The sequence below is a fragment of the Phragmites australis genome, chromosome 7 (assembly GCF_958298935.1).
Source record: "Phragmites australis chromosome 7, lpPhrAust1.1, whole genome shotgun sequence".
NCBI lineage: Eukaryota > Viridiplantae > Streptophyta > Magnoliopsida > Poales > Poaceae > Phragmites > Phragmites australis.
In genome coordinates this window covers 28,173,706-28,245,067 of record NC_084927.1, presented here as the reverse complement: position 1 = coordinate 28,245,067, position 71,362 = coordinate 28,173,706, and the positions used below count along the sequence as shown (strand labels likewise).

The 71,362-nt window shown below is 42.9% G+C and overlaps 5 protein-coding genes and 1 pseudogene across 7 annotated transcripts; 3 read left to right on the top strand and 3 right to left on the bottom strand.

The window, feature by feature from the left end:
* The first annotated feature begins 8,487 nt into the window (after window positions 1-8,487).
* Window positions 8,488-12,901, top strand: LOC133924557 (E3 ubiquitin-protein ligase WAV3-like). Of its 2 annotated transcripts, none has more exons than XM_062370149.1 (2): window positions 8,488-8,959; window positions 10,778-12,901. In XM_062370149.1, exons 1-2 carry the CDS (start codon window positions 8,729-8,731, stop codon window positions 12,626-12,628), a joined length of 2,082 nt encoding a protein of 693 aa, XP_062226133.1. In that variant the 5' UTR covers window positions 8,488-8,728; the 3' UTR covers window positions 12,629-12,901. The 2 variants fall into 2 exon arrangements, with proteins under 2 accessions (XP_062226133.1, XP_062226132.1); XM_062370148.1 differs by having other exon boundaries at window positions 8,490-8,959; window positions 10,775-12,901.
* A 6,857-nt stretch (window positions 12,902-19,758) lies between these two features.
* LOC133925543 (protein CANDIDATE G-PROTEIN COUPLED RECEPTOR 7-like) lies at window positions 19,759-25,707 on the bottom strand. The gene is made up of 3 exons (XM_062371437.1): window positions 25,585-25,707; window positions 20,363-21,223; window positions 19,759-20,259 (listed from the first exon to the last, which is right to left on the bottom strand). Exons 1-3 carry the CDS (start codon window positions 25,705-25,707, stop codon window positions 19,759-19,761), a joined length of 1,485 nt encoding a protein of 494 aa, XP_062227421.1.
* Window positions 25,708-32,622: 6,915 nt separating this feature from the next.
* On the top strand, window positions 32,623-36,443 carry LOC133923568 (MYB-like transcription factor EOBII). The gene is made up of 3 exons (XM_062368850.1): window positions 32,623-32,813; window positions 35,335-35,464; window positions 35,584-36,443. The coding sequence occupies exons 1-3, from the start codon at window positions 32,672-32,674 to the stop codon at window positions 36,110-36,112; spliced, it is 801 nt and encodes a 266-aa protein (XP_062224834.1). The 5' UTR covers window positions 32,623-32,671; the 3' UTR covers window positions 36,113-36,443.
* Window positions 36,444-50,755: 14,312 nt separating this feature from the next.
* LOC133925542 (uncharacterized) lies at window positions 50,756-51,704 on the top strand (annotated as a pseudogene).
* A 186-nt stretch (window positions 51,705-51,890) lies between these two features.
* Window positions 51,891-54,326, bottom strand: LOC133924556 (glutaredoxin-C6-like). Its single transcript, XM_062370147.1, has 4 exons — window positions 54,157-54,326; window positions 53,073-53,161; window positions 52,345-52,443; window positions 51,891-52,189 (listed from the first exon to the last, which is right to left on the bottom strand). The coding sequence occupies exons 1-4, from the start codon at window positions 54,258-54,260 to the stop codon at window positions 52,092-52,094; spliced, it is 390 nt and encodes a 129-aa protein (XP_062226131.1). The 5' UTR covers window positions 54,261-54,326; the 3' UTR covers window positions 51,891-52,091.
* Window positions 54,327-57,573: 3,247 nt separating this feature from the next.
* LOC133924554 (isocitrate dehydrogenase [NADP]-like) lies at window positions 57,574-63,382 on the bottom strand. 2 transcript variants are annotated; one of them, XM_062370145.1, is made up of 15 exons: window positions 63,066-63,382; window positions 62,925-62,968; window positions 62,713-62,822; window positions 61,375-61,412; window positions 61,221-61,298; window positions 60,761-60,814; window positions 60,590-60,691; window positions 60,411-60,496; window positions 60,233-60,336; window positions 59,631-59,699; window positions 59,437-59,552; window positions 59,231-59,265; window positions 58,870-59,012; window positions 58,605-58,727; window positions 57,574-57,883 (listed from the first exon to the last, which is right to left on the bottom strand). In XM_062370145.1, the coding sequence occupies exons 1-15, from the start codon at window positions 63,322-63,324 to the stop codon at window positions 57,790-57,792; spliced, it is 1,455 nt and encodes a 484-aa protein (XP_062226129.1). In that variant the 5' UTR covers window positions 63,325-63,382; the 3' UTR covers window positions 57,574-57,789. The 2 variants fall into 2 exon arrangements, with proteins under 2 accessions (XP_062226129.1, XP_062226130.1); XM_062370146.1 differs by lacking the exon at window positions 58,605-58,727.
* Window positions 63,383-71,362: the final 7,980 nt, after the last annotated feature.

The window sequence follows — 71,362 nt, the reverse complement described above, 5'->3', positions numbered from 1 at the left end:
TCTCGACATTAACTATCTTGCTAAGTTCATCCAAAGACACGAGAAAACTATCTGCTCCGTGAGGAACACCCTCCTAGTTTCAATCAGAGCGAATCATTCGTTGCAGTTCCTTCTTAATGATGATTTCTGACGACAGCTGGCCACCTGTGACTGTAACCACTGCTGTGGGTATCGCCTGCGGTTCGACTCCTTTTTGACCGGATTCGGGTACTTGAAAAAACCCCATTTTATTGCCACCGAAGCTGAACAGCGTGGCATTGGGCTTAGGGAGTCTCAGCACCGGACACTTTGATGACAAGTGGGTGTCGTGCTTGTCGCAAATGATGCAGTAGAGGTCAGCAATTCAGCATCACAGGTCTCCGAAGAATGGCCCTTCGTCTTGCAACGGAAACAGTACAGCTTCTTTGGTTTTTGTGTGCCTTCCTTCCTTTCTGTTGACGGCTGAATGCATGCCAGAGTCACCCCATCAGAGTTCCCCAATGGCCGCTCAACCGAGATTGTAGAAGGCCTGCCACCACCACGTCCCTTGCCTGCAGGACATGGCCCGAGCGCCTGACCACTTCCCCGTGACTGTCGCGAGGATGGTCCTGTGCCGAAATTGAATTGACCACCGTGGGAGGAACCGGGATCCTGCCTGGCTCCCAAAACCACCGAGGCCGCCCACTGCGTTGGCAGCAGCGAGTGATTGGAAGATCGGCGCTTGCGGTTGCGAGACAAGACGTGCTGGATGTTGATGTTGGTAGCATCTGTGTTCAGCAGCGATGTATCCACTATCTGCTCCAGTCACACTTACTAGTCACTCGTATATCTGCTCCGCATCTGCAGACTCCAGCGATCTGGTGTAGTGCTTGCCAGCGCTCGGTGTCTTTTTCCACTCGCAATGCAACTCAGCAGCTGAACTTTTCTTCCGTCGTGATCCCTTTCAGTAGCTTTTTGATGATGTGGCCGGCCGATCTGCGGACTGCAGTTGCACTGTGGGGCGTCATCAAGCTCGTGCGATGATGGTGGCCTGGAGGGTGGAGAGACATGGGCATCAAGGCCATCATGCTGCTCGCCTGCTCCGGAGCTGGGCCTGTTGTCGCAAAGGCAATATGATGCCCTCCTTGTCCTTGTGGAAATCGGACAAACATTTGATCGTTTTTCTTGCAAGCAGTTTTGACAGCAGCAGTGCGTAGCTCCACGAAGGACACGAAGTGACGGAACACTTACCTGAACCATTCAAAGTGTAGCTTGGCCAGAAGCCCAGAACCTAGAACTTGGGTTTCTCAGTTTTTCTGGTGGAGAATGGCTAAAAGTTGGCCAAAGCCAGATGCAAAAGGTGCGGTCTCCCGGGATACGCCTTTTAGCCCGTGAATTTACCGAGGTTGGATTGCCTTTCACCCTTTCTAGCATGGAAGTTCATGCTGCTTTTACGGCAGATATCTTCAGCGAGAAAAGGGTAGCTGCTAGATTTTCGCGGTGTAATATATATATATTAAACAGAACACGAACAGGTTACAAATCTCTTACCATGTGCTTCACTTCGCACCCCTGACGTTCATCACTGCGGTGGCTCTGATTAAACAATCCATGTTTCTAATCACGTCGCGCCGGCATCGGCATCTCTGACGCGCTATGATACTTCAAATCTTTTCGAGATATACAATCTTTTCGAGGCATACAATATTCCGCATGGACATGTATGGCTATTGCTATCAATTGAAAATGGGAGTTCCCTCCAGCATTGAAGCTCAGCCATCTATTAGTGGGCAAAAATCTAAAAATAGGTAACAAATATTACCATATTTATTAAAATTGATAATATATTAGTGTATTTGCAAAATCTAAAATCTATATTCGATACCCAAATATCGAAAAATCGATTTCGGTACGTAAGGTACCGAAAACTCAGGGCCGTATTTGGTACCTCAGTTGCCGAATACAAGCCATCTGCTTACGTCTCGTCGGGTCGGTGCTTTCGGTCCGCCAATCGCGTCGTTTCGCTTTTGTCGCTTTTTTAACTCACACGTTGCTGTGTTTCACTATAAAATACGAGTGGGCTAATTTTGTAACATAATTTAGTTTTATCAGGACACGAGCGAATAAATAAAGAAAGAAACTGGATGAGTGAATATGTGTAAATTTATTTTAATGTAATTTTGTCAACATTTTATTATTCATTTAATGTATTTGTGTAGGTAACTTTTTGGAAAGTAACGTCAGGAGGATACAAAATCTAATTTGTCGAATAATAATAGTTGTGAAGTACGATTATCATATAACCCGGTATAGATATTACATACGTTGATAAATATTACATGTGATATGAGATTTTTCGTCACTGCGCGAATGGATCTTAACCATAAAGAGATGACGATAATAAATATTGGCATGTACGATACGCCTAAAGACTAATTTAATAGCGTGCCGCTGGTAAACCAAACATGCCTTAAGAAATGAAAATAGATCGAGTTACAATAGATACTCTCTACTGAGTGCACCTAGGATATTTTCTCTTTCGTAGGGCATCGGGGTCCTACGTTTTAACGCGACAGACCCTCTCCTGCTTTCTTTCCCTCTCTGCTTCACGTGCCTCAGCCGCGACGCGCTCCATGGCTGCCTTCCTCAAACGCTCCCCCTCCTGACACTTGAGCCATAGTTTCTCCTACTGTTGCTCGTACTCCCGGCATTCATACGCTTCCCTCCTCTACCGTATGTTTATGTCGACCCACTGCTTCTGGTGCATATTTTACTCCATATCCAGCCAATCTATGAAGTCACAAATAGATGGAGGAGATTGGACAAATGAAATAAGATGGTAGAGTAGTAAGACAATGCATGAAATCGTATGGAAAGTGCAACATTAGTGATATACGTCACTATACCGATTGATACTTGTACGGTCCATATTGAGGCTTATCGTACTGGTAGTTGGCACACATGAAGAAGCGTATGTCATAGGTGTAGGAGATGTCCTAGGACTCGCGAAGTCTACAAAGGTTGCTACAGAAGTACATCGGTGGTTCGACCCCTTAGGGGATGAAAATTCCCCAATATTTCTTAGGTGGGCTTGGTGGAGCTGCGAAAGAAATTACAGTTGAGAGAGTAGAGGAATGAGTGCTCTATCCATGGAGGAGGGTGGGGTTATTTATAGTGACTGGGAGCTGGTGTATGGGCTTAGATGGGTGCTGGAGCATCGGATTCTCTGTAAAAGCTGAAAAGTTGTGACATTAATGCTTGTAAGAGATTTCTTATGAAAGCTATTGCTTGGTGTGGTCATTTCATTATGCAAAAGTTCAGCAATGAGTTATTGTTGTCTCTGCGTGGAGGTATAGAATGCTATGAAAATATTCCCTGCGAAATTGTTGATTTTGATTGAGTGTATAAGTAACATCTATCCCTTTGATCTCAATCCAAAGTCGAAGCATGCTTTAAATATTCATCCTAAAGCAAGCACATCCCAAGGTTGAACGGTTCATACAATCACATTCTTGATTTTAGAGTTGCAATTAATGTTAGTCCCCGAGGTGCTGGTGATATATTGGCGTATTTAAAGCCTGAGTTCATAAATACATTTCATATGTTGAAAATAATTGTGCTTGGATAGTACGTTAATATAATAAACTTATCATCACATTGATTAGACAAATAGTTCGTAACCAAAATAAATAGTCCTACCTACCATTTGTATAGTTTGTATTGTATAGATGTTGAATATCTAGATCATGTCAAGATGGTAGAGGAAAGTGGCGACGCAAATTAGCGAAAGAATGCCAGGTGTGCCAGTCAATGTTATCAGGGTACGATGGTTGTCGTCTTTAAAGTGGTAATGAGAAGTTGTAAGGATGGGTACCAGCAAATCCACCATCATTTTTAAGGTATCAATGTCCTTTGGAGATGGAGGCCTCGGAGGGAGGGGCTGTTGTGGCATGAAATCGTCATCATCATCATCTTGAGCTATCACGGTAGTAGCACATCTTATTTTCTTATCGGTTGTATGTCATCTCTTGTATTGCTAGTGGAAAGTTGAGGCATTGAGGGCATGAAATCATCATCCTCATCGACCTCGTCATTTTTTGGATGAGCAGTCCGTCCTTTCACGCATAACCTGCAATGAGACATTAAGTTATATGAATCATTATAGGTGTGCATGAAAGCTTATACTCAAAGATCCCGCAATAGATTTATTGATCCTTCACTGCAACGTTATGATTGCATACCAAAGCATGAATCCCTGGTTATTTAAGAAATATTAAATAAGTATTAAATATTACAATTATTTGACAAACATTACATAAATTAAAAGTAATTAAATTAACAATACAATTAATGATACATAACAGGAATGACTGCGACAATAAAGTCAATAATACATGTGTCATTAACAAGTATAAGTGCATCGAAAACTACACTAGCGACTCAACGATAACGACGCCGCACTCAATCCCCAGGAGTGTACGCAGGCCCCTGCTTTGTGTTTCATTGCTCATCATCATCGTCGTCCTGCCCTGTAGGACCCCCACCGAATGTGTATCCCGCCCTGCTAACTCTGGCTTGCATTTACCATGAAGAAGGATCCTCATGCGGCGGTGTGGACACCCCTAGAACGTGCTCCAACTAAGTCCAGTGTGCCGAAGGCTCACCCTGCTAGTACCACTGTGAACCTCTAGGTGCATCAGGATATTGGTGGTACTGTGCACTGAGGAGCTTGGTAAAGCTAGCAGTCTACATTGTAGCAGCCCAGTCAAAATCATGCGTGCCGCTCTAGTCAGGCGTCTGCTGCGTGCAGTCAACGACATCCTCGTGACGAGTCAATGTTGTAGACGGAGGTGTCAACGTAGCTTTAGGAGGTTGTATCCACTGTGGGGCATGTGAACCCAATGTACAATGCTCAGGTATAGGAGCCTGTGTGAACTCCTAGTGATGCTCAGAAGCAGAAGGTGTGTCTCGCGACTATGCCCGAATGGGTTCGTCGCGGGCATTGGACGAGCACCTGCTGTGGGAGGCACGAGACGGATCCATAGCTGGTAGGTCATACCCCCTCCAACGCAGGGCACAATCACCTAGATCACGTATAGCGGACAGTAAGTGGGACCCTCGCATCCTCATGTAGTCCCGGAGAGGCTTACGATCTCTCCACATTGATGACCTACTTGCTTCCATATAAGCTTGCTTCGCCTGCGTATACATCTCGTACGCCTCTTCGGTCTGTATAAGGTGAGGGCCATGTCAGTAATACAAAGGTATAACCAATAAAAATTGTTATAAGTACCACAATAATTACCACAACATGTAGAAGGCAGGCACGATCCTCGGGGAAGGGTCTGGGCCCTGGCTCTACAAGTTCGCTGAGTAAGGTGGCACACGTGTGTGGATGGTACCATGAAAGGTACTCCCAATACGTGGAGTCGTCATATTATCCATCATGAACGACGACATCCACCATAGTTGACTTCGTCCACCTCTGTAAGTGCTCGGCATTCACGAATGCCTAGTCCTGTATGCCTCCACCCCCATGTGCGTTCCTCCTGTACGTGAACAAAATAATTATAATTTATTAACATGGATCACCAAAGGTACTAATACTACCTACAATAACACATTTACTCGTGCACCCGACCGACGTCTCGTGGGGAAGGTATTGACACCATCTGTTGGTACCCGAACTGCCTCTGTAGACGCTCAGGAGAATATGCTTCCACGTTGTTCTTGTACAACAAGAAGCATTTGGTCATCCATAAGTCTGAGTCACGCCAACAATATGATGTGATGAGACCTTCAATCGCAATTTCGGTCACTCGTGCCATACGCTATGAATCCCATTCCACGATATCGACGCTAAGGATGTCCAAATCACTGATCAACCAGGAGTAACTACTATGGTCTTGCTGTTGACTCCATCTTAGCCTAACATGCATCCACTGATGCTCTATCGTGGGGTTCATGTCATCTGCAATGCTATCGGAGATGAGGATAGTTTAGTAGCTCTTGAGCACCCAAAGCCAAAAAAAACTGGGAGGTACTCCTAGCTCCATAGCTGTAAGAGGTGTAGACAGCCTGTAACTGATCCCCTCTTTTTTTATCGCTAGATTGCATCACACAATCCTCTGTATGTGACAGCCAACATAACAGACCCCCTAACTGTAAGATGTCGGCTCATAAGGATGTGATACAAGCTAACTCGCTAACCATACAATATAGAGGATGATATAATCGTCTGCTGTGTTACAGAACATGATGCTTCCCAGCATGACATACAAATACATCTCATAGTGCTATAAAACTATAGCCTCACCCATATCCGGTGGGCATGGACCAAACTGTGGCAGCCCATGAATCTAGGACATGAAGATGCCAACATCCTTCTTATCATATTGCACACTAAACCTACAAGATGTAGATGACCAATGAAGCTTGAGTATCACTATAATATTTGAAGTGCATTATATAATAAGTAATTACCTGCTCTCAATGTAACCTTTACACTACTCCTTTGCTGGTCACAAAACTATTAACGGGATGCCCCTAATTAGCAGCCTAGTTAATATGGCCACGTCCCTCAATATTACGGCCATATCATCAAAAGGAAAGTGAAGCATGTGTGTCTCAGGATACCACTAGTCGACAAAACCTATGAGAAGTGGCTCCTCAATTGGCGGTAGAGGTGTCCCATGGGAGCTCTTGTCATCATGAGAGCGAAAGGTAGTAGTCCTGCCTATGCTAGTGGCTCGTGGAATCAAGGGTCTAACTCTTTAATCGTGTGGACACTCTGGGCACGCAACGGAAGCAATTACAAAAGGTATCCAATACATGTACTGATTTGGTAGAAAATTATCGTGGCAATTAAAAATCACATATAATCGTGGTATCTACTGCACTATGAAAATCATCCGTCCCCTATAGTTCTCGTCATATTACTGCTAAAGAAGCTCGGAAAGACTTCCACGAGACATGACAATGATTTCAAGCTATATGATTCAATAAGTAGGTGAATAACAAATAAGAATATATTACAAGTTTCATGGTTCAACAAAAAAAATCACATATGATGTCAGTACCAAATAATATATTACAAAATAAGTAGTACAACTAATAGGTGAATAACAATTTAAAATACAAACCATGATTGCGAATAACTTCAAATAACAAACTAAAATGCAACAACTCTAATATACTATAGTTCGATAGTGGTACGATAGTTTACTGCCGGGTCGGGCATGTCCTTCTGTCATGGCCAGATTGTTTGCAATGTTTGCACTTGCTTAGGCCGTCAACAGCATCTGCTTCATCCATGTCACTTTACAACCTCGTGGCTCTAGGCCTTTCAAGATCCGTGTGTCGTGCTCGGAGATATGATACCCACTTAGGCCTCTCGATCGCTTCGTAGGTGCTTCTAATGCTGAAGGATCGCATCTTTAGAAGCCATGTGCTTCTCAATGCTTCAATCGTGAAATAAGGTGCTCCGTACTATGATCTGTCATTGCTGTCAATATCCCTACAAACGGCTAAGACACACGAGCACAGGATATGATGTAGTTTTGGCTTATTGCATATGCATTTCACATCGTGAGGCCCAAGTTGACATTACTGCACGAAGTAAGGACAATTCAAGTGCTTGATACACCTGACCTCATAGTCTGTAGGGTTAGACCGGGCACACTTGTGATTCCTTCTTGTCCTTATATCATAGTGGTTAATAAAGTGGATGACCTCCCCCTGTTACGAAACTGTTGCTCGACCTAGATGTCACTATTCCAGTATCCTCAGTTAGATAAGGTGTTATACTCAACAACAGCACATTGCAGTAGCCTAGCACACGAAGGTAAGCACCGAGTCATCGTTATCAGCAACTTCTTCATCCCTGCTACCACCGGCTTCATTATACATGCATCTAAACAATCTATTAAAATTCACTAATATTCTTATTATATGATAGACTAATTTCTAAAATTATTTACAATCCTAGATTATATGATGAAAAAGTGAGTTGAACCTAAGAATTATGAAACACATATAAAAAGTTCTAGGATTTTTGAAAAAATATAAGACTACTTTTTAGGTGAATTCAATTAAAATCGAGTTTTGTGTGAAATTAGTACACAATATTTGTAATTTTATGTTACTAGACACAATACTTGTAGTTTTGTGTTATCAATAGCAGAATACTTATAGTTTTATATAATTCACTCTTCCATAAACTTCAAATTTTAATATAGATCTTAGAGTTAAAATTCTACCAAACTAGATTCTAATATAGCCCAATAAAAAAACTCCTCAGGTCTGACTAGATTGAAATTTTAATATAGATCTTATAGTTAAAGTTCTACCAAACTCTCGATTCTAACCTGGCTCAATAAAAACCTCCCTAGGCTCGGCCAGGCTGACCTAAACAGGGCCAGAGTACCAGCTAGGCGCCCACTCACCGCCAACCAACTCTCGACCTGGCGTAAAAAAAAAACCCAACTCTCCACCGTCGCATAATTCAAACCCCAGCTGTTTCCGTTACCACTCGCTGTACGCTTCCCCACTCCCGCTGCCGCGACAGACCAGTCAAACCAAAAGCCGCACCCAAACGCTACGCCTCCACCTTCCCTCCTTCCCATGTCGGCTCGGCTCCCCTCCAAAAACCACCGCCTCTTCCTCTCCCGCTTCCCCTCCTCTCCTCCCGTAGTCGTAAGCCGTAGGCGGGTGGCGGCATAAGAATATCAAGAGCCGTGAGGCGAGAGCCTGGGAGGACGCGGTTGCGGCGATGGAGGGCGCGTGGAGGAAGGTCAGGAGGGCGCTGGGCCTCCGCCTTTGCGTGCACGCCCCCAGGGTGGGCGGTTGCGAGCGGCGGGCCCCGGCGGGCGTCGGTGGCTGTCGGCGGGATGTGGCGGTGACGGTGGCGGCGTCGGCGGCGGAGGGCGAGTCGGGGCCGATCACGCCGGCGGACGCGCTCCGGCGGTCCACGTCTCGGGGCAGGTCTTCCTCCTCCTCCAAGGTGAGATATGAACGTTTCTGAATTGAGGTTAGGGTTTTCAATCCAGCGAAAAAAGAACGTTCGGGTTTGAATGCTTGGTTTGATCGGGAATTGGGACGTGGGGGTCGTTCTGCGTTTTGTGATTTGGAATTGAAATGCTACTAGTATAAGGCGAGCTCCGTATCGAGGTTTTAGGCAATCTCCGTCTTGGGTCTTAGCGCGGATTAGATGCGTATCTGTAACAAAGTTGGCTTCATTCCACCCGTTCAAGAATTTTCGATGTAGCTCTTCTATGATTCTTTGCCATGATTACAATTTACAACTCGCTTGTTTTTGTGTGCTTCTCGTTTTGTTTTCCTATTTTGAGTAGGCTTCTCAATTATACTAGATCATTTTGCAGCGTTTTATTCTCTTTCATCAGAAAGAATTTTTTTCCAATTCTGTTAGAAAAATAAAAAAAAATTCAATGTCTGTCTTTTTTTTTTTAACAATTTCAGTCCTGTTTTAAGAGAGTAATAGGAGATACTGTGCTAGCTGTGGTCCGCTCTGTATCCTCTGATGTCTCTGTTAGTAAATGTTACACTGTTCAATAATTTTAGACCTGTTTTAACATATTCATAGGAGGTATTGTGCCAGCTGTGGTCTGCTGGGTATCCTCTAACGTCTCTGTGTTAGTCAATGCTCCATTGCTAGATAATTGCTTAACGCAAGCCTCTTACTTACTCCATCCGTTGTACCTGTATTCGTCTTGCCCTCCTCCCTGAAAAAGAAAGCGAAAAGCTTGCATCTTGCTCATCACCTGCCCGTGGTGGTCACGTGTAGCGAACCCCACTCTTTCCTCCTACCACCAGCTTTCTTTCTTTCTTTCTTTACGGCAAACGTTCCAACTTGACAGCTGCTGTCCATTATATGGAATGCAAATTGCCCAACTGATTGCTGATTGCCCCTTTCTGTTTTTATGCAGTCTTTATGTCTTAATGGCACGAGAAATGTCCGCTCGGTTGGTGATATGTGTGTGAATGTGTACCAATTTGACAAGTAACTTCACAAAGATTGCCTCATTGAGTTGGCGTTTATCAGTTTCATGCACGCATCAACTTGGCACAAAGTGGGGAAAACAGTAAAGAAGTTTTAAGTGCTTTACCTCTGATGCATGAATTTTGTGACCACAAAGTGTGCATCTTTTCCTAATTTAATCAGGAGCAGAGCCTGTGCTAGGTTGAATTTTTATTGCCTTTTATTAGGTATTAAGTTAAATTGTTGTAGGATAAATCTTCCTGCTGACTTTATTTCACATGCTGAAGTAGCTTTTTGATGCGACATGTTGAAGTAGCTTTGACCATATGCAACCATTGAAATCATGATTTATTTTGCTGAAGCTTATGGTGATAAAAAAAAAAATACAGTGCCCCTAAAATGAATGATGAACTACATCAGTATAACAACACGTTGATGGTTATTTTTGTTCCTTTTTTGGCTTGCCGTTGGTGGTAGGCGTTTAGCTGCTGGTCAAAAGGTGTGCTTTGTATATAATTTCAATCTTTCCTAGTTCCGTAGTTTTGTAGGCGCATGAAATAGTTCACCTCTTACTTTCTGGTAGCGATTAGTAGACAAGGAATTGATGCATGAACTCAATTGATGTGGTGGATACCACTTACCAGCCAGAAAGAAGCCAGAAAGAAGTGCTAGTTTTAATGTTTGGCTGGCCTGTCATTGCTGCATGGTGATATTGATTTTTCGTTGTCTGCTTATCTTGAATATTCATGTTGTTCGAGCAGTTCTTTTTCTATTACTCAATAGAGTTAAACTGATTTTTTTATCTGGTTTGTATTTCAGCAGGGGAAATGTGCAATATGCTTTGCTACCATGAGATCTGGCCATGGTCAAGCCCTGTTTACTGCAGAATGTTCTCATATGTTCCATTTTCAGTGTATCTCATCTAATGTAAAACATGGAAATTATGTCTGCCCGGTTTGTCGAGCGAAGTGGAAAGAGATACCCTGTCGCTCACTATCTTCTAATAGCCCTGCTGGAAGAATTGGAATTAACCAAAGATCTCCCCAACAAGATCCCCTTATGGCTCTTAACCGGCAAGTTCCAAACCGTCGGCGGGATGCCCGTCGCTTACGTACTCCTGAGCCAGCAGACTACAATGATGATGAACCTTTGCAGCACAAAGAGGCTTTTGACAATCTTAATTTTGGATCTAGTAGAACTGCCGGGATCAGCTCATACCCAGAATTCCTAGCCGTTCCACAGTCATCATCTATAGATGGATTTGATATTCTTATCCATGTAAAGGCCCCCACTGCTAGCCCAGACCACGTCACAGTCAGTTTAGCCAATGAAAGCTCTGTGAGATCGACAAGCAGAGCTCCTGTTGATCTTATTACCGTGCTTGATGTTAGTGGCAGTATGGCAGGCACAAAGCTAGCACTCCTGAAGCTATCAATGGGTTTTGTTGTTCAGCACCTTGGCCCATCTGATCGCCTTTCAGTCATTGCTTTTTCATCTACCGCCCGAAGACTGTTCCCTCTTCGGCGTATGTCACATCATGGCCGGCAGCAGGCCTTGCAGAAAATTAACTCACTTGGCGCTGGTGGTGGTACGAATATTGCTGATGCATTAAAGAAAGCTATGAAAGTGATTGAGGACCGCAGCTACAAGAATTCAGTATGCAGTATCGTTCTTCTGTCAGATGGTCAAGATTCCTACAACATTTCTTCAAATGTCCAAGGAACCTCAGCAGATCATAGGCCACTTGTTCCATCTTCTATTATAAATGATGAACGCAATATGGTACCTCTACATGCTTTTGGCTTTGGAGCAGACCATGATTCGGATACCTTGCATTCCATTGCTGAAGCTTCCGGTGGCACATTTTCCTTTATAGAGGATGAAGGTGTGATGCAAGATGCGTTTGCTCAATGTATTGGTGGGCTTCTTAGTGTTGCTGTTCGGGAGATGCGTCTTAGCATGGAATGTGTTGATCCTGGTGTTCAACTCTGTTCCATCAGATGTGGTAGCTATCCAAGTAAGGTGGCAAGGGATGGACGAAACGGATCAGTTGATATTGGTCACTTGTATGCTGATGAGGAGAGAGACATTTTGCTGGCGGTGACCATCCCAAAATCTCGTGAACAGACTTCACTGTTAAGAGTCGCTTGTGCCTACAGAGATCCTGTGACAAATGAGACTATCAAGATTCAAGGTGACGAGGTGAAAATCAAGAGGCCAACATCAATCGTGTCTGAACCAGTATCCATTGAAGTCGATCGAGAGAGGAACCGCATACAAGCTGCCAATTCTATTGAATCTGCACGGGCTGCTGCTGAAAGGGGTACTCTTTCCGAGGCTGTGACCATTCTAGAGGATTGCCGGAGGGTGCTGTCAGAATCCTTCGCTAGCCAGAGCGGGGACCGTCTATGTATGGCTCTTGATGCCGAGCTAAGGGAGATGCAGGAGAGGATGGCAAACCGCCAACTTTATGAAGCTTCAGGAAGGGCATATATGCTGTCTGGACTGAGTTCACATTCTTGGCAGAGAGCAACAGCGCGTGGAGATTCGACAGATAGCACCACTCTTGTTTACTCCTATCAAACACCATCCATGGTTCACATGCTGCAGGATTCCCAGAACCATTCTTGGAGAAGCCTCATGCAAGGTAATTCGCCATTATCTCGGCAATGAAATGTTCTGATGATGCTACAAGATTCATCTTAGGTTTCATATTCTTAGCATTGATTGCTGGTACTTTACCAGTACCTATTTATTCTTCTGTTTATTTGAGTCATGATGGGGTTATACGGAAGAAATTGAGGTGCGCGGGGTAGTGAATACTGAATACATTGTGGGAGCTATAATCGTGTGATTGAAGGAAAAAAATATTTATGAAGAGGGATTGGAGATGTAAATAGTTCGGTTCCTAAAATTTATTAATGAAATATTCCATATTTTTGGAAACATGTAATGAACTGTTTTACTTGGTCTTTGGTGATGTGTACAAGCCTACAAGGGAGCCCCGGGTTGCTATGATTCTTATCTGGAATTTCCTGTGTCGTTGTATTCAAACAATTAATTATTGTGTTCTTGTATCTATGGTGCCATAGTACAATACAGCACCGCCCACCACAATATAAGAATCCGATTTGCGGGCAGGAATTTCACATGAATATGACAGGAAAAAACAAATAGTATCACGGGAATGGGTTATTCGAGTAAGGGTGCGTTTAGTTGCTCAAATTTGCTTTAATCTGGTTCAGTGAATACATATAATTTTAAAAAGAGGATCTTTTAGTTGCTTGTATTAACTGTTACAGTCTAATTCGACAGATGCAATTATATAATATCATCCCGGTCTAAGAGTAATGTTTGAATTGAGCTTTACTTTACAGCCTAATATGACGAATACAGACTTCTGCATCTGCTCGTACAAACGGATCCACTTATCAGTATTATAGAAACTCAGATTCAATCAATCAAACAAAAACTCAACTTATCTTATCAAAAATATATAATTAATCAAATACTTTTTTTTAACAAATATAATTTCACTTAACTTGCGGTCTATATGAAAAATACCAACCAATGCACCTAAATGTACTGGAGTTTGCTTAAGGTTACTACCATGAATTGAACGCGAGAATTATTCACGTACACGCTCTTTTTTCTCGGTACTCTCCGACTTCGGTAATACCGAGCATGGAGATGGGACTCATTAAAGGTGAAAATTGATCAATCTAACGAACTGAGTAAATTTTTTAAAAAAGTAATATAATTGGTTAAACTGAAGAGAGTTGGCGTTCACCAATTTGCACCTACGCCCGCCGATCTTTGCCTCGCAGTCGAGCGCCAACTCCGTTTCCCCGCAGGCGCTCGCGATGGCTTTCTTTACAGTCCGTCGGCGTGGTCACGGCCACGTCCACCACCGCCTCGCACTGCAGAAGCTCCGCGGCCAGCCGCTCCCGGAGCTCCCTCGGAGCTGCCACGTCCAGGCCGAACACCGTGGCGGCGATCTCGCAGGCTCGCACTCCTCCGTGGGCCTCGCGCAGACAGGCGGCACGAGGCCGCTGCCCGAGCGCGACGGCCTCGAACCATTCGCCGGGGTTGCTGAAATGGACGGTGACGTTGAGCACCGGGGATATCAGGCGGCGCTCGGGCCCACGACGTCGAGCCCGCGGATGCTGGCGACGGCTGCCGAGTACTTTGGCCCCGGCAACTGCGGAAATTGTCTATTTAATTTCCTTACCATTATACAATTTTTCTTTCGTTTGCTTTTCATCTCATCTCAGACCACATAGAAAGTCAGTTTTACCACGGTCCTTTTACAATTAGAGTAGCAAATCTATAAAGTCAATCTTTAGAGTGATAAATGTGCAAAGTTCACTTTTAGAGTGGTAAAAATCTAAATTTCTCGATTTCAACGGCCCACAAAGCAAGGTTCTAGCTAACATGTTCTCTTAAGACATATATACGATTTTGATAATTAATGATAACATAATTAATAAGATTAACATATTTATCAAGTATATATTTTATTAGGTCTTATGGATACAATAAAATATAAGTCATGTATATATTTTATTAGGTCTTATGGGTACCCTGTGTAGCCATCTCCTGTAATGCTACATCGAGCTCCACGAAAGCAGCCATAATGATAGATGGAGACTGAACGGATGGCTGCTAAGATGGTACGGTCGGCTGTGGTGAGTCCTCAAAACAATGAGTGCCAGAAGTCAACGGGTATAAAGAGAAGGCAATATTGGACTCTGTGTCGTCTTGGCAGGCTGAGAAAAGATACCAGTGCTGAAGAGAGGTGACATGTGAAAAGCTGATATTGGTGTACCCAAAAGACCACTAACACTGCTCGAGAGAGGACAAGGTGCCCTGAAGGCTTGATGCTTGACAGAGAGAATCAAGACATCCGGATATGAACATGAGCATACGGTCATTGTCTCTCTATCAACCTGAAGTGCTGCTAAAGTGGTCTGTTGTTACTGCTAAAGTGACTGCATCAGCACAAGCTGTTGCCCCTACTGGCATAGCACGTCTGCTTGTAACTTGGCTTGCTACTCGGCCTGGCGTAGCATGTCCGCCTGTAACTTGGCCTGCTACTCGGCCTGGGCTACCTGATGCTGCTGCATCTGCTGAAGGATGAGAAAAAAATCCGATGGAGGTGCAGAAAGGGGCACGGAGGGTGCTGTCTTAGGTGCTGAAGCAATTGTAGTCGTAGGAACAACATGAGAGGATCCTCCAGCCATAGTGTCGTGTGATCTAGCGACCGGTTGAAAATACTCAAGATCCTAATAATCCGAGTCGCTGTCACTCAAGTGAAAAGCGTGTGGGAGCTCTATCTTGGCCTTTGCAAGGGTCTGATCCCCTGCTGTTAGTCTCTCTCTATCAGCAGCTGGCACCTGCTCATGAGCGTGGAACATCGCACACTGACCTTGGCGTCTGTCTGAAGGTGCTGTGGGAGAATATACACTGAAGTGCATAGGAGACTAGTAGGTCTGAATAAACTTTGGGAACCTAACCAAATGTGCAAGCAAATGAGATATGAAATGATCATATGACTATTGTCTGTTCGTGGTCATCCCCTCTGCAATTACATCCTCAATCTCACACAAGATCAGGTCAACTATGTCAAAGCACTGTTGAGTGAGTATAGATAGAATCAGTCACTGCTGCAAGCTAGTGATCGCCTCTCCATATCCAATCCTAGGGAGTAGGCTACGTCTCAAAGCCATGTGTAACGCCTTTGCCGCAGGAATCAACATGTCTAGCACTCGGGGTGATCCTGGAACGAAAGGCTGCATGAAGATCGATCGAATCTCATCATCTATCAGGAACACTCCACCAAAGAGAGGATGGTAGGGTGGCTGAGTGTGAGGGTGTACTATCTCGTACAAAGACCGAGAGCTCACCTGAAGACCCAACACCTCTAGAATGTTGTTTTTGTAGAGTCTCCAACTCTCTCTGGACATGAATTATATGAAGTTCCTCTCAGGTGCTATCTTGATCGTGGCATAGAAGACTCTCACCTAATCCTCCACGTAATGACTCACTCCTGACAACAACTCTACAAGCCCTGCAATAGCCTCAAAGTGTGCTCTCATGTCCACACCTCCAGCTGCCAACTCCAAATAGTGCCAGTTGAGCTTCTTATGAACGCTCAAGCTGACCCCCTCTTGAGGTATGATGTGTGAAAGCTCTCCTGGAGAATCATCCAAAATCTGAGGCTAACCCCCTCATCCCTCTGTGGGTGAACCACTTGACAATCGGCATGAATCAGAGCTTCTAGATCCTCAGGGACTTGTATGAAGTCAAGTACAAAAGTCAAATCTCCCCCTGAGGCTGAGGCTCCTCTGTCTGCTCTGTCTCAGACTCTGGCTGAGACTCCTATCGAGCCCTCTTCCGACTCTCCTGGCTGGACGGAATCGAACACAACCCAGGTGCCTGACGGGTGCGAATGGATCGACAAGGCGGAGACACCTCTCGTCCTCTAATCTGCAGTCCTCACCGAGAGACAGGGGCATCAGTGGCTGCAATTTCCTGATCCTACTCCTTCTGCTCCTTTTGAAAAGGATACCTGATCTTCAAGAATAATTCCAGCAAAACCAGCATTGATAAATCCCTTAACTTTCCTCTTGACATTCATACAGTTTTCATAACCATTGTTAGCAACACCAATCACAGGGATTGATACTGCTTCAATGATTAGGCGCCCTTGGTCAATCATTTCCCTATAAGAGATGAGACCAACATCTTGTTTCGAAAATTAAAGTAGATATGAAAAAGCGTAAAATATAATTAATAGTAGATATGGAAATTTAAGTAGAGAAGCAAAATTGTTTCGAAAATTTTAGCATGTGTGAGCTTCCGTTTCAAACTTCAGTAGTAACTCTACAATAATTTACTAAAGAAAAACATGTACATTACCCCCTAACTCTTATTGTAACATGAGTAAAAAAATCATGGCATCTATAATAAAAAGAAACTGAGTTAAGCCATGCTCTTGCTAACCTTGTACGCATGGTGCCATGTGGCTTCAGCAGTAAGGAGAGCACTGCGACGTCGAGCTCGGTGGGCTTGGCCTTGGGCGGCACCTTGGCATCGTGGTACGGGCTTGGGTTCGCCAGGTTCGGGAGCACGACGGTCTCGGCCTCCCTAGAGTCGCGCTGAGCCGCGGCATGCACGTATAACGCGAAGAGCATGGCCTCGAACCTGGCCAGTGGCTTATGGGACACGGTGCGGCACATGTACACGTCGGCCAGCGTAGGCACGAAGCGCAGCTCCACGAGCTGGAGCTTGGGGACACTGGACCAGAACGCGTCGTAGAGCTAGCGGCATAGGCAGTCGTTCCCAACACCTGATCCGGTGCCCCGGAGGTGTCTAGTCACGGCGTGGGCGACGTTGGCGTCGTGCAGGAGCGCAGCCGTGGGGTCGTCGGCCGCGGCGACGGAGCCTAGGAGCACCCCGTCGAGGATGGCGGCGAGGGAGTCCATGGCCTCCTTCACACTGTGAATGGGTTGCGGCTACCTGTCGGCCAACATCGTCAGAGATGGCAACAGCTGTGCGATGCAGGGAAGAGGAATGGATCCTTTGGCCACCCAACATCCAGAAGAATGGATCCTTCGGCCACTCTCCACATGTACCTCCACCTCCTTCTGCCTTCACCCCTCCCCATCCCACTTACATGGGCCACCATGCGCCATCGTCGACGAGCTCCGACCCCGACGCATCCACGACGGTGCCTTCCTCCTCGCCCCTGACCCCACGGCGTGTGCGACTGAGGTGAGGCGACGTAAGAGTCGGAGCTGGGGAAGATGAGGAAGAGCAGAGGCAAGTCGACATCGACGAGTGTGGCTACGACAACCGCGATGTGGAGTTGCTCTTCTCCGGGATATGCCACCACCGAGATCCAACTGTCCTCCTCATCTCTCCATGGAGGCATCCCGACGACGCATCTGCCTGGAGGGAGCCCGACGAGATCCGGCGGCGGCTCAGGCGAGGGCAGGATCCATGGTGACTCGAGCAAAGGCGCCCCCTCGTCTGCGCGCTATGTGGCATCCATGGCGACGGGATCTAGCTCGAGGCCGGCGGATCTGGCCACCCCCGATGTGCACCATGGGAGAGAGGGGGTGGAGGAGGGGTATGCGGCGGCGCGACTGTGCGAGGGTAAGAGGGCACGATTGCGACGGTGGTGGCGCTGGGCGAGGGCAGGAGAGCGCGGGCACTGGGTGAGGGCAGGAGGGTGTGGATGTGCAGACGAAGCGCATAGGCGTCCGATCGGGCGATCGTGCGGGCGAGCGGACGAGCAGAGGAATCTGACAGGCGGATGGAACACGCCTTAAGGCTCTTTTAAGTAGGAGAGATACCATAAAAGTTCTCTAAATCTAGGCTCAACCGGCAGATCATGCCGCTGGAGCTTGTATCGGATAAACGTAATCCACAGGCAAGGAGAAGGACATCCTCTGATCTTGGCCTTGCAGACGAGCACCCTGTCGGGGCACCTGGACGTCAACCGATGGTATGTTAAAGATTAGATAGTTATTTGGTGATATATCGTAGATTTATTTAATATATATACAATGGGTCCTTTTCTACTACTTCCATTAAAAAACAAACTTTGATCAAATTGGGACGCATTTTGATATTTCCTTGAAATTCCGAACATGCCATTTAAATTAGTTGATATTTGGTCAAAATTTAGCCAAAATTGAAATCATGCTCAAACCTGATAATGATTTGATAATTAATAATTGAAAGATTTAACATAAATGTTTTATATACAAGAGATATACATAGTACATATGTTCTTAGTCCAATACAGCAGGTTTTATAACCACCATTAGGTAAATAAGGCATGTGTCGATATATCAGGTCAGACAATTCATCGTGTTTTATATGGAAAACATCATTGAATTTCAAAAGAAATACAAGTCGGAAACATTACACTCGAAGACTCCAGATATGGTACATGTCTTCAACATGACTATATAAGGAAGAGAGGGGTACATCCAAGGGAGAATAAAAGGGAAGCCAAAAGCCAGACAAGTAAGTAATATGAAGCAAGTTTAGTCAGATAGAAATAGAAATAATCCATCGAGATTCACAGCAGATTCAAACTACGATTAGATTCATTTAATAATAGCTTCAAGATTTAGAACATGAGAGAATTTACCGGGATCATTGTCTTTTCCTGAGATTAATCAAGACAGAACCTAACATAAAGCTGTTATCACGAGAAAGATCTGAACCTATATAAAATCTCGTGTCTGCTCTTTGATGCTTACATTTGATGACTAGATATCCTTGTACATATTCAATTTTATCAGGCCGATAAATTTTGAAATTGGTAGGTTTAATTGTATCGTCGTAGCTTAAGTACGTGCCGAGGGATCAGAGACGATAATGAGACTGTCAAATGCTTCCCGGCTACAATTTTATTAAGATTCATTGTCAATTACGGTATTTGGATCTTGTTTCAGCTTTCACCTTTGTCTTATGTTGCTATTTCTAAGGAGAAAAACTACAACAAAAAATTGCTCTGTTTGGAAAAAAAAAGAAAACAAATTGCTCTAACTTAAAAAAGATGGCCTTGTTAGAATTTCTAACCAAGACAAAAAGAAAGTTAACAGGTGAAGAAGCCCCACGGATACACAGACAGGTTAGACTAAAAAAACGCAGTAAAATTTTCCAAAAATATATAATTTGAGGTGAATGAGAGATGGAAAAAAATTTAGGTGACCCAAAAAATAGCGAAATCATATGAAGTTCTAGAGTAGTAAGTACAAAACTTGGAGAGACACGTCGATGTATCATATCTCGAAAGTGCTCTCCAGCTCAAGCTGCCCACCAGCAGCCTCCTCTTCCTCGTCACCAACATACAGGTACGGGTTCTTCTCCACCGGCTGGAAGTTATAGTACACGAACACATAGAAGGCAAGGCTCGCCGTTTCGACGGAGACATTGACGACCCACTGGTACTTGTAGTTGAGCACGGCGGCGAACGCTGAGACGGCGATCCGGGTGAAGTAGAGGTAGCAGACCACCACCAGGTAGAACTGTTTGAAGAGGGTGAGCTTCTGGAGGTTCCGCGCCGCCTTGCCGTCGGTCTTGGACGCCTCCCGCAGGTTGCTTATGGACCAGATGATGGGGAAGAACACCGCGCAGCAGCAGATGACGTCGACGAGAAGGAAGATCTGGTTCCACGCCAGCCAGTCTCTCCCCGCCGGCCCGGTCTCCCCGATCACCGCCGAAGCAATGTTCTCGATCACTTGCAGGGGTATGACGATCATGAGGACGTTCTTCTCGCGATCCTGCACGCACAAATGGGAAATGCACGAGTGTTACATGCGTGTCAGGTACTCAGGTTTGATCCTTCATCGTTGCATATAGCCATATATACGTATACGTAGGCACCTGGAGAAATGGTTTCAGGAAGGACCAGCCGGTGCCGATGAGCACGATGACGGTGAAGAGCAGGATGCCCTTGAAGAAGCCGAACACGTAGAACGCGACGTCCCACCCGTGCGGCGTGCCGGTGCGCTCCACGTACCACGAGTCCTCGGTGGCGCAGGCCAGCTTGAGCGCCTTGAACAGCAGGAGCGCGCCCATCACGGCGTGGATGCGCTCGGCCGTCTTGCGCTGTTTGACGCAGACGTATACCCACGCGCCCAGGAACGCGAAGTGCACTGCGGACGTGGCCGCGAAGATCCCCGGCAGCGGCATCAGGCCGACGGGCAGGTACTCCTTGGCGCCGGAGCGGCGCACATTGTACATCTCAGTGCGCACGTCCATAGTGATCTCGACGCCCTCCTGGCAGCTGCTAAACAGCACCGTGTACTGGTCGGCGGCGTCGATGGTCACGGAGCCCTTCCCCGTGCCGTCGGGCGCGATGTCCTTGAGCCGGAAGAGCGGCTGCACGTACTTGCTGGTGAGCGGGCAGAAGGCGCCGCCGGTGGCCTCGGCGTGCTCGGACTCGTTGTTGATGTTGAAGAAGAGGGAGTTGGAGATGAGGATGAAGCCCATGAGGGACGGGTCCGCGGCCTGCAGCTGAGACCCCTCAGGGACCTTCCATGTGACGCCGGTGACGGAGACGGTGGCGTGGCCGCCGGGCCTGAAGCCGAACTCCTCGAACAGGATGACGGAGCGGGGGTCGGACACAATGGGCGTCGTCTTGATCTCGGCGCGAGCAACGGGCAGGACGAGGAGGACGGTGACGAGGGCGAGGAACACGGAGGCGGCCATGGATCGATCGAGGTGGTCACGTAAATTCGGTTCCTGTCACGCCATTCGCCCGTGGCCGTGGGTGAGGAATGCCGGTGCTTGCTCTTGGCATAGATAGAACTGTGGCATGCGCCGTGCACGAAGCCACGAACGGAGACGGATGGGCCGGTCGATGAGCGTGGCGTGTTTTAGGGGTGGCCATGGGAGCCGGGAGGAAAGCGCGTGCATGAGTCAAACACCGTGAAGCTAGAAGGCCAGAATTGTCAAAAAACATTCCGCTCTCTTTTGCCCCTGTATTATGAAGATGACCAGACTGACATGAACAAACGTGTGCCATCAGGAATTTCCGGCGACGTGTTTACTTAGTGGGCCTGTTGCATGGGCCAATCTTACCTTTTCTAAGATGGACTAACATTTTGGGTCCAATGCTCGTTATGGATCATTATTCTCCTTTGGGTTCTGGAGGTACATGTTCTCATCTGGACACACGATTTTTTTATTTTTATATTGTAAAATTTCAAAATTAGCAATTTTAGATGTCCATTTGAAAATAGCACGAATAGACATTTATGATCTATCAAGCAACAGTAGCGTAGTGGCAACCTAACATGGTGCAGGACCTGTCATCTATTGAAAAAGCGACATTCCTGTCGCCCAATTAAAAGAGGATAGACGTCTATTCGTACTATTTTTTGAAACAGATATCTATAACTGTAATTTTGAAAATGAAAAAATAAATAAAATCGCGGACACAGACCGGCCCCGAGCTCACAGAATAAGCCAACACTTTGGTCCAATGCTCGTTGTGGATCTACTCCTTGGGCTCTGGAGGTACATGCTCTCCTGCGGACACATGTGCTTCGCTTGGTACGAACAAGTACAGCATTTCCTCGGTACCAGAAAGGCAGTTGGGGGCTTGGAGCACACTTGTTCTTTTGTGAACAGTGAGATGCATGCGAGCATGTTTAACAATTAGATCTCTCTCGACATCAAGATTCTTGCTTCCCTTTACGCTACAAGCTTGAAAGGACTGCCATGTGCTCGTGGAGGGATCAGGTTGCTTCGTACAAAAAAGGAATAGTTTATTTTCTATTTTCACGTCGCCTAGCTAGCCGGAATTGCACCCAAGAACTTGGTGCTCCTTTAGCATTAGAATGTTAATCCAGTGGAAGTGTTTCCTTAGCTCCCCAAAGGCCTAGATTCCTATCAAGATATGGCTTCAAACCCACATTTCATACAATTTTTCTTCCGTCTGTTCAAAAATGTTATGATGACTCCTCTAATTATAGACATGCGTTTGGAGCTGTCTAGAATATACATTATAGACATGCGTTTGGAGCTGTCTAGAATATACATTATAATAGACGGTTCTTAAACAAGACCCCACTTTTTTGGCATTGAAAAAAATAAAAAAAATTGGTAAACCATGACGAAAGGAGTTGATTTCGATAAGCTATGAATGTCAAATTTGTTATTAACTAGATTTGGGCACCTAGATGACTTCAAATAAAAAAAATCAACTAAAAAATTATATATCTCATTGGGAGTTATAATTTTCATATTAAAAATATGTCCATATGACTTCATACAATTTTTTTTTATAAATTTCAAAAGATCTCACTAAAAATTTGAAAAAAAAAATCACAGACAGTTTTTATAAAAAACCATCTATGATAAGTGGAGCTATCGCATATTGTTTATTTGGAAATTGACTGTGATGATGAATATATCACAGAAGGCTACCACTAAAAACTATCAATTATGACGTCACATATGGTTCTATTTGGAAATCGATTGTGATGTGCTTATATCCTAGATAGTTTTTGCCCACTAAGTGATTAGCAGATGGCTCCCTGAGTGGACCGTCTGTGTTATATTTATCATAGACGATTTTTGAGTGTCATCTGCAATATTATGTAAGATATGTGACATTTTGTAGTAGTGTTTGTTCCCTGTTTTTCCTTTGAACACAACACTATACATTCTGCAGTCATGGTATTAAATTGTTATTTTTCAAGAAAAGGTATAATTGATTATCCTAAACATTTTAAAGGTTTAGTCAGCATTAGTAGTTGGTGATGGTATTCAAGCTGATTTGTGAAACGCATTTAGATATCTTATTACTGTTTGGTTATTAGCATTTTTTGTTAAACGAAGTTACAAATATATTGACGAGCCTTGTGAGGGAACCACCACAGAACAGAAAAACAGGATAGTACTAGATTTTCACTACCGCTTTTCTGCAAAAGCTTTAAAAAATAAGCACCGCTGCGCATAGACATCACAGTACTTGCAGTAAGTGAGAAGTCAATTTCCGAAAACCCCTTTTAATAAACACACCTAGCTAACGTGTTCCCTTTACACATACCATACATATGATTCTATTTGGAAACCTACTGTGATGTGCCTATATCCTAGATAGTTTGTGCCCACTGAGTGATTAGCATATGCTGGCTCTCTGAGTGTCCGTCTGTGCTAGGTCTATCATAGATGGTTTTTGAGTGTCGTCTGCATTATTATGTAAGATATGTGATATTTTGTAGTAGTGTTTTTTCCCTTGTTTTCCTTTGAACACAGCACTATACATTCTGCAGTCATGGTATTAAATTGTTATTTTTCAAGAAAAGGTATAATTGATTATCCTAGACATTTTAAAGTTTCAGTCAGCATTAGTAGTTGGTGGTAGTATTCAAACTGATTTGTGCAACGCATTTAGATATCTTATTATTGTTTGGTTATTAGCAATTTTTGTTAAACGAAGTTACAAATATATTGACGAGCCTTGTGAGGGAACCCCCACAGAATAGAAAAACAGGATAGTACTAGAATTTCACTGCCGCTTTTCTGCAGAAGCTTTAAAACATAAGCACCGCTGCGCATAGACATCACAGTACTCTTGCAGTAAGTGAGAAGTCAATTTCCGAAAACCCCTTTTAATAAACACACCTAGCTAACGTGTTCCCTTTACACATACCATACATAACGATGTAAGAATTTTGTATTCTTCTTCTTTTGCAATCATGCCATTTAAAATGTAGAACAATTGAAGACACATCATGATACATAACAATCGAAGTTCGGGTAGTAGACAAAGACAACATGTTTTTCCATTAGGTTTTCTAAGGATAGCAAAACTTAATTTGCAAGCAAAGAAAGCTTTGTTCAAAGTACGTAACTGAGCGCAAAACCGAGGATGTGAAGATGAGGAAACGTGTATACAACTATACATATATACTCGAGAACGAATGACCAGAACAAGTTACTCCTGGCTAGTGCAGTTTACCTTTTGCCCTTGAGCTGTAAAGCCGCAGCTCACGATCGAGGGACCTTTTAAGTGCCTTCCTTCAGCATTATCGCACACACCATTGGGCGGACGTAACTGTTCCAAATGCAGCTAATTAACTACTTTTGTGTCGGGAACCGTATCTTGCTTTCTACTTTTAGCTCCAGTCTCCTGTGATGCGTGACTGATGATCATATTGCTTGGAGTATAAACATACTCCGATCCAAATATATACGCTCGGGCTTTTGGGTTTTATAAACAAGCTTTTCGAGCCTTCTGGATAGCAAAGTAAAGGAGCAGGAAAGATACTTAATTGTAGACTAATATACTTCATCACACCATCATACAATAGATAGATATATGGATGTAGTGGCGAATCTAGAGTCACCAAATATAGTACTCTCTTCTTTCTCTTCTAGGACTCCTCTTCGATGCAAAAATATTGTAGAAGGGATTGGGAGGCTCTCCGGTGCGGGGTAGGAGGGCTTGATCTCCCTCTCCGGTGGATCCACCCTGTATGGATGGATGCTTCATTTCACCGCACACATATTAACATACTTAACCCTTAATTTGCTGCAGCCACCTCACGGCAGAGAGAAAACTAGCTAGTAATCAAACGCGAATAGGATGCGGCCTACGTGCGTGCCCGAGCGCAAACGACACGCAAACAGACAGAAAGCTAAAGCTAGCAAAACCCGGGCGTAACATGTACTGCGAGGCTAGCTAAGCCTACTTAATTATAGTGGCGATAATTGCGTGATTATATATGTGATCGATCTGTCCCTGGCCGGGCTTTATGCGCGATGGCGATTGTGGTCCTGCCCCAGCGGGTGACACCTGTCGCCGGCGTGACGCGCCAAAGTCACCGCACCCACGCACAAAGACGGAGATGCGCGCATAAAATAACCCCGCCAACAGCTCGCCCGCCCGTACGTGCTAGCCTGCCCGATATAGCAGGCACATTATTTTACGGGCTGGTGCACAACAGCGCAAGCGCTTTCGACGTCGCTCGCTGCCTCGCCGGAGCCGATCCGTCCAACCGATCTCTGCGGAAGAGAGAGAAGGCGCGCGTGCGTGCGGGCCGGTGGCGCGGCGGGATTGGCCGACCGAGTGGGCGCAGCGCACCACCCACCCAAGAGCTGGTGGCGGCCGGCGACAGCAAGCAGATAGCTAGCGCCAGCAACAGGGACGTGCGGAGTTGTTTAATTAAGCTGGGGCGCGCGCTAGCCGCTAGCTCGATGGATGCATCATCCATGTCGTGCTGATGCGCGCGGTGATGCGTTTGGTTTGGTGATTCGGTGGTGAGGAGAGAGGGAGCCAGGGACGGAATTGAAGCAGCAGCGCACATTGTCACGGGAGCTACGGCTCTACGCAAGGTAAGGAGGTGGCATGGGAGGTGTAGTACGTGGAGGGGCGGGCAGGGGGCCGTACCAATACTTAAATCCCGAGATCTAATGATCTGCTTAATTAGTATGAGCGCATCGTTCTTCGGTGGATGTCACGACGAGGAGGTCTCTCGAAGGGGTAAGGCACTACCTAATTACAACGAGGTGTTAGAGATAGATTTTAAATTTTATTATAGATAATTATATATTCGGTTTTTAAAAAGTACATACGATATTGATTTTGTTACAAACGATATTAGAATTGTCTATAATATATTTTTATATAAACGTATTTTCTAGATAACTATCTATATGTAGTAAGGATCGCATATGATTTTTTGTTGAAACAGTATGTAAGTAGTAAGAGTCACAAACGATGTTTGTTTAAACCTATTTATGAGTAGTAAGAGTCACAGATAGTATTTTCTTAAATCCATTTGTGTTTATTACCGTAGACGGAATTTTTTTAAAAAATCGTATGTGTTACTATTTCCCCCTATAAACAAATTTGCTTTCTAGCTTAAAAAAACATATGTGACCATTTACCTTTATAAGTAAATTTGCTTCTTAATTGCGTAGCAAGAAAGCAAATTTGTTTATGAGAGAAAAGAGTTACACAGATATACACTTTATGATTCACAAATTAAATTTATTAATATATTATTCAGAACACCGATCACACATTATTCATAACATCGATCACACTTGGTTTAAAACACAAAGCATGGATATTTACATATCACAAAGGTTAATAACATCACATAAATACACATCACATATTGCTCAGAACGTATAAACCTAGCTATATATCATTGGTTGATCAACACCGTCTTCCAAAAAGATGAAATTCTTGTCATCATGGCGACGTTGTCTTCCAAAAAGATGAAAAATGATCTACAAACTTGGGTAGATCGACGCCATCTTTCAAAAAGGTGAGATGATGGGCCTATTTGGTTAGGCTGAGGCTTTTGGCTAAAAAACTACTTTTCTAGCTTCTGGTTGCTGGCTTTTTGTTATTAACTTTTGCAATACATTTTTAGCTTATTAGCACAACAAAAGCCAGAGAATCTCATCTCAATAAACTTCTCAACTTTTAGTTTATTTCCTCATAAGCCAGCTTTGTAGCTTTCCAAAAACCAGCTTAGCAGCTGGGATGTTTGGTTCGGCTTCTAGCTTCCGAGAAGCAGAAACCAGAATAAACCAAACCAAACACAGCCGATAGATATCATCTCAGCCTTCTACATTTTAGCACAACGTCGACCCAAGTATTATCTTCAATGAGGAGCTCACAGTCATCTGGATCTAGCTGCACCTTGACTAGCTCACACATGAGCCAAAACTATATTGCGTTACTGTCAAACCATCAACTTTCAGCAAGAAATGAGCGTTCAAGCATGTCTTACAGTTGATAAAAATATCTCCATTGTGATGAACAACAATGGAGAAATTTCCATCCGAAAGAATAGAATGGAGAATACGGTTAACAACATACACATGATCGCCAGAGGGGCCTTCATAGTAGCAAAGAAGGAATAGTCTGCCTAGCCGAAGTTGACGTCAAGCATTCACACCGTCGAAGCCATCGTAGGGACAACTCCATCCTATGTGAGGAACAATGACGTACTAAGAGGGGGTGAATTAGGACAATTAGAAACCTAAACCAAAAGGGCTCCAAAAACTTCACAAGATAAACCTATATTAATTTTTATCTAAATGTGCTCTAGATTTATCTAATATGTCTACTCTACCGTTTAAGAGAATTATAACCTACTTCAGTAAGGTAAATTGCAAGTATCTAAATGTGGAAACATAAATAAGGTAGAGAGACAAACTCGGCACAATAGATTTTTATCTCGCGATATCGATGACATGAATACCATCCCTAATCCATGTTGGAGCTTTACAAAAGATATACTTTAGGTCACCAAGTCTCTTTCGGTCACAACTCTTGAGCTACTAAGTCACCAAAACAAGGTTTCAAGTACGATGAGCCACCAAGCCACTAAGGCAAGGTCTCACCACTAGCCTTTCTTTCGGTCACTTGCCGTCGTGATCACTTCAGAGCTTGATCCACCAAGGCAAGGGTCTTCGCATCCCCGTACACGTGTCTTGCCGCTGCTCCACACCAAGTTGGAGGATTCACAAGCTTGAGTCACCAAGGTCCAAGATGCCAATGAGTCACCAAGATTCCAAGGTGCCGACAGGATCACTCCTTGATCACTTCTTCAAGTTGCATCACCTAGCTACAACTCACTCTAGGCATATAAATACTAAATACTCTCTAATCTTGTGCTTAATCGTCTTAGATAATCACTTTAAGAACTTTGATGACTTAGATGTCTTCTCAAGTATATATGAGTTTCCTCTAGACTACATCAGCATGCCACACAATTAAATGACTGAGTGAAGGGGTATTTATAGCCACAAACCTGCCAGCTAGCCGTTTACCCAATAGCTCAGAAAAGTTGTTAACACCGGATGATTCGGTGAGAACAGTAGTAGTAACAACGGATCATCCGGTAGGTATAATCTCAGAAACTAGCCGTTGGACTTTCATTCAGAGCCTTTGTGGACACCGAACACTCCGATGTGCCTTCAAATCTATCACCGAACCTTCCAGTGAGTTATCTTAGTCATCCGAGCCTTTGCATCATATATGTGTAAAATGCTCTGGTGGATTCATCCGGTGTTCATTTCATTCACACTAGAATATTCGGTGAGTTAAATCTTCTCTTCTTTCTGCTAGAAATGCTCCGATGCAACTATCTCCATGATTACCAGACTATCCGGTGAGTTGATTTTCATTCTTCAACACTTGCAGTCGCCTCTGTAAGAAATACTCCGGTGCTATAATCTGGTAAGTATAAACCAAGCACTGGACCTTCCGGTGAGTTAATTTTCAGTCTTTGTACTTGCATTCTTCTCTGCAAGAAATGCTTCGGTGCTATCTAGTGCAGATCACGTTACTACTCGGGAAATCCTTAGTCTTCTCCCCTTTGTCAAAAATATTTCGGTGAGTTCAACATACAGAGCACCAAACTATTTGATGAGGCTAACAGTCTCTAAACACAAATCTTCGGTGAGTGCAAACTTCTCTACACCGAACCTTTCGATGAGATAAATTCTCCTGTGACTTTTCCAATTTAATTAAACTTTATCCTAACTGTAGTGGCTTCTTGATGTATTGCATCCATGAGAGATACTAACGTATATTCTTGACAAATATGTTAGACTCAATGACTATATTATCATTAATCATCAAAATCATAATCATAGGCTAAGAGTTATTTTCGCTACATCATGCCATCTCCTAATTGTCGTGAACTGCATTATTGCAGATCTATGATGGAAACAAGGCTCTACTATCCGTTACACAGATCAAAACAATAAAAATTGTACACATAACCATATGATACTCACATCGGTATAGTTAAAGGGATTCTATCTTTGCCGAGATCTCACTTCTCCAACGCTAATGGCGAGTGAGGGTTACTCTTTCTAAGTGTAGTGAAACACATGATATGACATTGAGGAAGAAGAACATTTCTAGTTGCTTTATATTGAGGGGAGACAAATGAGTTGTATGTGTGGAAAGAAAAAAGAGCATCGAGAGACGAGTGGGTTATGTACGTGAAAAGTCAAGATTCAGGGAAGACGAGTGGTCAAATTTGTCTATGTTTACTGTATAGACACAGACTGATATTATAAAAAATCATCTGTGATAATATCATAAACATATTTTTTTAAAAACCATATGTATCTATATGATAGAAACAGACAGGTTTATAAAATTATCATTGATGAGTTCATTCACATCTAGACATGTATCTTATTAGTTATTCCATATACGCCTATCTTGATAACCGTGAAGATATTTTATCTATAACATATTAAAAAACCGTTTATAACATAATATCTAGTTTTAATGATTCTAGGATAGCGAGTGTACGATCCAAATGGACTTTGTTTGTGCGGTCTTCCAAAGTTGCCCTCCGGTAATTCCCAGAACACCGTATCCTGCAGGCCTCGTGTAAAATTGTGTACAACGTTTTGTAACACGGGGCTTAGCTCGTCCCAAAAATTCCCGGAGATTTCTTTGTGATGTGCGTCGTCTCACGAACGTTTTAGCACAGTCTTGCCGGGAACATCATCAAATCGGCGGTAGATATGATCGACTCGCTCCGTCTTTCTCCCTACTCGGTTCCTCGTCTAAAGTAAACTCGCTCGACCGCCGGGCGGTGAGACATCTCCAACTTGAATGGGATCACTTGGTCCGTTGGTCGGCGTCAAGAGTTGAAGCTCGCACTAGTGGTGGCAGACTGGCGGTGACGATTTGAGTCGAGTCATAGCTCTGGAACACGGCAAAAAGCGTACGAGTTAGGTCCCGTGCTGACCGATCGACCGAGAGCTCGATGATTAGATTTGACCGGACCGATCGATGAACAGACCGACCGACCGATTCATACATCGGGTACACGCACGTGTAATCTAGCTACTATAGGTTACTAGTTAGCTAGCTATATACTAGATATGATAGATATACTAAATATAAATATTTTTCACATTCTCAACAATGACAACTTAGTTAAGTAATTGATATGGCAGTGAAAAATGTTGGTTTCGTAACAATAATGAATCTGTTCAATATCTTTTCTTTAATTTCCATATTGCTAAGTTTATTTAGAGAACTGTGTAGATAACTTTTGGCTTACAAATCCCATTTAATGTATTCAACTTGTTTCGATCATGGCAAAACGGGTTACATAAGAGACTTAAAAAGCAAGTTTTGACTGGAGCAGGAGCTCTTTTTTGGGTGTTATGCTTAGTTGAAATAATATGTTTTTTGACAAAATAAAAATCTACTCCTCTATGCAGGTCTTATGCAGAGGAATATATTGGATCTGATTTTGGATGTTGCTACAAAATAGGAAGAGGGGATAAATATGCATTGCATGCCAACTTTAAGAAACAACAACAATGGAGATTTTAACCAAACATAGATGACAATTTAACAATAGAATTTATGCCTACATGTTGCCTGAACTTTGCTTTTTTGGCGCCTTATGGTCATTCATTGGATCGATGTACCATGTTTAGCCAATGGCTTAATTAGTATATTTTCAAATCTTTTTTTCCACATCACGATCTTCGTTGGAGAATTGAGGTGCAAGGTGGGGGCTTGAACCCGTCAACTCGGATCTATCTGAAAGCATTGTCACCGAGCTCTATGCTCATCCGTATATGATGTATATCTTCAAATCTAGATGTTGGAATATGATTTATTTTATTATCTAAAAAGTATGTACATGCATACATTTGGGCAGAGCTACGCTAGTCTCGTGTGGTTTGTGTCCTTTCCTGGATGGCGACGGAGATTTGATAAGTTGATCAGATCGATCAGAGCGAGTAAAATCTCCTTTTCGTTGTACCAAATTAAGGGAACATGCATGTGAATGCAACCTTTGTAACCGCGTGCCAGCCAGAACATGTCGAACACGACCAGGTACGGAGGATGGGTGAATCGGTGCACTTGCAATGATGCATGGCCGTCAAACTTGGGATTAGTTTAGTCCGTGACCCCGTTTGTGCGTCGGAAAGTGATCGATCGTTACAATTACAGTCGCATGACATCAGGTGTTGTAGCACCGGATGAACTACCACTTGTAGCAAATGTCGTCGGCGTCGCCTTCGTAGAACCCACAACAATATATTTTTCGCACAGTACTTGAGCACCCAGAACACCGAGGATTTTGCCAAGAAAGTGGAGTGGGAAATTGAGAATGATATGCTAACGCCCGTACGTACGCTCGTGCTAATACTCTGGCATCAGACGAAACACGTGCTCATTCTGCTAAACACTACTAGCTTGCATGTTTTGCGTAGTATGATCGTCATGATGAAATATTAAGTGAACGAATCTTACGGAAAACTAATATTGTCAAGGAATTGTTAATCAGATCGTCGATTCTAAAAAAAAATCAAGACCATCAGCTTTCATTACATATATTTGGTTTGTTACGAGAGATTATTATTTGACCGCATCTCCTATTTTTTAGTCGATCGAAAATTTCATATTGTACGGTTGACGCTGCACTGGTGAGGTTGGCGACGACGGTTGTGCTTCAGGGGTTATCTTTTGCAGGCTTTAGGGGATGCCCTTGAGAGTTTGTCAACCCGGCAGCGATGGACGACAGGCAGGGTAGCAAGGCTGGGTGCCACCGATCGCGGGTAGTAAGGAACCTATCCGGTAAAGACATATTAGCGTGATAGGGCAGTAGACATAGATTTGATGATGGGGATACTGTTAGAAATGAGAGGAGAAAAACAGAGTGAGCGAGCATCATAATGTCACTATGTTACGGGTGGAAGAGAGAGAATATGATGATAGCGGGAGGTCAAAGAATGATTATGAACCGTTAGATCAACTTAAAAAACAGTAGATTGGAAAATAGCAGCTTCCATATTTGACACACTTATCTTCTAATAAGGCGCCCTTTACTTGTACGATAGACTAGTAGTGCACCAGATGCCTTGGCGCTTTCGGCAAGAAACACGCGGTAACTCGGGGCACGACGGTCGACGGTGGTCAAGATCCTAAAAGAGAGCAGGAAATTAAAATTTACCGTGGGCATTTTGGGAAATCTAGCTCGGCAGTAGAGCCAGTGGAGTATGGAATTCCCCTGACAAGGACTTGGCCTTTGGCGAGCGACAGGCGTTACGAGCTAGCTGCTGCGAGCAGCATAAATATCTCAAGAAAACAGCAAAAACACAGCATCCATTTTGAGGCTAAACTACCCAGCTTTCTGTTAAGCTGAAGAGCTTAAGGGTCCGGCAATGGAGGGGCAGCTCGACTGGGGAAGGCAGGAGGTGGACGGGTTGAGGAAAGGCCCGTGGACCAGCCAGGAGGACAAGCTGCTCGTTGAGCATGTCCGGCAGCACGGCGAAGGGAGGTGGAACTCCGTCTCCAAGCATACAGGTACTGCGCTGCAAATTTGAAAGTGAATTATGAACACGGAATATTAGTTGCTTTCCTTTTGTTTTCGTGGTCTCGCTCCTTGATCTTATTTTTTGCTTCAAGTACGTGGAGCGAGTACGAACCTATCTAGCTCTTTTCACCAAACAGCTGCACAACTTGTAAGTTGCAAATGATTGAGTTTGCAAGTTACGCGGCCGTCAACCAGCTGGGCAGTAGTTGTGTACGGAGTTACTTTAGGCTTGAGATTTGCCAGGATCTTCAAGTGGCAACTTGCTGGTCAACTGGAGGCAACTTGCTGTGGGTGTACAGGTTCGGATACTCGGCCCTGATGTCCACCGATTTTAGAAATACGAATACGTATATACTTCAAAAGCTTACAGGTGATCAATTATGTCCTATGATTCTATCATGCACGATACTCTTGCCTGCGACTTGCTGCTACTGTTGCTGCGAGTGTTCAGCTTTCATGCAAGTTAGTAACAGCCTCCCCATATTGTTGGAAGAGACAACCACGCTGATGATCATGATCCGTTACTCAAGTAAAAATATCCAGTTTCAAGGACAACTAATTAGCTATAGACACGTACCGTGTTCGTGGTGTTCGTGGTGGATTTATAGAGTAATTAAAATTACCCAACGTAAGATTAAGATCGTCTTTGTTTTTTTTTTTAAAGATCAAGATCGTCTTGTGGTGGATTACATCCCCCATTTGTGCATACACATCGCAGTCTGGACGTGAAACTGAGGTTAAGAGTATACTCCCTCCGTCCATTTATATAAGACGTATTTTAAAATTAAAAAGTCTTAAAATAGGTTTTAACTTTCAAATCTATTATGATATATTATCAATTGTTATAAAATTAATATTATATTAAAACACGTTGAAGAGATCGGTAACGTTATAGGAAAGTGAATTAAGACATTTAGAATCTATTTGGCTCAAAAAATAATACAAGATAAACTTATATTAATTTCTATTTAAAAATATTCTAGGCTAGCAACACTCTTTCTAAGCCTATAAACACTAATTATTTACTAATATTGTGCTTAATCGCCTTGGATGATCACTTCAAGCATTTTAGTGGTTTGGATATCTTCTCAGGTGTACATTAACTTCTCAGTACTATAGAAGCATATCATACCTTCAAATGACTGAGTGAAGAGGTATTTATAACCTTAAACCTGCGCACAAGCCGTTAACCCAACAACTCAGAAAAGTTAATAACACCGAATGATCCGATGAGAATAATAGTACTAACACCGGATCATCCGATGAGTACATATTCAGAAACTAGCCATTAGATTTCTACTCAAAGTCATCTTAATACCGGACACTCCGGTGTATACTTCATCAGCATCACCGGACTACCCAGTGAGTTATCCTGAGCCATACCGCGCCTTTGCAGCTTCTTTGTGTAAATTGCTTCAGTGTAAGCCTCATGTGTACACAACACCTATCATCGGACCATCCGGTGAGGTATTGTTTGATCTTCAACTCTTAGAAACGCTTCTACAAGAAATACTCTGGTGTGAAGCATCCGGTGTGTACAAGGCAGGCACCGGACCTTCCGATGAGATGACCTTTGTTCTTCTGCGCTTAGATTCTTCTCTGCAAGAATTAGTCCGGTGCTTTATACCCTTTATCACCGGACTATCCAGTCAGCTTATCTTTATTCTTCAGCACAATACTCTTCTTTGGAAGAATTGCTCTGGTGAGCACATTTGTTAATCACCGGACCTTCCGATGAGGTTTTTAGCCATCTCTTCACCTTTGTCAAATATACTCTGGTGAGTTCAACGCCCTGAACACCGGATCATCCACTGAGTTTATTTCTCTTATGACGTTTTTAATTTAATCAAACTTTGTCCCAATTACAATAATTTTTTCATGTAATGCATTCAAGAGATATACTAATATATATTTTTGACAGACATGTTAGTCTCATTGATTATATTATCATTAATTACTAAAATCATAATCATGATCTAATATGGTCATTTTTCTACACACGTTGAAATACAAATCTATATTAAAAGCATGTTAAAATATAAATCCATTGATACAACTTTTGTAAACTAAATATACGTATAATTTGATTAATTATTGATCAAAACTTATAAAATTTAACTTTCAGAAATAAAAATATATCTTACATAAATAGATGGAGGGGTACTACTAACTATAGTTGCCAGAACATGCCCATGGCTACCTCGGTAGTGCTGACGATGCTTAACCTCCTCGCTGCCGGTCGGGGCTCGAGTTTTTGGATGCAATCTCCTTATCCAGCGAACGCAAGAGCTTTAAGCCAATTTTCAAGAAAAGGAAAGTTACCGTTACTAATCTTTTATCAAACTTTTATGTTCTCTTTGAGTAGTGAGCTAGTTAGTTCGTGAAAACCATCACTTGCTTACCACTTGAAGTTAGTATATTAATAACTATAACGGTAAATGTGCTTCTTCATGCACATGGGTTGTTGAGTTGTCTGAGATCCATTCTCCTTTTGGCCTTACGTTGCTGCAGAGCTGAAGAGAAGTGGCAAGAGTTGCAGGCTGCGGTGGGTTAACTACCTGAGACCTGATCTAAAGAGAGGCAAGATCACACCCCAAGAGGAGAGCATCATAGTCCAGCTCCATGCTTTGTGGGGAAACAGGTAATTGATTACAGAATGTAACGATCATTTTACTGTCTTAGAACTAAATGAACATGAAATAAACCAATTTTTATTTGCTGTACTAAAATACGGTCACATGTATACGCGCGTGTGCACAGGTGGTCGACGGTCGCGCGCAGCCTCCCGGGCAGGACGGACAACGAGATCAAGAACTACTGGAGGACGCACTTCAAGAAGGGCAAACCGTCCAAGAACATCGAGCGCGCGAGGGCGCGGTTCTTCAAGCAGCGCCGCGAGATGCAGAGCCAGCAGCAGCAGCAGCAGCAGCAGCCGCTGGGGCAGGTCGGCAAGGACGACGAGAACCAGCACGGCGGTGCGCGCACCGGCATGATCGACGACGTCGGCAGCCCGGTCGATGACGCGTGCACGGCGAGGACGGTAGCCGAAGCCGGCCGCCATCACGAGGACCTGATCATGCATGACGCCATGGACTTCATGTGCCCCATGTCGTCCTGCGCCCTCCTCCTCCACGGCGCCGGGCAGGGCGGCGGCGCGGGCAGCTGCTGCGGCTCCACCAGCGAGGAGTACGGGTCGAGCGAAGAGGATGGCGCCACGTGGGGCACCCTTTGGAACCTCGAGGACATGGTCGACGACGTCTTCAACGGCGGAGCACGCACGCTGTGGTAGATAGATAAATAGATTCACCTTGCTCCCGCTAGGTGATTAACTAGCTGCTGCATGCGGCATGCCTTCTATTAGAGGAGAGAGAAAGAAAGATAGAGATCCGAGAGGGGTGCGGGCAGCTAGTTCTAGTTGATCCTGTTGTCGTGGTACTGTGGATAAGGACGGAACAACAACTGCCGTACGTCCACTTTGCAGCAGCAGCACCCTCAGCTGATGACACGTTAAAGCTCCGGAACACTTTCTTTCTGGGAAACAGAAGAGGTTTTGTTGGAAAAATAAGACATATTTAGATTTAATTTAATCTAAAAATAATTTATAAATAGAAACTGATAAACTGATATATTATATTATCAGAGTATAATTTAGATATATGTTTGAAAGCATAATATATGACTAGATCTATTATAGTCAAAATTAGAAATCGCAGGAAATAAAGTATGAGTAACATGTTTTTTTTACGTACTGTTCCTGCGTTGTGTAAGTTGCTGAAGATACTTGTTGCACTTTGTTGATAGCACGATCGATCCTGCTGATGATGTGTCGAGTTTGTTGACGATGACAGCAGGCGGCATCCAAACGACTAGAAAGGCGAGCCGTAGTGAAGAATTTGAGCAGTCATTCGGAACGCTTCCAAAAACGTTATTCGTCCTCTCCTAGTGCAAGATTTTAAGAGCGAGGATTTCGGAGACCTACTTTCCCATCGCCGATGTACACCGATGCTGGGATGGAATAGACAACAATGGTAGCACAATCGAGAGAGAAAGAGACAAAACCCTAACTCTTATATAGACTCACGTAACGAGGGCGTTACCAATTTTAGGGCTACTCTCAATTAGCAGTTTATATTTTATGTATATTCAATGAGGTGGGGATCCTTGCATATATATAAGGAGAAAACCTCTCACATCTACTTCCATTAACAATATTGTACTAATAGAGGATGAGCCTCAATATGAGCCACATCTCCATAATATAGGCCTTTGAGATTTATTAGAAATTATTATATGGACCAACCCCAATACTTCTAACAATCCTCCACTAGATCTCAAAGTCCTATACAGAATTACCAATTTCCCATTGTTGTTTGATATACTAGTGTTTCAGTAGAGACTGTTAAATTGATCATCCACCTAGAACATCAAGCTACACTCATTCACAACTTGAACAATAGACTATGCCTTTAATTGTAAGTTTTGTGCAAACAAGTTTTACTTGAACTCATAACTGATACTTGGCTGCCAGTAGGCTACCCCGCGGGTGGAGCATATAAGTCATACCCCATGGTCTCTTCATGAGCTTCCTAGATATCACCTAAATCTCATAGACTGCGACTAACAGTCAAACTCATATAGATGTGTTCTTTCAAGAATACCTTGTAGGTCAACATCTTAGCTACTTAAAGCCAACAGAACATATTAAGGCAATAGCTAACCTGTCTTAAATATCTCTGAGAGTATTGCATCTTCACTCGAGTGGGTCAAACAACAAAGATACTCTCCTCTAGTTAGACTAATAGCTTGTTCTTCTCAGGTCCTAATTCACGGGATTTCCGATCACATAGGTTAGGTTACCACTATAGTATAACTAACATGGGTCTCATACCCATCTCCTTCGATACATTATCTATCACACTCCGTGATAGTCCCTTTTTAAAGAGATATGCCAGGTTTTTAGCTGTTTGGATATAATCCAAAGTTATCATTCTGAAGTTTCTTAATTTCCTAACAGACTTCAATCGTCTCTTTACGTGCCTTGAGGAATTGTCATTATCCTTAGAACTATTTACTTTGATAATAACCGTCTGATTATCACAGTTTATAAGGATAGTCGGTATCGGTTTCTCAACCACAGATAAGTCCATCAACAACTCACGTAGCCATTCTGCCTCAACAGCAGCTGTCTCTATGCAGTGAGTTGTGCTCTTATAGTTAACCTCATCAAGATAGTCTATTTGCAAGACCTCCATGACACAGTAACACCACCTAGTGTGAATACATATCCACTTGCGGCGTAAATCTCATCAGCATCAGATATCTAGTTTGAATCAATATAACCCTCCAGTACCGATGGGTATCCGGAATAGTGCATGACTCGCTCAAGCGCACACCAATGTTCATCACCTGGGTTAGAAGTAAAACGACTCAATTTGCTCATAGCAAATAAGATGTCGGGCCTTGTAGCACAAGCTATGTACATGAGTGATCCAATAATCTGAGAGTATCTCAGTTGGTTCCTACCACTTTTCTTATTCTTTCAAAGTATCACATTGTGATCACAAGGTGTTGGAGAAGGCTTGATATCTTGGTAGCCAAAGTGGCTCAAGACCTTCTCAACATAATGAGATCGTGTAAGAGTAATATCATTCTCTCTTTTGATTAACTTGATGTTTAAGCTTACATCAGCCTCACCCAGATCTTTCACATCAAAGTTTTGAGATAAGAAAGACTTGACCTCATTAACCACGTTAAGGTTTATCCCAAATATCAGTATGTCATCAACATACAAGCACAATATAACTCCCTCACCCCCACCATGGTGATATTATACACATTTATCTGCCTTATTGACCGAAAAGCCTGCATATGTTAAAGTTCTATCGAATTTCTCATGCCAATATTTAGGAGCTTGTTTAAGGCCACACAAGAACTTCAACAACTTACACACCATGCCTTCTTGACCTTTTACTACAAACCCATCAGGTTGTTCCATATAAATTTTCTTGTCTAACTCTCTATTAAGGAAAGCTATCTTAATATCCGTTTGATGAACGATGAGACCATGCGATGCAGCCAAGGAAAGTAACACTCGGATAGTAGTCAATCTCGCAACAGTGAATAAGTGTCAAAAAAGTCTTCACATTCCTTTTGGTATAACCCTTGGCCACAAGTCGAACCTTGTACTTTTTAATAGTACCGTCGGGCCTAAGCTTCTTCTTGAACACTCACTTGCAACCCACATGTTTGCAACCATATGTTCGTTCTGTGATCTCCCGTGTCCCATTTGCGTGGATAGAATCCATTTCGCTCCAAACAACCTCCTTCCAGTAGTCTGCATCTAGAGATGCAAACGCTTCTGAAATAGACTTGGGAGTGTCATCCACAAGGTACACAGTGAAATCATCACCAAAAGACATGCTCCGATGGGTATATCCCAGAAAGACACAATCCACTGTTTTAGGTCCGAGCTTGTGCTTCTTAGTTATTGGTACATTGACTTACGCCAAGCATCCCCAAGTGCGCAAATAAGAAAGTGATGCATTTCTCCCTTCCCATTCTTCAAATAGGGTTTTCTCCTTATCCTTGAGATGAACTGTATTTAGAACATGACATGAAGTCAATAGGGCCTCTCTCCATCATGCCTTAGATAATCCCGCAGTGTCTAACATGGCATTAACCAAGTCAATCAATGTGCGGTTCTTCATTTTGGCAACCCCGTTTTATTGGGGTGAATAGGGAGGCGTCCTCTCATGAATATTCCCATATCTCTCACAGAATAAATCAAAATCACTAGAGAAATACTCTCCACTACGATCTGACCTAATTCTTTTGATCTTTCTCTCTAGTTGATTCTCAACTTCTGCCTTATAGATTTTTAAAGTGATCTAGAGCCTCATCTTTCGTTTTCAACAAATAAACATATCAATATCTAGTCGCATCATTAATCAAAGTCATAAAATACCTTTTTTCACCCTTCATCAATACACCATTCATTTCACACAGATCTGAATGAATGAATTCTAGAGGTGCCAAATTCCTCTCCTCGGCTGTCTTGTAGGGCTTACAAGGTTGTTTTGATTGCACACAACTATACCACTTAGAACCTTTGACCATAGAAAAATTTGGAATTAAACTCATGTTGGAAAGTCAAATCATAGAACCAAAATTTAAATGACATAACCGCAAATACCAAACACTAGCATCATCATTAATATTACCACAAATATGGTTCACAGACTTATTGTTGAAATTAGAAAGGAAAAAACGGAACATGCCTCCATACTCATAGCCTTTACCAATAAATTATACATGCTTTGACACTACCACTTTAATAGACTTTAACATCATCTTAAACCTGTCTCTACAAAGAAGGGAACCACTAACTAGATTCTTATTTATTGTAGGGACATGCTACACGTTCTTCAGCTGCACGATCTTTCCTAAAGTAAACTTCAGATCTACCATACCAACACCATGAACAGAAGCATATGACCCATTCCCCATTAGGACGAAAGAATCATAGATGACCTGATAAGAAGAGAACATTGAGATATCAGCACACATATGAACATTAGCCCTTGTATGAATACACCAATTAGTAGATTGAAATACTGAAAACACCGAAGGTAAATTTTCATACCTTGCAGCTCCATTTTCAGCTTCGCCAATGATTACCACATTAGCAGTCTTTGAGCTCTGCTTTTGTGGATCATTTCTTCCCTTACGGTCTGGACAATCCTTGGCAAAATGTCTAATCTCACCGCACACAAAGCAAGATAGTTTTGCTATGTTCATCATCATCTTCTTGAATGTGGTAGTTTTGTTTGGCGAATTATCTTTTTCTTTGTTCTTGTTGTGGAAGGGCTTTTGCACCATATTAGCGCTACTTTTTTCCTCGCTTCCTTTTAAACTCACATCCTTAGCCCGAGCTTTCTCCTCAACATCAAGAGGCGCGATCAAACTCTCAACAGTAATCTCTTATCTCTTGTGCTTTAGAACAGTGGCAAAGTTTCTCTATGAAAGAGGTAACTTTGCAATGATACCTCCAACCACAAACTTGTCGGGTACATTGATCTTGAGGAGTTCGAGTTCCTTCACGATTCACTGAACCTTATAAGCCTGCTCGACTACAGAACGATTTTTAACCATCTTGTTGTCATGATATTGCTTCATAATATACAATTCACTTCCTTCATCTGATGCACCAAATTTAGCATTCAGTGTATCTCACACCTCCTTCGCGCTTTGTATGTACATGTACACATCACAAAGATGGTCACTATTGGTGTATCAAGAACCGGGGGTCCCTGAGTCTTGAGGCCAGGCCAGCCATCTGCCACATGGTGCCATCCCGCGAGGTCCCTCCTGCGGGGTGAGGAAAGTTCGAGTCCCGAGAGAAGGTGCTCGGGGCCACAGTCACCGGTCCCCAGGCACTCCAGTTCCCCGATGACCCGCGGAGTCTAAGTACCGGGAAGAGAGTGCTCGGGCCGGTGCCTGGTCACCCCCGAGCACCCTAGTCCCCCGATAATCAGAAGAGCTAAAGTTCCGGGAGAGAGTGCTCGGGGTTACGAGCAGTAACCCCCGAGCACTCAGTTCCCCGAAGTTCCACACAAAGAGTGCTCGGGAGAGAGTGCTCAGGGCTGCACGTGGCAGCCCCCGAGCACTCAGTTCCCGAAGGTTCGTATAAGAGTGCTCAGGAGAGAGTGATCGGAGAGGTGAACAGTACCCCCGAGCACCCGGTATCCTGAGGACAAGGATAGGCATTCTCGGGAGAGAGTGCTCGGGGACGTGAACAGTACCCCCAAGCACTCGGTGCCCCGACGACCCAGAAAGGCCCCCGAGAGGCCCACCGATGAGGTGTCAATCAGTCAGAGGTCCGAGGCCGCATTTCATGAGCGTGCGTGGTCTGACATCCCCAACTGCTCCCGCCGCAGTATCAGTTCCTGCCATATTTTGGCAGAGAGGCGTGGGGCTATTAATTGCACGGGTCCCGTCCCGTATCATACGGCGTATCTCGGGATAACATCGCCAGGATCAAGACGTTCCGTCTGTCGCCCTGCTATGGTAGAGGAACAAGACAGGGCGGGCACGCCGGGTTGCTCTGCGACTACCCGGTGGGCCCTCTCCACGGTGCCCGTTGCCAGAACTTTTATGGTGATAGGTGACCGGGCGTGCGACGTATTTTCCACCCTCCGGTCACTTCACCCAGAAGAAATGATGACGCCTTTCCCAGTCGTGGCGTCTTGGAACTTGTGGCCCCCTCCTTCCTGTTTGGGGCATGTCACAGCCGGCAAGTGCATAAAAGAGCTGGCAGCACAGAAGAAAAAGAAGAGAGCCCAATCGACGAGTAGGACCAGAGAACCCAATAGAAGAGGCATCAACAAGCAATCAAAGAATAGAGCAAGGGACCGCAAGCATCTAACATAGAAGCACCAAGAACCGAACCACAGACCAACCCAAGACACGGTCCCTGCCCAAGAACAAGGAGCCTCAAGCTCTTAGTTAGACAAATATTCTTGTAACCAGCAACATCCTTGAGGGACTTCCTTAAGGACAGTTATTACATCCATACAGGAGTAGGGTATTACGCCCCCGTGCGGCCCGAACCTGTCTAAATTCCGGTGCATTTACTTCTTTCTTGCACTAAGCCATCATCACCCTCACCACCAGCCGTTGCATTTACTCTCATTCATTTCTCTGACGAACTTATTCAGGATCATCCCCCCGGCCGAATCTCTAAAAAGGGGTCTCTCGGGATCCCTGTGATAGGAGTTAATCCTCCGACAGTCACCAAAAAATGCTAAGAATGCATCCTACAAATAGTGTCTTGGCATCTGTGAACATCTTCTGCTGCTTAGAAGTAAGGATTTCTTCTGGTGTGCCATTAGCCACCCAATAGATATTCATAGCTGTCAGCCACAGAGTGACCTTGACTTGACATCCCTTAAAGTGCATACCAGAAAACTTGTCTGGCCTCAGTGCATCAACAAAACCAGGCATTGATAAACCTAAGTGCCTACAATAAGGTTTTTGTATTGTTGTAAAAATAAGGCACATTTAGGTTTAATTTAATCCATAAATAATTCATGAGTAGAAACTGATAAATTGATATGATCATATCATCAGAGTATAATCTAGATATATGTACGAAAGCACAATATATGACTAGATCTACTATACTCAAAATTAGGATCGTAAGAAATAAAGTACGAGTAACATGATTTTTACGTACTTGTCCTACATTATATAGGTTGCTGAAGATGCTGGTTGCACTGTGTTGACGGCACGATTGATCATGCTGATGACACACTGAGTTTATTGACGATGACAACGGATAGCGTCCAAATGACTAGAAAGACGGACCATGGTGAAGAACTTGAGTAGTCACACGGAGCACTTCCCAAAAACTTTATTCATCCTCTCCCGGTGCAAGATCTCAAGAGCGAGGGTTTCGAAGACCTGCTTTCCCGTTCGCTGGTGCGCGCCGATGCCGGGATAGAATAGACTACATCAGCAACACAACCGAGAGAGAAAGAGGCAAAACACTGACTCTTATTTAGACTTACGTAATAAGAGCGTTCCTAATTTTAAGCTACTCTCAGTTAGCAGTCTATGTTGTACGTGTACTCATTATATATATATATATATATATGAAGAAAAACCTGAAACTCTATCTCCATTAATAATATGATACTAATAGAGAATAAACCTCAATATAGACCACCTATCGATAATATATACTATGAAATTTATTAAAAATTATTACATAATCGGCCCTAACCATTCTCAGAGGTTTTCCACTGGCAAGCTCTCTGATCCGTACCTGAAGAGGGTGACAATTGCCCGATTTGATATTCATTATACTATGCGAACAACCTTCAGTAGTCAGTACACGTCTGCATTCTGAGCACAGTACGTAGCATATATACCAGTAGCATGCATCCGAATACTCAATTTAATTACGGGTTTCGTTCTAAAGACCGGCCTGCCTAATGCACTTTTGTTGTACTGTACTGCTCGACGCCCGTCGGTCTCAGTTAGCATTTCTCGGCGTCTAATCATTCGGAAAAGAAAGAAACAGCAAAGCGCACTAGGCATTGTGTTAGTTTAGCTACTTTGTCGGTTTCCTGTTCTCTTTCTTCTTGTTATTTTAGGAGAAGCTCCTATTTCTGTTTTTATTTTTATTTTTGAGACTGGCGTATTTTTTATGAGAGTATATTTCCTTTTGGAGGACTTGGCGAGTTAGCGGAGTAGATCGGTCTGTTTGTGAACCTGACAAAAGTCCACAAGGTTTATTTTGGTGTCGTCCACAGCACAGAGCCCACAGGGCTCGTGCTTTATTTCTAAGAGGAAGCCCATATGCCTTCGGTTACGGCCGCCTTTGAGAGGACAGGCCTAGCAAATGCCCGAACTAACACGGAGTACTAATAGCCTTATCTCAAAAAAAAAAAAAAACAGAGTAATAGCCAAACTAATAAAACGGAGTAATTACTGATTGTGCGCGTTGGAGCGACATATGATTATTTGTGATATTCTTTGAAAACACGTTTTTCCGCAATTCCTGAAAAAAAATCTCACATACTTAAAAAAACCATAAGGTGTGATCCGTCCGCCAGAATATCCCTTCGATTCCTCTGCCGCCCACTCTGCTCCGCGTCCGTCCAATCGCTTGTGCTCACCTGATCTTCTGCCCTCCTTCGTCTACCAACGAATCGCGTTTCGCATCCGCCTGTAAGGAACGTTAACATCATAAGGGGGTGAATTAAGACACTTAAAAACTAATGGCTCTAAAATTTTCACAAGATAAATTTATCTTAATTTCTATCTAAATATATTTTAAATTTATCTAGTATGTCTACTCTATCGCTCAAAAGGATTACAACGTACACTAGCAAGGTAAATTACAAGTATGTAAATACGAAAACGTAAATAAGGTAGATTGACAAACTTAGCATAAGAGATTTTAATCGCATGGTATTGGTGGCAAATGAGCCACCCCTAGTCTACGTTAGAGCTCCATAAAGGATATGCTCCTGGTCGCCAAGTCTCTTTCGATCATTGCTCTTGAGCTACCAAGTCACCAAGACAAGGTTTCAAGAACGATGAGCCACTAAGCCACCAAGACGAGGTCTCACCACTAACCTCTCTTCCGGTCACTTGTGCGTTGTCTGCACTTCGGAGCTTTAGTCATAAAGATAAAGGCCTTCACGTCCCCATACAATCTTCTTGCCATCACTCCACACCAAGTCGAAGGATCAACAAGTTATCGGCGAGTTACAAAGACTCTAAAGCGCTCACATACCTCTCGCTACACGGTTAGATCACTCATTGATCCACTCTCTAGGTTACAGCACCTAACAACACTTCTCTCTAGAACTAATAAATCGCTCTCTAATGGTGTGCTAAATTGCTCTGGATGAACACTTTAAGTACTTTGGTAGCTTGGATGTCTTCTCGAGTGTATATGAGATTCTCTGAACTCTAGCAGCATGTCACTCCTTCAAATGACTGAGTGAATGAGTATTTATAGCCTCAAACCCGCTAACTAGCTATTTTTCCAACGGCTCAGAAAAGCTGTTAATACCGAATGATCTGGTGAGAATAATAATAGTAACATCGGATCATTCGGTAAGTACAACCTCATAAACTAGCCATTAGAACTCCACTCAATGCCTTTGTGAATACTGAACACTCCGGTGTACCCTCAAATCTATCCTTGGACCTTCCTATGTGTTATTTTGAGCCATTCGAGCCTTTGCAACCTCTCTGTATAAAATGCTCTGGTGCATTCATCCGTAGAGCACCGGACCTTCCGGTGGGTTATTCTTTATTCTTCAACACTTGTAGTCATCTCTACAAGAAATATTCCGGTGCTATAATTCGGTGTGCACAAATCAAACATCGGACCATCTGGTGGATTGATCTTCAATCTTCTGTACTTGCATTATTCTCTATAGGAAATACTCTGATGTTACCCAGTGTAGATCAACGGACTATCCAATGAGGTCCTCAACCTCCCACCCCCCTATCAAAAATACTCAGGTGATCTTATGTCCTATTCACCGAACTATCCGGTGAGGCTATCAGTCTCTGGATACAATGCTTCGATGAGTGCAAACTCCTCTGCACTAGACCTTCCGGTGGGGCAAATCTCCCTGGGACTTTTTCAATTCAATCAAACTTTATCCCGGTTGCGGTGACTTCTAGATGTATTACATCTACGAGACCTACTAACATATATTCTTGACAAATATGTTAGTCCCAATGAATATATTATCATTAATCAGCAAAATAACAATCATATCCTAATAAGTTCATTTTCGCTACAATCTCCACCTTTTTGGTGATTAATGACAATACAACTAAAGCAGTGGCAAATAATAAATGATACAAATTGTAAAGAGCACAAAACCATATCATATTGTTTGGATTCAGTTCTTACCATTTAGTCCCCTTTATTGTGGCTCCCCTTTTCTCCATTACCATTATCTCTTTTTATCGACCCATGCAAGAACTTCTCCTTATTTGTCAATCTAAGTGCCTCATGTTGCTTCTTGTATCTTCTTCTTCTCCTCCTTTATCAACTTTGGCACTCCCCTCATGGCACTTGAAGCATGTCACGGTAGACCCCTCCGCAAGCTTATTCACCATAGTTACACGGTTATCTTGAGGAGGTTGGACATGATTTTTACCCTTTAATCTTGCCAAGTTCCTTTTGAGCTTCTCCACTTTTTGCTTAAGCTCGTCATTTTCTTGTGCAATGACATCATCACATGTTTCTACAACAACATTCTTAACACATATCTCATTGCAAAGAGGTAAGCTAGATAAATCAATTAAATTATCATAATAAGTAGAAGCATCTACCTTAAAATTAAAATTAAAGAGTGAGGTAGGTTGCTTCAAAGTGACTTTAGTTTGAAATTCAATGCACTCAAATTTAGTCTTAAGCTCTTCATGCTCCTTGTTTAATAAATTGAATTTGGTCAATATTTTTTTATAATTAGAAACAAAGGTAGCATGAATATCATTAAAAACATCAAATTTAGCTTGTTTATTTAAGACACTTTGTTGCTTATTGATCAAATTAAGAAGTTCATCATAAGAGGGAGAACCTCATCGGATTCATCATCACTTACATCGCTTTCCATACCTTTGACTATAAGATACTTGTGTGATGATAGCTTGCGTGATTACGACCTTGAGGAAGAGCTTCTCTTGGAGGAGTGGGTGGCAAAACTCTCATCACTTGAATTTGAATCTTCATCTTCACTCACCTATCTTCCCATACTTGCAAATACTTTGGCTCTTTCTCTTATCTCCCTCTTGCTCTTGTTCTTCTTCTCATTTTTGATGTGATTATTTGTTTTGACCAAGTCTTTCATGGAGACTTAATGATCAATCTTGACATTGATCTTCTTGATGTTATTCTCTACTTGAGAGATAAGCTTGGTGACTTCGGGATCCATCTCTTTATCGCTTGAGGTGCTTTGCTAATCTTCATCGCTCTCTTTATCTTCATCTTCATCATCTTCTCTTGAGCTTGATCTTGCTCTTGCCTTCTCATCTTCGCCCTCATGTTTGGGTATGGTACTTGCTTGCTTGTAAGAGCAAAGTTCTTAGTGTCAGATAAGGAAGAAGATTCTACCCCCATATTCATAGTCATCTTATAGGCAGTGATCTTACTAAGCATTTGACTTGGAGTCATCTTCTTGATGTTATTGATGTCGTAGTTGATGGAGACTATCATTTTGTATTTAAAGTATTATTCTCATGACTTGATCATCGTCAATTTGCGTCAAACTTATCTCATTGACAAGAATATTCAAACGTGAGTACATATCACAAGTATTTTCATGTGGTAGTTGTTTGATTCTATTGAGCTTAGTAACTAGCACATGATATTTTTCATTGTGCACATTCTTTGCCTTTATGAATTTCAATAAGACTAGTCCAAATATCTAATGAGACTAGTCTAAATATCTTGTGCATTGGTAAGAGAATAAACACTATTAAATGCATCAACATTTAAAGATGATAAAATGATACTCTTCGCTAATACAACTGATTACCTCTCCTTGTTGGTGATGCGTTGCCTCATCCCTTTCTCAGATAAATCTATCTTAATTTCTATCTAAATATACTCTAGATTTATCTAGTGTGTCTACTCTATCGCTCAAGAGGATTGCAATCTACTATAGCAAAGTAAATTGTAAGTATGTAAATGCGGAAATATAAATAAGGTAGAGGGAAAAACTTGGCAAAAGATATTTTTATTCCATGGTATCGATGGCACATGAGTCACTCCTAGTCTACGTTGTAGCTCCGTAAAGGATATGCTCATGGTCGCCAAGTCTCTTACAGTCACGATTCTTGAACTACCAAGTCACCAAGATAAAGTCTCAAGCATGATGGGCCACCAAGCCATCAAGCCAAGGTCTCATCATTAACCTCTCTTCTGGTCACTTATGCATCGTCTTCACTTTGGAGCTTTAGTCACAAAAATAAGGGTCTCTGTGTCCCCGCACAATCTTCTTATCGCCACTCCACACAAGTCGAAAGGTCAACAAGTTACTGTCGAGTCAAAAAACTCTAAGGTACCGGTGTACCTCTCGATACACAGTTGGATCACTATGTTGTAGCACCTAGCAACACTTCTCTCTAGGCCTAATAGCACTAATCACTCTCTAATGGTGTGCTAAATTGCCTTAGATGAACACTTTAAACACTTTAGTGGCTTGTATGTCTTCTCAAGTATATATAGGATTATCTAGACTCCAGCAGCATGCTACTCCTTCAAATGACTGAGTAGAGGGGTATTTACAGCCTCGAACACGCCAACTAGTAGTTTTCTAATGACTTAGAAAAGTTGTTAACACCGGATGATCCGGTGAGAACAATAGTACTAACACTGGATTATCCAGTGAGTACAACCTTAGAAATTAGTCGTTGGAACTTATCGAGGGTAAATCTCTGACAGTGATTCCGGGGTATATCGGATGGTGGGTGCGTGAACGGCGTTTCAGGGAGTGAATGTGTCTATGTGTGTAGATGAAGGATTCGGGACACCGGGGGTTATACAGGGTTGGGGCTCCCGGAGGATAACAACCCTACGTCATGCGTTTTGTGTTATAGTAGATCTCAGTTACAACGGTGTTCTAGCAGATTGCCAGAATTGATTTGTCTTCATTACAACAGGGTCCTCATCCCTTTATATAGTATGGAGAAGGAGAACTAACATGCGGGCTCTACACAAATGGCCTCTGCTTATTCTAATATCTAACTCAAATCATCATTATGGAGTACCAGACATGCAACTTGTTCTGACAGCATTGTATATCGTTCTGCTATGCACCGTCTTTGCTTAGCCTATAGAGTCTTATCCTGCTGCATTTAATGTGACGGGACAGAAGGGTGCCCTTCTGCACCGTCCCCGTCTGCTTGCCTCTCTGCGCCGTCCCCGTCCACTTGCTTCTGCGCGCCGTCCCCGTCCACTTGCCTCTCCGTCGTTCCCGTCCACTTGCATCTCTGTGCCATCTCCATCCACTTGCCCTGCCGGATGGCTGACAACATCACATCTGTCGTGCGGCACTGCGTCGGCCTACAGAGTCTCACTCCGTAGCCTTTAATGCTACGGGATGGGACACGCCCCCCTGCACCGCCCACGACCTTATCTGTCGGGGCCGGTGCCTGGTGAAGAGAAACGTTCAGGCAAGTGTCCAATCCAGTCCCGCGACCAGGGGGGCTGGTCGTGGGTTTGTGTGAAGGTGTAGCGAGATTGGTCGCTGGAGGCTTTGCACTGGTCAGGGTAGCTCATCGACTGATTAGATTTTTTAAGAGATGTTCCCCTGGCTGTTTGCACCCTTCGTGGGGCTTATTTAGCCGGGTACCCATTTACTTGATACACCGATAGAACTCTACTCAATGCCTCTATGAACACTGGATACTCCGGTGTACCTTCAAATCTATCACTGGACCTTTCAGTGAGTTATCTTGAACCATCCGGGCCTTTATAGTCTTTCTGTGTAAAATACTCCGGTGCATTCATCCATAGAGCACATGACCTTCTGGTGGGTTGTTCTTCATTCTTCAACACTTGCAGTCGGCTCTGCAAGAAATATTCCGATGCTATAATTCGACGTGCACAAATCAAGCACCGGACCATCCAATGGGTTGATTTTATGTCTTCTGTACTTCCATTCTTCTCTACAGGAAATACTCCGGTGTTACCCAATGCAGACACCGAACTATTCGGTGAGACCCTCAGCCTTCTCCTCTTTGTCAGAAACACTTCAGTGGTCTCATGTCCTATCCACCGGACTATCCGGTAAAGCTATCAGCCTCTGGACATAATGCTTCGATGAGTGCAAACTCCTCTGCACCAGACCTTCCGATTGGACAAATCTTTCAAAGACTTTTCCAATTCAATTAAATTTTATCCCAGCTGTGGTAGCTTCTTGATATATTACATCTATGAGACCTACTAACATATATATTCTTTACAAATATGTTAGTCTTAATAATTATGTTATCATTAATCACCAAAATCACAATTATAGCGTAATATGGCCGTTTTCGCTACGCCGCCCAACAAATTTGTTCGTCTGTCTAATCCCCCTCCCCTCCTTCCCTCTCTCCAATGCGCCACCGCCCGCTCTGTTCCTCCTCCGTGCCCCCGCTCCTCCGCACAGTCAAACACGCTACCACCCCTCCGCATGCTCGACCGTGACCCCACAGCTCGATCCGTTTGGCTTGCCCCCGAGTTTTTCCTTGATTCGGTCTGGCCTCCTCCTCCCTAGGCCGGCCGCTCTCCTCCACCCGCCCCCTCCAAATCTTGCTTCCCCGAGGTCGAAGGCAGCCCAGTGGCCGCTGCCATCGCCGCCTCCTCTTCCACAACCACCAACCCAGGTGACCCTCACAGCCCACGCGGATGGCAACAGCGGCCATAGCGTCCTTGACCGCGGCGAACCACTTCACTCACCTGGCGGGCACCGGCCTGGGCCTCCTCACCCCCATCCTCTCACGTCATCGCCGCCCGAATACACGTTGCTGCCACCACCACGATCTACCTCCCCAATGCCTATCGCTGCCCTTCTTCCACACCACTGCCACCATCTTGACTGTGCCGCTGCCAACTGAGGCATCAGCGGAGCTGATGAACACCGTCCGTGCATCGTTCCCATCACTGGCGTTCCAGGTGTACACGTTCACTGACAAGGAGCGCATGGCGGGGCTTTCAACATGGTTGTCTGCAAGGTCTACCGGGCACGCGGAGGTGTCCTCCACGAGACTCCGCCTAGATCGTGCGGAGCTCCTCGCGGACGCGGACGTGAAGCCACAGATGCTCGTGCAGCTCTACCCGCCGGCCTCAACATCGGGGACCTGCTCCGGTGCCGCATGCACCTGGCTACCGATGTCTGCGCTGCGCCCCCCGCGATGCTCACGGCTGTGCTCCCGGTGGCCAACGACAAGTTCCAGTGGTTCTTCGCCGTGCGGCGCGCGTGCACCCCACGGAGTGACGAGGGCACACCCTGCCCTCGGAGGGCAGGGCCATAGGAGTACATGCCGGCGGCGCACTACTGGAGCGTCAAGGACAGCAAAGGCCGGGAATTGGGCTACCGGCGTGTGTTCCGGTACCAGGAGGACGACAAGGGGGTGCGGCGAATGTCGCGGACGGAGTGGTGGATGGAGGAATACGCTTTCTGGCCGGACTTCCCGTACAGAGGGCAAGGCAACGACGAGGAGCTGGTCGTGTACAAGGTGTACCTGAGAATGGCCCAGCGGTAGGACGCTTAACTGGTGCTGGTACGCACGGCGTGCACATCATCTGGGTGCTCAGAGTATTGTGTGTTTATATATTCCACAATTCCATTGCAGTTTCGAGCCGGAAACTGTTTTGGAGATTCCAAATTTCCAATGGATCTGTTGCATTCGACTCATTTTCATTGGCTCCGTTCCGAGTTCTGACTCTCCAGCACGGTTAAGAACACTGAAATGCAATCCAGTCTCAGCAATGAGTTCCATTGGCAGATGCACACACATTTCCAGCTGAAAGACGAACATACGAACGAAAGTAGAGTTCATATTAAGGGAGTCATTAGCCCATTACTATTAACTTGACTGATGTCTGGGAAGTTCAGCACGGGGACTGAACAGTCACTCAATACTACTTGACAGCAACAAGTTCAGGACTTGCGAAGCATCACCTTTATTTCATAGCACGGCAACGGTATAAACATGTCAACCAAGACAACTCCCATGTCGAGCTAAGCAGTGGTAGTTGTCTTTGAGGCAGAACCAGAGATCGCTCCAGCCTCCGTCAGCAGAGGCACCAGCTTACCTCCATTGTTCAGTGCCATAGTATCTGCGCCAGAAAACACTAACATGTCAGTTAAGTTCAGAGAGCATGGGTCCATCTAACAAAGTTTTGATTTGTTATGCACATATAAACGGCTGCATCGTCAGTAATTCAGTAGGGGAGACAGGGAGTCACAAAAACATCGACACAAAACGGCTCACCATCACAGCCGCCAATATGTTTCCCATTGATGAAGACATTTGGGACAGTATTTTGTCCAGTCCAGTCCTTAAGTGCAGCCTGGATCTCAGATCCATCACCTACATAAAACAGATTGGTTCAATAAGAGTTTACCCCCAAATGCCACAATGATCACTATGCGGAGTCCGAACATATGAACTAAGAAAGCAAGAGACCAGCGGCGCGCTAAATGTTTGCCATGAGTGTACACTCAGCACTCAGCAGGAGATGGGTAGTGGTTTGCACGCTCGTAAAACTCCTGCTTTATTAATATATAATAGGCAGTCCTCCCTGTTCGTTTTTTTTTTTTTTAAAAAGTAGTGCTTTGCACTTGGAAGCCCATTATTTTAGCGTGGAAGAATATGTTTTGCCTAAGCAAGTGAAATAATACCACACAATAAGATTCTGATGGTTAGCACTTAGCGCTGTATTTGCATGGTGATTCGTTCTTAGTTACCTGCCATCATCAGTGTTCCTCTAGTATCAAACCAAGCAACCTAATCTCCTAACGACCAGACACATCATGAACTAGCATAAAAATTTCAATTGTGCAGTGCCACAATCGAATGATGGCGCCGCCATATTAAATCCCTCATCTATAAGCTCATAGAACCATTTTATATTTCAGCAATAACCATCAGGCATCCAGTCTAACTATGAATTGCACAAGTGAACTGCGAGAAGAAAAAGAAAATTTAGGTACACTCACCTTCCACATCCAATTCAATGGCCTTAAAGGTTGCTCCCAGCTGCTGGAACAACTGCTTCACACGGACGCAGAAAGGGCAGTAAGACTTGCTGCAGATAACCCGAAACCAGAATCAGCCACAGAGCAGGGGAAGATAAACTTCCAAAGATGAAAACCGAAAAACAAAATTGTAGAATAACTGAATGAGATATGAGAGCATCGAGCATCAATATAGTACTACTTCATTAACTCGAGAACCATGGAAACAAAACCCCGCTCTTTTGCAGCATGCTGTGAAGTGCGAAGCTCAACACTAGAACAGTACAGACAGCAGGGCCATCAAATTATTTGAGGCATGTTTGGAATTTCGGGATTGCCTCAGAACTTTTGTATCCAGTTCAAATTATTTGAGCCAAAGGATTTGGATCACATCCGCCCTTTCCAAACAGGCCCTTAGGGGGGCTTACATGAAATGCACCAAAGCCAAAACAAGCCACCCCTGCAAGAAATAAATGAATTCCAAAGATCTTGGGCAAATCCAACAAACCACCCCTGCAAGAAATAAATGAATTCCAAAGATCTTGGGCAAATCCAAAGAAGGTCCCGGCCGCTCATCACAGAATATTTCTAGGTCCCAATATGCAGCAGTCTAGCTATAATCTAGAAAAAGGACCCCCTTTCTAATCACTTAGCAGAAGAATTCGAGACTCACTAACATGCTCGGCTCTATCCAAATAAGATGGGTACGGATTCTAATTCTACATTTTCCACATCGATTTTAAAAAATCTGCCAAGAATTGTGTATTAGAACATCCGTAATGAAACTAACATCTCTGGAGATTATGGATTTGTTCATGTAACTACATTGCATCATTCCTCGAATATAGTGATGAACAGAGAATATTCTCGCGGAGAACCAAAAAAAAAGGAGGAATATGCTCAACTCATATGGAAGGTAAAGGAAGACTAGAAAAAAAGATATGGATACGAAGTCTTCTTTCTCCACTTTCGCCTCCCCACTTTTCATTTCCTTACAATTATTTTCGAAGCCTAGTAGCACTGGTTCACGAGAGAGAGAGAGAGAGAGAGAGAGAGAGAGAGAGACCTGAAGACGACGACGGGCGCGGAGGCGACGATCTCCTTGGCCTTGGCGAGCGCCATAGCTCTGGGTTCCGGGTTGGAGTTGGAGGAGGAGGAGGTGATTCCCATCTCCGTCTCTTCCGCCTCGTATGTATAAGGTGGGACGGGTAGCTGGAGGTTGGGAACAGTGAGGAACCACACATCACGAGTTTAATACACGTCCAAGCATATGGTGCTGATATTCTCCCCAGTCCGTTTGACACATCTCCACCAAATTATATTATCTATATATCTTTTTATATCTTTTCATAATCTATATATATTATTCTAGTCTAGATCATCTGTTTATACAGACGGATCTATTTATCAGTGTCACAAAATTATTTCTATACGAACAATCAATCATGATCTAACTCTTACATCTGATCATATGATCTCATATTCGACCAATCAAACAAAAAATCAGTTTAGCCTGCAGACATATACAACCAACAAAATATTTTCTTTTTAAAGATATGACTTTGCTCAGCCTATATATACGGTTTATGCGGACAAAACCCATACGGACAACTAACCACACCCCAACAGACTTTACATATTTCGCCATCTATATTCCACTCTTCTGTATTTAATAAATTACGATAAACACTTTGTACCGAGGCTTAACTAGCTGCTCTCATAGGAAGGTGGGACCAGGACCCACTGACACACAGCTAGACATAGCAGCGACACGCGACCAAACTAAAGCGAGACAACATTAGCATATAGCCCAAAAGCATGCGCGCACAGCCACTGATGACCAGAGCATGGGTTGCAATGGCACGCAACCGGAGCTCAAGCATCCGCAACGCACGACTGCACCATCGGAGAGGCGACGGCCAGGTTCGAGCATAACACAATGATGCGTGGCAAAAATACAGTAAAGACACAGTGGCCGGGCCTCAGCGGACACAACGGCAGCACGAACGGTGGAGACAGAGATGCAAGGCGGGTGGGCCACCAATCGAGCACAACGACGCACATAGACATAATCCATTTGAGGCATAGCCGGCCGGAGGGCTTGGCCAGAGCATGGCTGGCGGCAAGCACCATGGCGTGACATCGCTCAGCTTGCGCGGAAGGTCGCGCCGGTGACAGGCCAAGGATGATTTGACGTGGGCAAAAGCTTGAGGAAGGTCTAGGGAAGTTCATAGTGCTCTTTGTTGCCGTGATTCGCCGGCAAGGTCGTAGAGGAGCTTGCTGGAGTTGGGGAAGATGGCGTGTGAACGCTCGATTTGGCCGGGGATGATAGGATTTCACATGGGAATCGGTAGGGAAGATACTATGCGACCTTCCTCCATGCGATTTGAGGCTCGGTTGCGATGGATTTGGCAGCGCAGATTTGAGCTTGAAATGGTGTTGCGCAGTGCGAGATGCTCTGTGCTTGCGAGCTGCCGAAGTTGGGGAAGATGACGTGCGAAGGCTCGATTTGGCCGGGGATGATGGGGTTTCGTGCGGGAATAACAGGGAAGAAACTGTGCGACCTTCCTCTACACGATTTGAGGCTCGTTTGCGGCGGATTTGGCAGCGCAGATTTGAGCTCGAAACAGCGCTGCGCAATGCAAGCTACTCTATGATTTGCAGCTGGCCAAGAGAGAGGCAGGTTTAGGCACACGAGAGGCGTTGCGCAATGCGAGCTACTCTGTAGAATAGCGTAGGGAAGAGACACTAAATTTGGCAGGCAAGAGGAGTTAGATGACGAGCCTGTCAAAATGACGTGCTCATTGGCTAGTCTACAGAAGATGAAAAATCGGCAGTTTTAGCGTTTCGATTAGATGGAGGAGGCGATGGCAAGACTTCCATAGATACTCTTAGACAGATATACTTAAATTTTTGAAACTTTAAACATCTATAACTTTTAAAATATTTAGTTTTAAAATATGAAAATATATATGTGAATTTATTTTAAAAATACTTTTATAATCTCATAAATTTATTGGACTTTATAAATATATTATAGCCGAAAATAATAATCACATATACAGATCGAAGACGTGCCACGTTTAAAATGTAAGTATTTTACAGTTGGGCTCCGTGGCCGGCGTAGACTAGCATGCGATGGGGATTTTTTGTTTGCATCGCCTGATATAAACATGGGAACAGAACCATCACAGTTTCCCGTCTATCCAAACGCACGCGACACTTACGCAACAGTGCAACAAGGACTTGGTCTGAAATAGGAAGAGCCTGCAATCTGTGAAGCATGTACAGGTGTACTCTTAGTCCTAGACTCTAAGCAGGGTTAAAAAATATCGATGGTAATTGAGTAAAAATCGTGATAACCGGCTATCTCGGTTCGGCTACGTTTTAAAATCAGACGGTAACCGAATTTGAATTAAAAATTCGAAAAAAAAAATTAAAAACAAATCTTAAAAAAAACTAGATACAATTCTAAGACCTTCCGTAAAAAAAATTTCAAAAATAATATCGTTTGCATCATATTCTATAGGGAGAAAGTTTGAAAAAAATTGAAGCGTACAGCTCAGTTATTAACTTATGTTAAGAAAAAAAATTAACATGCAAAGACATATTTTTCTTACGTAGAACGTATCTTAAGAGGATCTTTAAAATTGATTTCACTTTATTTAGAGTTTTATTAATTTCTTTATAATTTTTACAAAATTCACAAGCATAAATAAAATGAATATGTTAAGAAATAGCATTGTAATTAACTTTTTCATATCTAGTATTAATTTTCCTACGTAAATCATAGTATAAATAAACTAATAAAAGTGGTTTCACTAATTTTTGAGATGTGATAGATCAGTTATGAATTAATCTAGTCGCAACACATTTACACAATCTTGCATGTTACAATAACTAATTCATAAATTCATGTATTTTTAAAAGATATAGGATTATGTAAGAAGACTAACAAAATTAGTTTCATAATTTTAGATTAGCAAAGAGTAAATTATGCATTTAACTTGGCTTAACAAATATATTTTCTCACAGAAAATTTTAAACTTTTTTATGAGTATAAATATTTTTATCATATAGATCATGTTACAAGAAAACCAACAAAATTTATTTCACTTCATTTGAAACCTCAGATGAATTAGTTATTGATTTTACAAGATTGAGATAATTTTTAGATTTTTTTGTTAAATTTCACTGAAAATCGAGAAAATCGCTTGATAAATCGAGCGATTACCAACAATACGAAAAATTCGAGAAAATCGTTCGATAAATTGCAAAAACCGCTCGGTAACCGATCCAATTCGAATGAATTTTGTTCGAATTTTTTAAAAAATTCGGTAACGTAAACCCTGCTCCTAAGTAACTCAAAATACATATCCAGATAGATAGAAATAGGGACACCGACTCACCAAGCTCATGAATGAGGTGAAGTATGTACTACTACAACTAGGTATTAGATAAATCTGTGGAAAAAGAAAACTGATGGAACGCTAAACTAATGTCTTGGTCTCTTGCATTCAATGTAGCTCTGAATTAACTGTCATATGGACCATTATTTGCCCAACCTTTGAATGGCAGGTCGTAACAAAAATTGTTTGAGATGCGGAAAAATAGCGTGTGGGATCCATCTCATTATCCCAATCAAAATATCCGCCAATGTGTCAACCTGCTTCACTCAATTTCAGGCTGCAGTTCGAGATTACACAGCGGCTAGTATTTGAATCTTTCCTAGCAGTTGCTGAGCGACAGCATCAATGAACTCCTCGGTGCTCAGGTAAAACTCCCTTGTGACCCTACAACAGCAAAATTGGGAAAACAAAATGCTTATGCACATGTAAATACAAGTTAAGGTAAAAACTAAAAACAGCGCAGCGGAGGCAACAAGCCACATAACACACTGCTAAAAACAAATAAGATTCTTGAATCACAAGCCAGGGAAAGTGCACAATGTTAAACAGATTTACCTACTGCACAGAATGTTAAACAGATTTACCTATGGCACAGATGAGAGACAAGGATGAAGTACTCAGGACTAAAACAATATATATAGCAACGAAAAAGGCTCATCGAAAAGATAGGAGGATCCTACCCAATGGCATAATCAATAACATGATCCAAACTTACAAATTTATTAGTCTCATCTGTAAGCACGGTAAATATCAAAAGCTAGTTAAAGTGCAATCATGCAGAAGATTAAGGTCCATAGTCATGCTGTAGAACACACATTCGAAAATACGGATCCTTCCTAATAAAAGTATTTGGGCCTTGATGTCATTGCAATAACAAAAAAATGTGCTTGGCTTACCTTAACTCTAATCAACATCCATAGAAAAGCTATAATCATTTTAACTGTCTAGCTGTTCATCATTCAAGGTGATGCCTGTTCCTTAATATGATACTATCATTTTGCCTTCCATATCAATGAGCTCCCACACGAAATGATATCAGACATTGAACATTAAGTTTCTGAACTACATGAAAAAACTGAAGACATATAAACAAAAATCAGCTTACTTGGGGCCATAGATGAGAAGTGCAAGATCCTTTGTCATTTTCCCTGATTCTACTGTTTCAATGCATGCAGATTCAAGTTTCCTTGTGAAATCCAGCAGTCTATCATTTTTATCCAGCTTTGCTCTAAACCAACAAAGATGCAGTTATTAGTTTATTACATTAGCAGGTACACAAGTAGATGAACAAACACAAACAAAACATGATTCTAAAATGTCTTCTAAGCTCATGTGTAAATTTCATCATTTGCACCAACAAGTGTGATTACCTGTGTTCAAGTCCACGAGTCCAAGCAAATATGGAGGCAATACTATTGGTACTCGTCTCCTGTCCCTTCTGATGTAGCCTGAAATGTCTAGTGACAGTCCCATGAGCAGCTTCAGCCTCTAATGTTTTCCCATCAGAGGACAACTGTAGAAGAGAACCACTAGTTAGCGATCCAATACAATAAAGCAGATTAGGACATTTATGTAGCCTAGTGGCAGACCACAAGGCTGTGGTGTTTGATGCCATGGGTTCAAGTCCCCATTCTCATTCCTTAAATCAAAGATATGCAGTTCATTCTACTGTGTATTCTTGTTTTTTAATGCAATAGATTCGATATGAGCGCAAAAGATAAAATTCCGTACCAGAACAGATGTCATCAAACCCAGGGAACCAAAACCTGAAACAAGCATTTAGTAAGACAAGCAGATCGAATAAGAAACAGAAAACATGGGGAAAAATCATACTGTGAGCATGGATGCTGCCCAATATCACCATGCAGTTTCATGAAAGATATATCACATTCAATAATGGCAGTATAAGGCACCAACAGTAAGAAATTTTTGCAAACCTTGGGCAAGAAAATCACTCTGAACGTCTCCATCATAGTTTTTGCACGCCCAGACATATCCACCATCGCTTTTCACAGCGTATGCCACCATATCATCAATCAACCGGTGCTCATACCTGCAAGCACCATGTAAAGATTATTTGTAGTTCAAGAAAAAAATTATCATGATCAAAATATGGGTACTTAGCACAAACCATATTGAGCTTTCCTCAAACTTCTCCTTCCATTTCTCCTCATATACCTCCTCAAATATGTCTTTGAACCTATAATTCATTTCAAATTTGCAGATGTCAATCTTGGACTGGCCTATGAACATATGATTAGCTGCACTGTAGTAGTTTTATTGAAAATGTCACAAAACAAAAAAGAAAGAAAGAAAAGAACTGTCAAACACAATTTAAGGAAAGAGATTTGCACGTCCGAAACCCATTATCCCCCAGACTTTATAGATTCTAGGTTGCAAAGTCTAGGGAAAGAACAACTTTAGGGAAATCATAATGATAAATATGCAGTAGTAAGTGTACAGAGGATTATGGTAAACAGAGTGGCTTTGCATTCCATCCATTTCATTAGAATAATCCGTTTGCCTACATATGGTGCATCATCTTAGCACAACTGCGAAGGACGTTGTTGCTGGTCAGCTAAGTAAGACAAAATGTTCGCTCGTTACAGCCCAGACTTCAGAGAGTAAGATGAGACTATGTATATACAGAAGCATCAGAGAGAAGGGTTCTTGGTAGTCCTTGAGGCAACAAAAGGAACGCTTAATGACAGTAATAAGGGGAAAAAGATATACCTGCCATCATACTTTTTAAGTATTGTATTCTTGGTGCTGAGATAAAGAGGCCATTTTTTGGATAATGCCATGGCCATCGATGACTCGGCAAAAGCCCGAATAGACTAAAAAGAGAGTGGAAGTTGGCAAAGCACTCGAGAATAAGAGGGCAATGAATTCTACTGACTTGCTATCATACCTCGTCCACATTGTACATTGATAACGCTACTCCTGGACCTTTAAAATCATAAACATCCAGCTCTACCGGCTCAGCTCCATCAGGCACTGTTTTCAGTACAAACAAAGGAAAGTTAACCGAATAACCATAGCAGATCTAGACCTTAACAGAACAATTAAATTGAGTTCAAAGGAACTCACCAAAAACCATCTTAAGCTTTCCCGGACCATCGATAACTATATCGGTAGCTCGATACTGGTCTCCAAATGCATGCCTTCCTATGCAAATGGGATACTTCCAACCTAAAAAAAAAACTTTAATCTCACAGCTTTATTACTTGATCGCTGGACCCTATTTTAGCATCTCCTTACCAGAAAGTATGCGAGGGATATTTTTACACAAGATGGGCTCGCGGAAAACAGTCCCTGCGTGTCACAGTGAACAATTGTGAAAAGGCAGAAGGCAAGAATTAACCTATAATATTCCAGAATTTTATATGTTTTTCAACTATGTTAAATCAATATGCATTTCTCACAGACCACGACTAATTGTTACGTGCTAAAAAAGGATCAATATTTTTTTGGCGATTCATTTTCGTTTTGTTATTACTTACGATAAACTGCAGAAATATCCAGTGATGTATCATAAACAAATCATGTTAGTGATATATCATTTACAAAACTTCAAGAAGCAGATAAAATGCTCAGAGATATAATATTTCCTGAATGTTTTTCCATGACTAAAACCTGAATTTATCCAGTATTGTCTGTTAATTAAGTTCCAGACTATTTCATGCAGACTAAATGGCATATCAAATAGCAGAAAGTAAACCATTCAGAATATTCCTGATAGTGCCATTTGGGCTTCTCCACATAGACTTCAGTTTAAATTCTTTGACTCTTGTTTCATCTGCATATATAAATAAATGCACCTTAGCCCAACTAATATAATCAAATACAGGAAATAAAATTCTAAAGGACTTTACCAGGGGTAATTGTGGCACACTTAACAGCGACATTATACCTATTGACAATACAAAAAAAGAGATCATTACAGATGAGAAAAGAATATAGAAGATGAATTTGCATATAAATTGGCATAGTGATACATTAAGTCAAAACTAAAGAGACAAGGAAGTGCAAAGGGAAGTTAACAAAAGGAGCAGCATGATTTTGAGAGAAACTATAATTTATCATCACTTCCCAGACATAAGATTCTTAGACATGATTACCAGAATAACAGTAGAAGAATGAACAGTTTTACAATTCAGATAATCAACCAAATCAACAATGAGTGGGCGCTTTCTTTGATTGTCGATAACACCAATACATCAGAATGTGTATAAACCAAATGAGTATAGCAATTCTATTTCAAAATAATAGTGCGACAGAAACTGTACATCACAAGCAATTCCATCACACGATGAAGTGGAGACTAAAAATATCCAAGTCTCTTGCGTAAAGCCAAAATGCAAAGGGTGTCATTGAGTAAAGTGCACATCACTAAAGAGATTTCATATACTTTTCATGGAAAACTGTCAGCAAAAGGAAATAAGGAACATCAGCTCAAACACCTTGGTGTTATTGTTTGTGTTATTGTTTAAGCTTATTCGATATTGACATGCTTTAACCTCCATGAAAATAGCATATGCATGAAGAAATAACCATTCTCAACTCAACCAAGTTAGATGCTGCATGAAATGAAGATTTCATTGACTGCCCTGAATACCAAATTTAAGGCTAGACTTAATTTACAAAAAGGAAGAATTAGGTGGATACCATTGCAAAGATGTCAATATTGGAAAATACCATCGGCTATGAGGATGACATGTGGACCTTGGGACCACATGTCATAGAGATACAGATGGTATTTTCCAACTTGGGTGATCTTTGCGATGGTATTTTCCAAATTCGCCCCTGTCTAGTGGACTGGGAGTGTGTAAGCCTGTAAAGTCATCTTAGTTTTAACTTTTGAGATTGCACAGCTTCAATTATCAGGGCTTACCAAGCCCCTGGTTTGAACTCAGTGAACCGTTTCCAAGGAAAAAGGACTACTGAAAAAAGGGGTAGTTCGGTACAGAAGCTAAAATGGCAGGTCAAGCAAATATGACACTCAATACTAAAAGTTATAATCTCACTTTCTTATGCGTCAACCTCGCAATATCAAACTCGTCATCATTACACATGTAGCTCCCGAGTGACGTCGTGATCTGCCAAATGCATTATGCACACCCTTGTTCTTAAATGCTATGCCGACTTATAGCATCACACAGGTCGTAATCAGGACTTAGAGCCAAAAAAGAAGAAGGAATTAATCCACTTACTTCAATGTAGCCTCGGCACTCTCGACAGTGATCTTATCATCTGTGGCGTCCCGGTTGAGGATTCCGAGATCAAAGTACTTCACGTCCAGGTCCAGGTACGGGAAGATGAGCTGCACACAATCCAATTCCATCCCACTCGCGTCACCAAACCATCAAACAGCAGTAACTACTGATCGAGAACATCAGATAACGAAGGCAGAAATTGCACACACCTTATCCTTTATCATCTTCCATATGACCCGCGTCATCTCATCGCCTGAAAGGGGAAACAAAACAAAGCAGGCAAGTCATCATCCATACGCATACACCCTCGCGACACAGCAGAGGGAAGAGAGGGACGGAAATCAACGCACCGTCCATCTCGACGATGGGGTTTACGACCTTGATGCGGTGCTGCTCGGCCACCGCGGCCGCGGCGGCGTAGCAGCGGAGCGAGACGCCCGGGAACACCCGCCCAGCCGGGACAGGGAGGCGGGCGAGCGGGGAGTGGAGGCGGCCGCGGGCGGGGTTTATGGGAAGGAGGACTTTGGCCGCGGCGGCGGAGCAGGAGACGGGAGCCCGAGCCATGGTGGAGGCGGAGTGGAAGCGGCGGCGCAGGAACAGGTGGCGCATCCCAAGCCTGGAGGGGAGAGAAATTTGGGATTTTGCCACCAGCTAGAAGCGTGTTCAAGACCTATCACTAAAGATGGCCAAATGGGTCAATCGGGCCGGTCCGGCACGGGCCTATCTCGGTACGGCCTGATTGGTCCATTTACTGTTACGGGCTGTGCCGTGCCGGCTCGCGTGCCGAGCCGTCGGCCCACGGCACGGTCTAACTGTCACCGTGCCGTGCCGGGTCAGCCCACGGCACGGTCGGCACGATGGGTCCGTTCGGCATGGTGGAGGCACGATAGGCCCGTTTGGCACGGTGGAGGCACGACGGGTCAGGTCGGTACAGGAAGGCACGACGGGCCCGGCCGGCACGGGAAGGCACGACGGGCCTGGCCGGCACGGTGGAGACACGTTGGGCCCGTCAGCACTCAAAAAATAGGAAAAAATAAAAAATAATAGCTAAAAAAATCCAAAAAACAATAAAAAAATATGGAAAATAAATACATAACATCTTTATAGATTGGTTGCCTCGTTAAAAACCTTTCTACTAGAAGGAAAAAAGAGTACAACCAATGATTATGCTCCGAAAATTACATGGTTTCATTAGAAACCCCAGAATTTTGCTTGCAATTTTTCATATGCTTCCTCAAGTGTCCCGTTCGATGTGAAGATCTGGCACCTATTTCTATACTGCATATATTACACTTAGCAAATCTTACCTGTTCCCCGTTAATTTCTTTGAAGACCTTTTCAAAATGTTGCCACACTTGGGACCATGCACCTGAGTTCTCGGCGCCTTGATCCATGAATTGAAATATGGAATTAGTTTCTTGACGTGAAGTGAATACTGGCTACTTGACTAGCAAATAGGAAAAGAGAGATGGGTGGGCAGGGTGGAGTTTGAGATGGAGTAGATGGTATTTATAGGGATGAGAGGAGAGGTAGGTGGGGGTGGGGCCGCGGGGGGTATTTTAAAAAAATAAACAAAAAACATGAATAAAAAACTTAGAAATAATAGGGGCACATGATTAATTCTAAAAATGAGCTTTATTGATAGGTTGCCTCATTAAAAACCTTTCTAGCAAAGGAAAAAAGAGTACAACATAGGTCAGAAAATTTAAAATTACACGTTCTCATCAGCATCTAGATACAAATTTTGGAATGATTCTTCAAGCTCAGTATTTTCTGCAGTATGTTGCATTCGTGCTTCAGCTTGTTCCCAATCCTTTACTATGGTGAGTATTTCAACCATCTCACTTGCCAGATTTGTTCTTCTCTCTTCGATTATCCTTCCTGTAAGACTGAAGGCAGCCTTAGAAGAAACTGTAGATACAGGAACCGTTAACAAATCTCGCGCTAACAGTGAAAGGACTGGATAATTCGTCTTGTGCTCATGCCACCATTGCAGTATGTTGAAGTTTTCTTGTTCTTGGCTAATAACGTCACTGTCGATGAAGGTAGTTAGCTCCCCTCCGGATGTTGGAATTCCGGTGCCCGTAGACGATCGTGACGAAGAGTCTGAACTTCTTGATGAAGAACCTGCACCAAATATTTTCCCCCACGTTGTCGTCTTCTTACTTGTTGTGGGTGCTAGTGGAGGTCGTTGCAGGCGAACTCCGCCATACTTTGTTTCATATTTACTATAAACTTCGAATAACTTAGAACGAATATTAGTATAATAATTAGAATAATCATGGCCAAGAGCATCACCTAGAATTGCGAGAACTCTACAGAAAGCTGCAATTTTAGCTCTAGGATCTAAAATAAAGGCAAAAGCGTATAACAAAGGAATTTCTTTCCAATACTTTAAGAATTTAGATTTCATAGGAACTACACAATCTCTTAAAAGATTGTCATTTTCATAGTTGTTTAAATGAGTAGCAATTTCAACAATATTATGCACTACTAAACAAGATGTTGGATAATAAACTCCTGATAAACTCACAGTTGAATCATAAAAAAATTCAAGAAACTCCAGTATCCTTTCAGCAACATACCAATGCGCTTCCGTGAGTAAAGTTTGACCCCCATGCTGATGGTAATGTGTATGAATAAACACACCAAATGTGCTCTTATATGGTATAATATTTTTAAGCATCAAGAAAGTAGAGTTCCATCTCACCGGCATGTCCAGAGCAAACTTACGTGGACGCACACCCATTGCAACACAATACTGTTTATATACTGCAATTTGTTGGTTAGAGGAGTTCACAAAAGATATTGCAGTACGAAAATCTTCTAAGTATCGCGATAACCTCTTCAAACCGGATTTTACTATAAGATTGATAACATGACAAGTACAACGTTGATGTAACAAGAAAGATTCAGTATAAGTACTAAACAACGGAGTAAGAATATCCATTGCTCTAGAATTTGCACCGGCATTATCTAAAGTGATAGAAAATATTTTATTCGTGAGGCCAAACTCTGCAACTACTTGAGATATTTTTTCAGCAATATTTTCACCGGTATGCGCGTTGTCAATCAAGCAAAAACCTATTATTCTCTTTTCTAATTCCCAATCATTATTAACAAAATGAGCAACCACACTAAGATAATCCTCTCTAGCCCTACCTGCCCATATGTCCGAGGTCAAAGCAACTGAAAATGTACATGTTTGCAACATTTCTTTAAGTTTGCTACGACACGTATTGTAGTATTTTACCATATTCCTACTAGTTGTCTGTCTAGAAACATGCGTGAACCTAGGATTATGAGCTTGCTTAATGTAATCTTCAAATGCAGCAGACTCACCGATATTGAGTTGTAGATCCGCTCTTGCAATGAAGCGACATAGCTCTTTTCGGGCATTGGCAGAGTCGTACTCTCAATGATGAACAGAGCCGTCGGGGTTGTACTGCAACACCGTCTGCTTCATGGCTGCTCCACTCTTTTGCTTGCAACTTATGGCGTGCCTCTTCAAGTGCCCCGTTCCACCCGAGGGCTTTGCAGATAATTCATTTTTACAAATATAACACTTAGCATACCTGACACTTACCCCATCTTCCTCTTTGTAGATCCTTTCAAAGTCTTGCCAAACTTCGGAAGTACCGGCTCTTGATCTTTTAGACCCGCTGCTTGCTAATGTGTGCGCACTTGTAGAGCCTGACGATGGCACTCCTGCTGCATCACCTGGATCTGGATGTGAACCAACCGGAGGTTCACCGTCGGGTCCATCATCACCTACAGCACTAGTATCAAAGGGGCCGTAGTCCCCTGTGAGTCCTTGGAGAAAAAAATCATGATCTATGGATGTATCATGATCACCGGCATCCATGATCAATGTCGAATGACACTACAAAAATTGCAAATATTCAGAGTTAGAAATAATCAAATAATAAAATAAGACTCAACAACGATGCAAAAAAATCACCAAGATTTCTTCAACTTCAAGATAGCAAATCAGCAGGATGACGATTTTGGAATTGCTCGGATTTTTTTTGCAACAATTCAAACTAATTTTGCCAAATTATCGCTAATTCTCATGAACTTTGAGACAAGAATGAGAGGAGGAAACAAGAGAGAAAATGGTGTTGCTGGTGTGGAATGGAAGGGCAAGGTGCTCCTCTATTTATAGGTGAAAAATGGTGATTTTTGCAATTTTTTTTGAATTTTTTGGAGCTCAAACGGTCACAAAACGGCTATAAAATTCAAAAATATCGGGTTAACGGGTTAAACGGGCCATTCCCGGCCCGTTTAACCCGTTAACCCGCGTGCCCCCGCCGGCCCATCGTGCCCCACGTGCCGGCCGGGCCGTGCCCCCCGCGGTGGGCCGTGCCGTGCCGTGCCGGCCCGGCCGTGCCGTGGGCCGCCGCGTGCCGAGCCGGCACGGTGGGCCGTGCCGTGCCGGGCCGGTCGTGCCCTGATGGGCCGGCCGTGCCGTGATGGGCCGCCGCGTGCCGTGCCGGCCCGGCCCGGCCGTGCCTCCTGGGCCAACCGTGCCTGAGCCAGGCCGTGCCGTGCCCGTGCCGGTCCGACTCGGCCGGGCCGTGCCGTACCGGCCCGCCGTGCCGCGCGCTCGGCCCAGGCACGGCCCGTGGCCTCGTGCCGTGCCGGCCCGCCCCATCTCGACTCGGGCCGGGCCGTGCCTACAGTTCCATGCCTCGGGCCGACCCAGTAAGCACGGCCCATTTGGCCATCTTTACCTATCACAAACATTATGTGACTTCTTCACAAGTTTTTTTTTGAATGGCTCAATATCGTAACACCCAAATAATAAGTCGATCACGCTTATTTAAAAGATCATTAGTACTTTAATATTTAAACTCTTAAGTTAATCACTAGATATTGTCATACTCTCGAATATACTATCACTACGTTAAGAGAGGGAAAGAAGAGGATAAATGCTCAAATGTATTATAGTGTAGTGCTAGAGTACCCTCTTGAATCAGCTAAACATCTATTTATAGTCCGTCATTGAAAATGTGATTGTTGCTGTTGATTTGATAGCTTTGCGGTTTTGGCGGTCAGACCATAGGTCATCTGCGGTCAGGCTGTCAGCCCTACAATAGCTATTAAAGCGTGATGATTACTCTAATATGTGTCTGGTAGTGATCGCTCAGTGTCTCGGTCAAACCATGAGCAGAGAGCATGGTACCAAAACTCTTTGTTCCCGAGCGATCAGTCTGGTTGGCCTCGGTGATTAGACCGTCTGGTCTTGGCGGTCAGATCGGCTAACCTTGCGATCAAACTGCCATCTAAGCATAGGGTCTAAATTCCTCTATTCCTTAACAGCCAGACCGACCCATATACTCGGTAAGACCAGGGCTAAACTTCTACTGAACATTGACCAGTATTATACAGCGGTCAGACCGATCATGTCCGGTGGTCTGACCGCCACACATGAAACTCAACATAAAACATCTTTTCTATACGGCAGTCTGATCGGCTACTTATGGCGGTCAGACGGCCACAAAACATAACATCGAAAGACCTTATTTTCTTTGGTTCTTCTCAAACTAAATTCCTCACTCTAGATGAAATGCAAGTTTGAGCAATTATGACACTTTTGATATCTTGAGTAAACGCACATCAACCCTTCTTTATAGTATGACACTTATCCTATCAATTCGATCAATTTTCTTCTCTAACCACCTTTGATCGACAAAAGAAAATATCCTACATTTTATACATTTGCTTTGAACTAGTCATTTGCATATCTTCCACACATAATTTTTCTAGCTTCACAACATCTTTAGGACTAACCTTTTCATAACACATTTAAATATGTTAATCCACAAATTACATATTATCATTAATTACTAAAATACGAATTAGAGACCTAGATGATTTGATATCTCCCTTTTTGGTATTGATGACAATAACACTAAGAAGTGATGCGATTTTAATTTTGGGTCAACTTTTAGCACATAGCATAAAGGAGACTCGGCGGCGAGTTTTAATAGCAAGTAAATCAAGATAATGAATCTAAAGGATATAAATGCTATCAAAACTCATAGTAAGGTAGCTCCCCCTACATATGTGCATGTGAGATTTAAACAAATAAAACAAGGCACAAGATAAGATATGAATAAAATTTTAGCGGAGTTTACCTTGTATTCATGGATCCGAGGAAAGATATATTATCAATAGTGATGACCATTTCAAATATGTCACAAACATAATTTCCTCAAGACATCCAACAATAATATTAAAACATAGAGATAGAGATGAATAACAAGATAAGAGAATAAACATATTTTATCACATTATAATACTTAATATTCTTAAAACAATAAGATCAATCAGTTCACATACACCATAAGAAACAAAGATGCAATGCAAGATAGAGTCTTATAAAGATAACTGAAAAGAAAGATTATTTCTCGTGCTTCACTTCTTCTCCCCTCTTTTTTTACTTCTTCCAACTTTCTCCCCTTTGGCATCAAATACCAAAAAGTCTAGTCATTTTGAGAAGAAGGTGGAAGAGGATAAACACTGTAGAAATGATCAGAGAAGCTAGTAAATTGATTCTCAAGCCGTTGTTGTCCAAGAGAGATGTTGTGGAACATTTCATAGAGCTCTTGGTTGTGAGCATTGAGAGCAGCAATGTCTTCTCGAGTAAGGGAGATGGACTGATGAGTAGACTGAAACTCGATCATCAAGGGCTGATAGAAGTTCTGCTGAAAACTGGCCTAGAAGTAGTCCAAACTCTCCTGAAAACCCTGTTAGATGAATGTTATGTAAGGATCAAAGAATCCAGCTGGAGGTACCCACTGAGAAGAAACTTGTTCTAGAGCTGGTTGTGCCTGAGGAGGAACATAATCTTGAGGTTCCTCATGCTGACCTTCCTGAGCCGCAGGAATACGCTGACCTTCCTAATCTCTATGAATAATACTATGATTCAACTTAAAAGGTCTATATCCCATATGCTTAGTTTCACAAGAGGATTGTCGAAAGTTTGACTTAATGAGAACAATAGATATAATATATGGCGCAAAATATAGATTTGAAGTTATGCTCACAGTAATCTCATCAATAGCCTCCAGAATGAATTTGATCATATCAATTTTGCACATGTTCATGATATAATTGATGATATTCCAGTAATAGTCACGAATTGCATCACTATTTTCACTCTTAGACGCAAACGTAGCACTCACAATCTTATTGATAGTAGCAGGCAACACCTTTAGTCCATTAAATTTCAAGTGTGACTTTAGGAACAAACCCTAGTGGCTCATAGAAGGTGCTCCACACATTTTCAGTCAAACATTCTTCATCATGTACATTAATGAATCCATAAACAATATCATAAGAAATTCGTACAATATTTACAAAATCCCTAAAAAGAAGCCTCATATTTTCTGGACCCAGTCATCCACTCAATTTTTTTAACTCTCATGTGATATTTTAACAGTAGCATAAAATTGCCTTATAACTCCAGCATTCCAATCACATTTGAAATTAACAAAATCATAAAGACATAGCTCTTCAAAGATTTCAGCAAGACCATGCATGCTAGGTTGTCCTTGCACATAATTCTAATCTATCTATTTTTGTTCATAGATGGTATTTTTCAAAATATATCCATAAAATGCATCTTGTTGTACCATGGTGTAGAACTGAGATAAAGCTGCATCATTATATAGAGTATACTGATAGGCACTTCTTGCCCTAGTGTATTCAGATGAAGTCCAAGATTTTCTATAACCACTATATGCTTGATAATTAAATTCTTCATCCTCATCACTAGCATCTTCCATGACATGATCACAACCAGCAAAGGAAGATGATTCATCACCAATATTTTCCTAAGGGTCATCCAGTCAGAGCTCTGATGATCATCATCGGAATCTGATTCCACCAATCTTTTCTTAAACTTAGTTCGACCAGTCGAGATCTTTTTCAATCTTCGCCCAAGTCCACTTCCACTTCCACTGATCATATGAGATATCACAATGTATTAGATCGAGGAAAAAGAAATAACATACGATGAAACGACAAAAATACATGTTGTTGTCTATGCTGGTGGTCAGACCAGCACAACTCGCGGTCTGACCGCAAGCACGCAATAGATCCAAAAGATTGGATTTCGAAGGAAATCAGAGTTATAACCGATAAACTTTTGAGGATATTCTAATTTGGATGCTAGCAACCCGTTACAACCAATTTCTACTTTTGAGGATATTCTAATTTGGATGAATAATTTGGTTGTAACCAAATTATTCATCTCAAATTTTGTCATAAGATGATTACATACTTTATCGTGTGTGGTTTGGGATTTCATTATAAACAAACATATGCAATCGTTGTTATTGGAGTAACCCTTATGTGGAAGGAACTCATTAGTCAATTGTACCACAATCAACTTAGTTGTTTGAAGTCATGGAATGACTTACACAATATATATTGCGATTTGTATTTAGATTCAGAATATGAAGTCCATTAGGGACTTATATGTCCAAATTTATCAAATTCATTTAATCTGCCAATAATATTGAATATGAGAATATAATTTCCACACATATCATACGGTATGTAGCACCGTAATTGATGCTGGATCTCTGTGTGAAACCTTATGCTACAAGCCTCACTATTTCACCACCTTATGAAATAA

Bases quoted from the DNA above. Each gene is read 5' to 3' on its own strand.
- LOC133924557 (XM_062370148.1), top strand. From the start codon at position 8,729: ATGGAGGGCGCGTGGAGGAAGGTCAGGAGGGCGCTGGGCCTCCGCCTT. The intron at 8,960-10,774 runs GTGAGATATGAA...TTTGTATTTCAG, and splicing joins GGTCTTCCTCCTCCTCCAAG to CAGGGGAAATGTGCAATATG.
- LOC133925543 (XM_062371437.1), bottom strand. From the start codon at position 25,707: ATGGATGATGCATCCATCGAGCTAGCGGCTAGCGCGCGCCCCAGCTTA. The intron at 21,224-25,584 runs GTGGGTGGTGCG...ATGGCGTGACAG, and splicing joins CGGCCGCCACCAGCTCTTGG to GAACCGAATTTACGTGACCA. The intron at 20,260-20,362 runs GTGCCTACGTAT...TTGTGCGTGCAG, and splicing joins TCCTGAAACCATTTCTCCAG to GATCGCGAGAAGAACGTCCT.
- LOC133923568 (XM_062368850.1), top strand. From the start codon at position 32,672: ATGGAGGGGCAGCTCGACTGGGGAAGGCAGGAGGTGGACGGGTTGAGG. The intron at 32,814-35,334 runs GTACTGCGCTGC...ACGTTGCTGCAG, and splicing joins CTCCGTCTCCAAGCATACAG to AGCTGAAGAGAAGTGGCAAG. The intron at 35,465-35,583 runs GTAATTGATTAC...GCGTGTGCACAG, and splicing joins CATGCTTTGTGGGGAAACAG to GTGGTCGACGGTCGCGCGCA.
- LOC133924556 (XM_062370147.1), bottom strand. From the start codon at position 54,260: ATGGGAATCACCTCCTCCTCCTCCAACTCCAACCCGGAACCCAGAGCT. The intron at 53,162-54,156 runs GTCTCTCTCTCT...GGTTATCTGCAG, and splicing joins GCGCCCGTCGTCGTCTTCAG to CAAGTCTTACTGCCCTTTCT. The intron at 52,444-53,072 runs GTGAGTGTACCT...TGTTTTATGTAG, and splicing joins CATTGAATTGGATGTGGAAG to GTGATGGATCTGAGATCCAG.
- LOC133924554 (XM_062370145.1), bottom strand. From the start codon at position 63,324: ATGCGCCACCTGTTCCTGCGCCGCCGCTTCCACTCCGCCTCCACCATG. The intron at 59,553-59,630 runs GTTTGTGCTAAG...TGGTGCTTGCAG, and splicing joins TTTGAGGAAAGCTCAATATG to GTATGAGCACCGGTTGATTG. The intron at 59,266-59,436 runs GTTTGCAAAAAT...TGCTTGTTTCAG, and splicing joins GAGTGATTTTCTTGCCCAAG to GTTTTGGTTCCCTGGGTTTG.